The 72,089-nt window shown below is 40.7% G+C and overlaps 1 protein-coding gene across 4 annotated transcripts; it reads left to right on the top strand.

Moving 5' to 3' along the window:
• The first annotated feature begins 28,727 nt into the window (after positions 1 to 28,727).
• Positions 28,728 to 67,207, top strand: SLC22A15 (solute carrier family 22 member 15). 4 transcript variants are annotated; one of them, XR_014174420.1, is made up of 14 exons: positions 28,731 to 29,052; positions 30,460 to 30,672; positions 36,185 to 36,317; positions 38,390 to 38,554; positions 43,511 to 43,640; positions 45,489 to 45,704; positions 47,926 to 48,066; positions 49,561 to 49,646; positions 50,786 to 50,906; positions 52,473 to 52,545; positions 58,753 to 58,941; positions 60,812 to 60,901; positions 62,310 to 62,408; positions 66,252 to 67,207. XR_014174420.1 is itself a non-coding variant. In XM_081941886.1 (13 exons), exons 1-12 carry the CDS (start codon positions 28,966 to 28,968, stop codon positions 60,890 to 60,892), a joined length of 1,635 nt encoding a protein of 544 aa, XP_081798012.1. In that variant the 5' UTR covers positions 28,731 to 28,965; the 3' UTR covers positions 60,893 to 60,901; positions 62,310 to 64,219. The 4 variants fall into 4 exon arrangements, 1 of the variants encoding a protein (XP_081798012.1); XM_081941886.1 differs by lacking the exon at positions 66,252 to 67,207 and having other exon boundaries at positions 62,310 to 64,219; XR_014174421.1 differs by lacking the exons at positions 62,310 to 62,408; positions 66,252 to 67,207 and adding an exon at positions 61,771 to 62,288 and having other exon boundaries at positions 28,732 to 29,052; positions 60,812 to 61,661.
• Positions 67,208 to 72,089: the final 4,882 nt, after the last annotated feature.

Here is a 72,089-nt window from a genome sequence, read left to right as displayed (position 1 = left end):
TAATCTTTTTTTCAAAAATTCTCAACTATTATAAAAAATAGAGCATTGCATACTTTAAAACAGAAAAGAAAGAAACAGAAGAAAAGCTAAGTGGAGAGATTCACTTCTCCTTCCATCTGACTCAGGATAATAATGCAGGGAGTGGACTAACCTTTGCCCTACCTCCAGATCAGGATCCCCAAATCTATTATTCATATAAAAATGGAATTTTTTATTGGCGATTTGTAATTATCCTTAACAAATGTCATTTGCTGGTTGCTTTAAAGATGTATCATTGGCCCCAAAATTAAAAGAGAACTAAGTGTGCAGAGAAAAAAATGAACACTATCTAAATAGCCATTCTTTCATTTAAAAAAGCTTCAAAATATAATGAATATATGTTCATGCCATTTTTATTATATTTTAAAAGAACACTGCTCCTTAACTGAAGATTATGCATATCAGTTAAGTATTGAAACTCAGTGTTCCTGATTGCTTCAAAAAGAACAAATCTCTGATTGCTCTTATAATAGCATTGCTCTTTCTGAGTTTATCAGGATGTACAGTAACTCTTCTGCTTTCATCCATCTTAGGTATGCTTTGCCTAATATTCCAACACAGACTTTCCTTGCCTTTGTGTATCTGTTCATCTCTCCTTTCTTCTTTCTCTCCTCTCCCCAACCTTGCTTCATGATCCCTGTTTCTCTCCCCCACTCTGTCTCTGGAGACAGACCTACTGGCCTGGCTGCCATCTGCTGCCTCTTGTGGGTGTGTACCTTGCATGTGTGTTTTTTATGAGGTTGAGATCAGATGGTATCTAATCGATCCTCATGGTCGCTATGACTACCGGCATGACAGAATAGTTGGGAGAAAGACACATCCTCCATGCCTGGGGCTGTCAGATGATTCCTGAGAGAAAGGCAGAGAAATCAAACCTGCTCCATCACATTTTACACATTTACAACTCCTTTAAAGCTTCAAAACAAACATACATAGCTATGAGCCTACATAATAAAATAATGCTTTTCTTGATATCCTTAGGTTTGTTTTGAAAAAGCAGAAGGCACTCGGAGTATTGAGAAAAGAATCTGTTTCTGATCACTTTGGATATTTTGCGAAAGGTTTACATTCACAGTAACATTTTGCATCGCTCTAGAAAAGTAAGGATTTCCAAGAGTAGGAATTTAAGATCAGAAAAGCCCACATCACTACTGGAATAGTAAAGGTAGTAGGGGAATTAGATATAAGTTAAGAAGTCTTGCTTGTGATATTTGGCTCAACTTTTTAAAAATCAACTTTTAAAGTCTATTCAATAAAAATAGACTTTTAAAATGTATTCAAGAATAGATTGAACAAGCATTTGACTGGGCTGCTGCTCCTGCCTTGAACAGGGGCTGGGACTGAAAGACCTCTGAGTTCCCTTCTGGCCTTTTGATTCTATGTTGTATGTTCTAAGCATCATCGTTAAGCTGATCAAGTCTTTTCCAATGTGCATCTTTTCTGAGTTTCCACCTCTAGACCCAAGTTCTGGTTTTTAAGAGATACCTTTCAAGTGACAAGTAATCTATGGTTCTCCAAGGGTCAATGGAACTATCTATTATTGCTGTTGTTATGGTTGTTATAAAATAGCATTTATTAAAGTATTGTACCTCTGTAGCTATTAATGTTATGGATCTCTGGCATTCTTCCTTTCTGTAGGACAGAATTCACCCTGTTTCATAAAGGTTGTAAAAGTTAATCCTCAAAGCACTCATAATACAAACTTGATAGTCCATCTGGTCCAGGCACATTTCCTGGGTTGTTTTTTGTAAACATCATTTTTAATCATATTGTATTTGCTGCAAAAGCAATTTGAAGCTTCTATCTTTTCTTTTTGCATCTTTGTCCTTTCCTTTCTTTCTCCTTTTATACTTTGTATTAATGTTTACCTTCTTTTTTAAAACTTTTAATAAAATTTATTTTTTTTAATGAGATGAGTGACAGAAGAAATATTGGAGTGATATGGGTAAAGAAAACCAGGAACAAATCAAATTGAATATGGTATGAGCTGATTTGGAGGCCTACAGTATGGTGATATAACATCTACATCCTTAACGCATCTGCAAAATGTTGTATGGTGGTTCTATTTAAAATGGTCCAAATTCTTTGGGAGAATTATGGGGCAGAAGAACTTCTGGCAGGAGGCTCTGATATGTCATTTCCCAAAGTTAGGATCGCTCCATCTCTGTGAATATGCAGGAGGGCAACCTTCAGGTAAATATGCTTATTATTTCTAAGCTACAACTCTGCTACCTGATGAGATTTTAGGAGATGGTTTGTATTCATTTTTTTTTCTTTTGGGCCATTGTTTATTAATCAACTATTTGGTTGGTTGTTATTTTATTGTGGTTGTTTTAGTGTGTTAATTATAAGCTGGTTTTAGGGGATGCGGTGCTCAGTGGCTAAGACGCTGAGCTTGTCGATCAGAAAGGTCGGCAGTTCAGCGGTTCAAATCCCTAGTGCCATGTAATGGAGTGAGCTCCTATTACTTGTCCCAGCTTCTGCCATCCTAGTAGTTCAAAAGCAGCACGTAAAAATGCAAGTAGAAAACTAGGGACCACATTTGGTGGGAAGGTAACAGCGTTCCGCGTGCCTTCGGCATTTAGTCATGCCGGAACAGAGATGAGCACCACTCCCTAGAGTTGGGAACAACTAGCACATATGTGCAAGGGGAACCTTTACCGTTTATAAGCTGCTAAGAATGTTTGTAAATCAATAAATGAAATTAAACTACATTTTGTTGTCTTCATGCAATGTAAAAGGCTAGGCATTTAAAAAGTCTAGGCAATATTCTCATTTATCTCGGCATCAAGCAAGTTAGATAAATCAGAACACCACAAGAATAATTGCAATCCAAAGAAACAGAATATACATGGGCAAATTAGGCCTGAGCCATAATTGGTTTGCCATGAATTGTGATAAATATCTTAGAAAAAACAATCTGGGTCCAAATGTCTTATAAAAACCAAATGTCACAGTGTCTGAAAGATTATGGTGGAACAGTCCAAATATTACATGGGCAGCTGGCAGCAATGCCTTAAATAGAGGGTTGTTTCTGCTTCTTCAATTCCATTCCAGATTGTAAGCCATGAGTTCTGCTCCATAGTTTCAGGAGCTACCACTAAATACAACCCTCTCAAGCATTTAGATAGATCTGCCTCTTTATTTACAACATCCCATCCTGTGGTCTCTTTCTTAGGGAGTGTGTCAGAGAGAAAAAAATCAAAGCACTGAGCTTCTGTTAAGGATCCTCCTCCTTTGTCTTAAACCAGGATTCACGTTTTTTTGGCAGAGTACCAAACATATCTTTCAGTGTTCATCCCTGAACACCAAACACTGGGTAAAGCTAGGATAAAGAAGTGGATGGTTACTACTACTACTACTACTACTAGTAGTAGTAGTAGTAGTAGTAGTAATGAAAAAAGTCTGGTTCATTGATATTGCAATACCAGGTGATATATGTATTGAAGAGAAACAATCAGAAAAAATAACAAAATACCAATATCTGCAAATTGAATTTGAGTGATTGTGGAGGAAGAAATCAATGATTCCACCAATAGTAACAGGAGCCCTTGGAGCAATACCCAAAGGATTGCCTAGATACATGGACATTATGAATTTACCAGACCTGAATATTCTGACTTTGCCAAAAAAAAAACCAACCTTATATGGAACTATCTATATACTCAGATGTTACCTTAACAGCTTTTAGGTTCTTGGTTAGGACTTGAACTATTTTTATCAATCCCAGAATGTGAATCGAATTCAAGATTAAATTAACAACAACAACAATGATGATAATAGTAATCGCCACCACAGATGCAGAATTGAAAGAACAGCAAAGTTCGACACAGGGCAAAGAAATCAAAGCCTTGCCAGACGGCAGTGGCAAACAAGGGGGAGTTGGCAGTAGAGAAAGTCAGCTTGGTTATTGAACTGTTTTCATTCCAAAATCAGGTGCTCTCTCATCTTCCTCCTCATCAGAAAGAATAAAGCTATCTAGCTAAAGTTGAAGAATTGCAGTAACTGAGCATCTAAACAGAACAAAAACAACAGAATAAGGTTGCCTGCATTGAAGTTTGCTCCAAAGAAACAGCTAGCAGAAGTACTAAAAGATGCCAATATTATAATATTAAACGTAAGCACCAGCTCACTGCAAGAAACATCCAATATACAGCATAGCTGCAGTTATAACTGAATACCTGGGTTGCAAAATCAAAACTAAATACCTGCAACACTAAAATGGAAACTGAGGCTAGAAAATAAGAACAATAGGCTAAGATCAGATGCAAACAATCTAGAACAGCTGAAAGAAAAGAAGCCCAAAAGTTCAGTAGTCCTATGCAAAATTCAATGTCATAAAAGCAGACTCTGATAAATGGTGATACACTGGTAGAACTTAATATCAAAAAGGAAATTTTCAAGAGGCACACTACTACTACTATTACTCCACTACTATTTGTCATTGTGCTGATTCCTCTGTCAACAATGCTGAATAACTTTGTTCATGTCTACAAAACATCAAAAACATTGGCACACTGAAGTCACTAAAAAGTTTAGAAGTGAATACATCAAGAGAGTAAAGAAGTCCAAACTCAGTGGAGGAAATACTATCAAGGTAATTAACATCAGGGCAATTTGAGTCATTAGAAACACAGTTGGAATAGTGGACTGGACTCAACAAGAACTAAAGGCTCTGGATAGGAAGATCAGAAAAATAATGACAATGAATCAAGCACTTCATCCATACAGTGATGTTGACAGACTGTACTTAACAAGGAAAATAGGTGGGATGAAATGTTGCAAGAACACCACACAGTTGAAGAAGAAATTGGTTTAGCACTTTAGAATTTAAACAGACAGGATCCTGCCAAATAATTTTAACAAAGCCAAAAATGTTTGGATAGTGAGCACTGCAATACCTGGAAACATCAGAATAGAAGAGAAGGAACTAGAGAACATCGCAAAAATAAAAAAAAAACCTGCAAATTGAAATGGAATAACTATGGTGGAAAAAAATATAGTATAAATAGTAATAGGGGCTTTGGGTGCAATTCCAAAACATCTGGAGCACCACTTGAACACCATTGGCATTGCTAAAATCTCTTGCACAAACACAACTTTATTTAGAACAGCTTACATCCTGCAATGATACCTTTAACACCAACACCATCAAGCAACATCTGCATATCCCAGGTCCTCAGGAAGGACTCCATAGGTGGATAAAAATGCCAGATCCAGTCTAAACATCTGGCTGGTTGCAACCATCCACAATAATATATATTTAATTTAATTCTGGAAAGCCATTCTCAATTTATTTGGATTCCTGATGATCACACACACATATTCATGTAGCTTTCTTGGCAATAATATACAAGTGGCTGCCTCTGCCTTTTTCATGATGTGTTTTTACATTCTATTTTTGCCTACTTCTCTGGCATTTCAGTGTCTCCTCCGGAAGCCATAGTTATGTGCGACCCTGTTTAGATTGTCTAGACATGCCCCTGCAGTCTTCCTGGCAAGGATTTTCAGAAGTGGTTTTGCCATTGTCACCTTCCTAGGGCTGACAGAGGGAAACTGGTCCAAGATCACCCACCTGATTTTTTGTCTAAGGTGAGGCCAAAACTCACAGTCCCCTAATTTCTAGCCTGATGCCTTAACTACTACACCAAACTGTCTCTTATATGATTATTTTATATTAATTATTTTCATTTCCTCTTCTCTCACAATGAAAATTATAATTATAGCTTGATATTTCAGCCATTCCTCATTTAGCAACACCACATTTGCAAATACAATAGTAATAAACAGTAATAATTTATTTTCCAGCCAATGTGTGCATTTATGAGCAAATTTCTACCTGACAAAATCATATGTGAGAATAACATTGTATTGCTGTATGAGATAACCTTATCCAAATAAGATGGCAGCAACCAGCCTCTTTCTCTGTGTCTGTCACATTTTCACTTAGCACCATTTTTCTTAATAGCCTGATCACTGGAATGGAACTTGGTTGCTAAATGAGAAGCGAGTGTAATATCTGGAAGTACTCTGGAACTATAAAAGTTTTTAGAGGATGAAAGGTACCATGAAACCTAAAGTTATACACCTGTAGCAGTGGTGCTATTCAGCTGGTTCTATCTGGTTTGGGTGAATCGGTAGCTGCAGGAGGCTCCATCCACCCGCCCGGATGTCATCATGTCTCATTTTTGACATTCTGCGCATGCGCACATGCTCACATTTGCAAACCGGAAGTGAAGGTAAGTTGATTTCACCCCTGACCTGTAGTAATAAAGAGTTACTGTTTTTAAACTGTGGAAGATTACAGACCGAGGAATAGAATATGTGTAAATTAATGAATATACATTATAGTTTGTACCAGTGACGTGCAGTCAGGTGAGGCAAGTGAGGCACAGCCTCACCACTCTCATCATGAAAAAAAAAAAGGAAAAGGAAAAAGCTGAGCTAGTTGCTGCCTCACTGTGGATGACTCTGCTTAACTTCACTGGTGCTCTCCCTCCCCAAGTGTAGTGACTTCCTCCCCAGGCCCCCATTCATTTCTCTCTCTCACACACACAGCTGGATAAAACTATATAAAAATCTAGCCCAGCTTCACTGATTGCAAGTTTGAAAAGGCAACGTGGCTCCACCTGCAATCAAACTACACTTAGGGAGGGAGAGCACAAGTGAGCACTGAGGAGACCACAGGAGGAGCAGGAAGCCAGGCAAAGAGCCATGCTGTAGTACACACACTTCCCCCCAGCCTCTTTCTTTTGGAAGGCTCGGATTGGCTCCCCTCCGGCTTCTCTGCCTCTCCTCTCACCCCAGCCTGCCAGCAGGAGGTGGTGGGTGGGCTTGATTGTGTTCCAGGCATTTCCCACCCAGACAGCAGGCTGCATTTGCAATGGTGGAGATGTTTGGGAAAGGCAGCAGGGGAATGGGTGGGTGGGTGGCAGAGGAGCTGCTTTCAAGCCACTGGAAAAGATATCCAATCCAACTTTTGTGTGTGTGGGGGTTTGTTTGAGAGTGAGTGAGAGAGGGAAGGGGTAGGAGAGATAGTCCAATCCAACTTCTGTGTGTGTGTGTGTGTGTGTGTGTGTGTGTGTGTGTGTTTGAGAGAGGGGGAGGAAGGGAGAGAGGGAGGAAGGAGGGGAAGGAGAAGAAAAAGAAAAAGAAAGAAGGAGCAAAGGAGAAAAACAAATGCTGTCGCTTTAAATTGGAACTGAGCATGCCTGGCTGTGGAATTCTGGGAGTTGAAGTCCACAAGTCTAAAAATATTTGAAACCCACTGTGTCAGTGCCTCACCAGTCATAAACCTCACCGCACGTCACTGGTTTGTACATACATGAACAAGATTTATATGCCATTAATAATGGTTTTGTTCAAACTGGGCTGTAATCAGTAATTTACATTCTCTGCCTTCTAATTCCATTACAGGTGTGTTTATCCAAGGCAGGTCAATCTGAGACCATTTGTCCATGCCATTCTGGAGAGGAACACATTGCCATGGCTCCTTCTGCCTCTTGCAAGTTGAGTTTGTCAGTGCTCAGCAACAGAAGCATATACAATGCTCTTGATGCCTGCCTCTCTTGGGAGAAGCAAACTAGTGTAAGCTACTTCATAATAGGATCAAGAAACAAAGGAGCATGAATGAAGACCTAATTGCATTCATAAAGACATTAACAAAGGAGGTAAAGGGGCTTCTGGACTCTCTTCCTCTGGATATCTAGAAATAAATATGAATTATTAGTCAGTGAAGGTTAACATTTTTAGGATCGTTTGTGGCAATACCTTGCATTAGGATTTGAAAGATTTAAAAAAATGCCAGTTTCTGGATTTTCTATTTTACTTTTTAAAAACATGAAGATAGCTTTTGTTTCTTAGATAACCCTCAAGGATTGACTCTCTTTGTCTGCTTGTCCAGGCATTCATCTATCCAGCCTCATTAGACATACCAAAACAACACAAATTCACTCACTGCTGACTGTTAAATCAACACCAAATATGGTCATACTGTTAGATTGGGTAATGGATAGGCACACACAGGCTTAACGGTAACAACAGCTCTTTATTAAGTACAACAAGTGAGAACAGTCCAGCAAAGGTTGAGTCTGACAGCAGCCCTTTTATAGGGAGCTGTCAGATCTTTCGACCAATAGGATTAAACCTCTGTTCCCGCCGGAACAGAGGACCATGGTGGAAACCACTTGTTACGTAGTCACACAGGTAGGTGGTCTTTTGGGTAGCTCTGACTGACCTGCGCAGTTCAGTAGGAGGGGTTTCCTTGGACAGGTCAGACGGACCTGTTTGCTCCACAGCTCTGCTTGGTGGAAGCTCCTTGAACCTTTAACAGGCCCCAGCTGGAGCTTCTAGAGCCAATTCGCTCGGAGCTCACTGCAGGCCTGCACCAAAACCAGATAAGTTTCCCGATACCCTCGGGCTTCAGCTGGCCGTGGAAGAAGTGAGTGTTTGCTCTGTTTGGGTAGGGTTTTGGCTAACTCGTGCAGGAGTTACCTCTGGTTGTCTAAGAGTGGAGTTGGAGAGGTGGCCACGGAGTTGGTCAATATGCCTTCTCCAATTCCTACCATTCTCGAGCTCTAGGAGGTAAGAGCAAGGGCCGGTGATGCCTATCACTGTGGCAGGAATCTATGGAGTTCCCCGGGCACAGTTGTGGGTGTATACCGAATCCCCTATGCTAAAAGTCTGAATCGTGCTTGTGGAGTGGCAGAATACTTGGGGTGTAGCCGGTCCAAGTGGGACCTTAGCCGGCGACCCATGAGAAGCTCAGATGAGCTTCTCCCTGTAGAGGCACTGGGTATGATGTGCTGAATTAGCAAATAGTGGTCAACCCGTGTTTGCCAATGTCCTGGGCCCATCCCAGAGAGGGCCTCTTTTGCAGATCTCACCATTCTCTCCACCTGACCATTGGAGGCCGAATGGAATGGCGCGACCAGGGCACGCCTGATTCCCTGAGCTGCTAGGAAGGTCTCAAATTGCATGGCCATGAATTGGGGCCCATTGTCAGAGACCAAGACGTCGGGCAGGCCGTGCATGGAGAAAAGTCTCTGTAGCACCCTGATGACCGCTTCTGCCATAGTGGAGGTCATCAGGACTACCTCTAACCATTTCGAGTAGGCATCCACAACTACGAGAAATGTCTGGTTGTGAACTGGGCCAGAAAAGTCAATATGCACCCTAGACCATGGTGCTTGAGGTCGCTCCCACTCCTTAGCGGGCGCCTCTGGGGGAGCTAGTCTGGACTCCTGGCATGGTGTGCAGGTAGCCACCCATTCTTCGATCTCCCTGTCCATGTTAGGCCACCACATGCAACTCCTAGCCAAAGACTTCATTCTGACAATTCCAGGATGCCCTATGTGTAAAGCCTCTAATACTGCAATGCGTAGCTTGGGTGGAACAACAACCCAGTCCCCCCACTGTAGACAGCCATTTACAACCGATAACTCATTGCGTTTGGCAAAATACATTTTGAAATCAGCCCCAACAGGCCCCTTGGGCCACCCCCCCCCACACTCAGTTCAAAATTTGTTTGATGGTGGAGTCCTTTGCAAAGTGATGGGCAACATTACTGAATGAGACAGGCCCAGTCTCAAGGCAGTCAATGAGGAGGACTGGCGTCTCGGGGATAGGGTCAGTGAGAAGTTCAGGCAGCGGGCAGCGGCTTAGAGCATCAACGTGCCCCAAAGTGGAGCCTGGTCGGTGGATGAGACTGTAGGAGTAAGCAGCTAAGAAGATGGTCCACCTGGTCTTGCGAGGTGATAATGACACTGGGGTAGGTCGATCTCCAGCCAGTAAGCCCAACAACGGTCCATAACCAGTTCGAAGTCCCGGCCATATAGATACTCACGGAACCGCTTTACTCAGGGCACTGCAGGCAAAGCCTCATGGTCCAGCTGGCTGTAGTTCCGCTCCACAGCGGACAAGGTCCTGGAGTAAAATGCAATAGGGGCTTCGGTTCCATTGGACATGCAGTAGCTGAGGACGGCACCGACACCGAACAGGAAAGCATCACAGGTCAGCACCAATGGCAGGGTCTGGCTGTATTGTATTAAGGAGTTCGCCGACAGGAGTCATTTTACCGCGACAAATGCGGCAGCCTCGACTCTGCTCCAGGACCACTTCGCGTTCTTAGCCAGGAGACGGTGTAAGGGCTCAGCAACGGTGGCTTTCTGTTTGAGAAAGACCCTGTAGAAATTAAGGAGCCCAAGGAACGCCTTCAGCTCAGTTTGATTGCGAGGTGTGGGGGTGTCCTGTATAGCTTTAATTTTTTGTGTGGTCGGGTGAATCCCAGAACCATCGATTAGGTACCAGTATGGTGACCTCTAGGACCAGGGCTTGGAACCAATCTAGCCCTAGGAGGCTCTGCAGGTCGCCGCTGACCACTGTCACTGGGAGTTTCCCGCTGGACTTCTTGAACTTCACCTGGAAGGTCCCTTGGCCCACGATGGCGAACCGATTTCCCTGGTAATCGCATAGGCGGATGTCAGGGGTGCGAAGATGCTGCTTCTTTAGGCTAGGGATAGCCTGCTTCAGGGTAGACCACAGCATGATGGTCAGTGATGAGCTGGTGTCGATCTCCATCTCACATGGAGAGTCCTCGATGAGGACTGTGACCTTCAGCTTTTTGGCTGCCTGGTGCGAACTTGGCTGGTTGACGTGTGGTAGGTGACTCTATTGTCGCCCTCTGAGCGCCATGGTAGCTTTTGCCAGGCTCCTTGGTTGGGCCTCTATTGGCGGTTTGTAGCGCTCCTAGGCTGCCAGGCAATGGCAGGGAATTTGCTTTGATGTGCCCCTTTTGCTCGCAGCGCTGGCAGGTTGCGTCCTGGAAATGGCAAGCCGATCTGACATGGTCTCCTCCGCAGCTAGTGCAAGGTGGGAGATGCGGTTTGAATTTGCGCACCAGCTGGGCGCAGCTACTGCGCATGCAGCAGCTGTCATCTTCTTCGCCTTCTGAGCTCTTGGGCTCTGCAGCTTCGCGATGTATGCGTGTACCCTTTCGCACGTCTTGTGGAGCACTTCGGCGCTGCAGAGTCTCAGTAGATTTGACAGCTGATTCGGATGCCCTAGCTTCGTCCAAGGTGATCTGTAGGGTGAAGTTAGATTTAGTGAGTAACCTCCTCTGTAGATTAATGTCCTGTACGGCTGCAAATTATGCAGTCCAGAATCAGCTCGTCCAGGTCTCGGAATTCGCAGTACACTGCGGCCTTACGGAGCGCCACAACATACTTGTTAATTGACTCACCGTCCTTCTGGTTTCTGATGTTAAATTCATTCAAATTCGGTCGTTTGTACCAACCCCCGCAACCTAGGTGGTCGGGTTCTACAGAGACAGGGCCTGCGGCTGATGCTTTGCAATGCAAGGTCCGTGACCAACAAGGCCCCCCTCATTAATGAGTTGATCTCTGAGGGGGAGCTGGACCTTGCAGGAATAACAGAGACCTGGTTGGGTCACGAGGGTGGTTTACCCCTCGTGGAAATGTGCCCACCAGGTTTCCATGCATTTCATCAGCCTCGGGCCCTGGGTAAGGGTGGAGGGGTGGCGGTGGTTATACGGGATGGTCTAGAGCCGAGGGAGTTCACTGTTCCTCAGATACCCGGGTGTGAGTCACTTGGTATGAAATGGGGCCCAGGGAGGCAGTGGGGTCTGCTGATTGTATACTTGGCTCCTCGCTATACATCAGCAGCCCTGCCCGAGCTCCTCGAGCTGATCTCAGAGACGGCGGTAGAGATCCCCAAACTTTTGGTTATGGGGGATTTCAACCTGCCGTCGACGGGAGCAGCATCCGAGGTGGCTCGGGAGTTCATGGCTTCCATGACAGCCATGGGCCTGACCCAACTAATTCAGGGTCCCACACATGAAGGTGGCCACACACTGGACCTTGTTTTTGTATCTGAGCAGTGGACGAGTGATCTGGGAATAGGGGACTTAGACATTACTCCCCTGTCATGGTCAGGTCACTCTTGTCTCCGGCTAGTCTTCCCTGGCGCTACCCCCCACCGCGAGGAGGCGGAACCAGTGTGTCCAAGCTGGTACCGCCCCAAGCACCTGATGGAACCAGTTAGGTTCCAGTCGGAGCTTGGGCCGTTACCTGTAGCCCTGACCCACGCTCAGTCGGAGGACCTGGTGGCCGCCTGGAATAGGGCGACGGCTGGGGCCTTGGACCGGGTTGCGCCTTTGCGACCTCTCCTACGGCAGCGACCCACCCGGGCTCCTTGGTATACCGAGGAGCTGAGGGTGATGAAGCGCCAGAGGAGACGTCTAGAGAGCAGGTGGAGGTCCTCACGCTCCGAGTCTGACCGAACACAGGTAAGAGCCTATTTACGGACTTACCTTGTGGCATTGAGAGCGGCCAAACGTAGACATTGTGCCGCTCTTATTGCGTCTGCGGATAACCGCCCTGCCGCCCTGTTTAGGGTCACCCGCTCTCTCTTGGTGCAAGAGACGCGGGAACACCCTTACAGGGTAGAGCAGAGGAGTTTGGAGAATATCTGCAGAACAAAGTCGCTCAGATCCGGAGCGGATGGGCCCCCTCCAGTGGTCTGGACGGGCCGTCAGCAGTGAGTCTTGTGAGTCCACTCTGGGAGGAGTTTGACTCTGTTGCCCCTGAGGATTTAGACAGGTTGCGTGGAAGGCTGCGACCCACCACATGTTCATTGGACCCGTGTCCCTCCCGGCTGGTACTGGCATCCTGGGAGGTGACACGAGGCTGGCTTAAGGGCCTGGTGAACGCCTCGTTGGGTGAGGGATCCTTATCTACCGTCTTGAAAGAGGCGGTGGTGAGGCCCTTACTCAAGAGGCCTTCACTCGACCCAATGGAGCTAGCTAATTATCGTCCAGTCTCCAACCTCCCTTTTCTGGCAAAGGTTGTTGAGAATGTGGTGGCGCAGCAGTTTCCACGTCACCTCGATGAATCCGATTATCTAGACCCACGCCAGTCCGGCTTCCGACCCAGGCACAGCACAGAGACAGCCTTGGTCGCGTTGGTTGATGATCTCTGGAGGGCCAGAGATAGAGGTTGTTCCTCTATCCTGGTCCTATTAGATCTCTCAGCGGCTTTTGATACCATCGACCATGGTATCCTTTTGCGCCGGCTGGAGGGGATGGGAGTCGGGGGCACCGTGTTACGGTGGTTCGACTCTTACCTCTCCGGCCGGATGCAATATGTGTTGACAGGGGGGCAGAGATCGACCCCGAGGCCACTCTCTTGTGGGGTGCCGCAGGGGTTGGTCCTCTCGCCCCTTCTGTTCAATGCATATATGAAGCCGCTGGGCGAGATCATCCGTGGTTTTGGGGTTGAATACCATCTGTACGCTGACGATACTCAGCTGTACATTTCAACCCCAAACTACCCCAACGAGGCTGTCGCGGTGATGTCCCAGTGTTTGGAAGCCATCGGGGTCTGGATGGGGGACAACAGACTCAAACTCAACCCCTCCAAGACTGAGTGGCTGTGGCTTCCGGCACCTCGGTTCAGCCAGCTGATCCCATCGCTGGCCATAGGGGACGAGTTACTGCCCCCTGTGGAACGGGCGCGCAATTTGGGCGTCCTCCTTGATGCCCGGCTGTCAATGGATGACCATGTGGCAGCCGTGGCAACAGGGGCGTTCCACCAGGTTCGCCTGGTGCGCCAATTGCGCCCCCTACTGGACCGGGATGCCCTACGCACAGTCACTCACGCACTGGTGACGTCTCGCCTAGACTACTGTAATGCTCTCTACATGGGGCTTCCCTTGGGACGCGCCCGGAGACTGCAGCTAGTCCAGAACACGGCCGCGCGGGTTATTATGGGAAGATCTAGATTCTCCCATGTAACACCGCTCCTGCGCGAGCTGCACTGGCTATCTGTGGTTTTTCGGGTGCGTTTCAAGGTCCTGATTACTATCTTTAAAGCGCTCCATGGCTCAGGACCTAGTTACTTGCGGGATCGCATCCTCCCACATATATCCCTGCGGCCAATCCGCTCTCACAGGGAGGGCCTTCTCCAGGTGCCGTCCACTAGGCAATGCCAGCGGGCGGCGCCAAGGAGTAGAGCCTTCTCTGTGATTGGCCCAACCCTCTGGAATGACCTCCCCCCCGACATTAGAACCACCTTGGATCTCCGCTCCTTCCGACAAAAATTGAAGACTCACCTGTTCCGATTAGCCGGCCTGGCATAATTATAATTATAAATGTTACAACTGTGAACTCCTGGTAGCATACTCTCACCTGGTTATTTTAAGGGTAATGTTTTAATTTCTAATTGTTTTTAGGGCTTTTAGACCCATATTTATTCTTCAGTACAGTACTGTTAATTTTAACCTCCTCTACATATATATGTATTTTTATAGTTATATTTATATTTGTATTTTATCTTTATTTGTTGTGTGGACTGTACACCGCCCCGAGTCCCTTTTTGGGAGAGGGGGCGGTTTAGAAATATGAAGAATAAATAAAATAAAATAAAAAATAAAATAAATGCTGGCGAATGTGCTTGGACGGCTTGGGGGCATAATGGATCCTCAGCATTTGCTGGAGCATGGACCAGGCGACTGATTTCAGCAGTGTCCGCTCAGAGAGATCTTTCACTGTCTCAAACACTTCCCGGCCACAGTATCCGAGGAACATGTCCTTCTTGCGGCCTTCAGAAAGGCCCATGAGGTTGTTTGCCTCGAGGAAGCAGTCAAATCATAGCATGTACGAGTCTCAGTGCTTGGTGACTGAGTCATACGGAGTTGGTGGGGTGTGCATAGCCATTTTGTGTTCAGAGGGTGTTTTGAGTTTACCACTCAAAAATGGCTGCTCGAAGCTGCGCTGAGCTCCTGGCTGGATGTACTTGCTGGATTTCTACGCTCTTTTTGGTTCGCCTAGTTGCCTTCCAATCCCATCCTCATCGCCAGTGTTATATTGGGTAATGGATAGGCACACACAGGCTTAACGGTAACAACAGCTCTTTATTAAGTACAACAAGTGAGAACAATCGGAGGGAGGAGCCGAAGTCGCGATGATACGACATGCGGTCTCAATGCCCTGAGATCGCAGTCAACACTTTTGCCACTGGGTGGTCCAAATGGACCTAAACCATCCCGAAGAGACGGTGAACAGGAAGAATACATCTTGCTGATCTCAGGGACAGTGCAAAGTCCCTGATTGATCCAAGAGAAGTTCTTCAAGCTGGTGACAAAAAATCCAGCCATTTGGCTGATGAAGTCGGGGCGGCGCCAAAATGGAAGGATATGGAAAGATAACGTGTTTACAGCTGGTGAGGAATTTTATTTTAAGGCCTATAAAAATCTGAAATTTAATTTAAATTGGAGAACAGAAGAAATAAGCGGCGGAATTAAATTTGGACTGGTTTTGTTATCTTACTTTCTAAATGCTATCTTCATGGATGGAATTTATGTAAGCCTTTTAAAATGAATGGATTAAGTTTTCTTCTATTTTTTTTTCTTTTTTTACTATTTTCTGTAATCTATGGACTAAAATTCTCCTCTTTCATTACTGTGGGTGTTTTTCTAACTCATTTAAAAATTGGATTTTTTAAAAACTTGAAATACAAAAAAGATACAAAAAGAAAATTGCAACATTGTAATAATAACACTGCTGCTCTCGGGGGCTAGAAATTTGTGTATTGGAAACAAATATTTTCTCTCACTGATTATCCTGGCTTGGCACTTCAAGGTCTTACTGTTTGTTTATAGAGAGTGATAAGAAGAAAAGCACACAGATGTTCCTTTGAAGTATATTTTTAACCAGAGAAAGGTAAAAATGAAATGATTATTGTGAATTGATGCTTAATCTTTGTTAAAACCATCTAAGCTAGATCAGCAGTGTTTGTTAGCTGGAGATAATGGCACAATTTCAACAGCAGAAAGAAGTTTTAAATCTACAAAAGATATTCTCAGAAATACAAAAATTATCAAATACACGTGAGAGGATAGAGAAGAAGTTGGATGACTTAGTGCATTTAACAGCAAAATATGACGGTGAAGTTGAAGATGTTTATCAAATGGAAAAAGTGGAGGCTAAAATCCAAAAAAAATCAAAGAGGAAAATGAATACAAAGAAATTAAAATTGCTGATATTTATGGTGATTGGTTTGTTTCTGAAAATGGAGAGAGTGGAATACTGAAAGAGGAATTAAATGGAGGGGAAACCTATCCCAGATGGCAAGATACAGAAGAAGAAAAAATAAAAGAATTTATGGACTTAAAGAGAGAAAACTTATTAGCAATAGTTTTGATAACACCACCGACAATCAAAGATAAGCTGATTAAGGAAACAGAAGAAGGGCATCGAAATTACATGAGAGATTTTATAAGCAAAGAGTTGCTAAGAGGCAGTGGTGGGTTCCTGCCAGATCGCACCGGATCGCGCGCTCCCTTTCGGCGCTAAACCCGGAAGTACGGTCTTGCCCCGCCCCTGGCGACGCGACGACGCTTGCCTGCGCTCCACCAGCTCGGCTGGGAACGGAGACGTTTCTCTGCTCAGCAATGTCTTCAGTGGAGTGGTGGCAGCCTGGCAGGCTGAGCCTGCGTCCCTTTCAGGCGCTCCGCTCCACTGAGGAAACGTCTCCGTTCCCAGCCGAGCTGGTGGAGCGCAGGCAAGCGTCGTCGCATCGCCAGGGGCGGGGCAAGACCGTACTTCCGGGTTTAGCGCCGAAAGGGAGCGTGCGATCTGGTGCGATCCGGCAGGAACCCACCACTGCTAAGAGGAGACCATAAAAAAGTTGATTAAGGAGATGATTAGAGGACTGACACCACAAATGGCAGAAGATATGAGACTGTTTTGCTATTGGAAAGATACAGGTTGATGGAAGAGTATAATTTAAAACTAGTTAAACTTAGTGAAATTTAGTGATAATAGATATAATTAAATAAATAATTGATAATGATAATAATGTATGCAATGTGTAGTGTCATGATAAGCAATAATGGGATATGAATATTAAATGGTACCCATGAAAGGAAGATTAGAAATTCTTTTGGATTATATGTAAAGGTTAATAAAAAAGAACTAAGTTAGATATAGTTAAGTTTTGAATATTAGGGGGAAAATGTTATGATACAGGATATAGTCAAATAAAGGAGGGATAATGATAACAGCATATATATATGTATGGGTACAACATAAGGAAATTGGATGTAAATTGTAAACAATGATTTGGAAAGAAGGATTAGAAAATTTTGTTATTAAATATTATGGATGTTTAGCTAGAATAGGACATAAGGATTCAGTGTTATTGGAGGATTTTAGAAATAGTAAATGAAATGCCAGTATGTGGTTATGTATTAAATCTTGGTATCTTTTATGATGAAGGATGTTTAAACAATTATAATCAAATGAAAATGGAGGTATGATGATGGTAACATGTATAAATATCTGAGTTAAAATACTTGAGTTAATATGAATTATTTTTTTGACTGTGGAAGAGATGCACATAAGCCTTTTTGTAACTAACTGATACACTTTCTACAGTATGTAAAGGAGGATATGTTGTGTTTGTTTTGAAAATAAAAAATAAAAAAAACTTAAAAAAAATAAGTGAGAACAATCCAGTGAAGGTTGAGTCTGACAGCAGCCCTTTTATAGGGAGCTGTCAGACCCTTTGACCAATAGGATTAAACCTCTGTTCCTGCCGGAACAGAGGACCTTGGTGGAAACCACTGTAGTTAGAACAAATATCTAACACATACACTGCAAGGTCCTTGGATTACTTTACATCCTTCACCAATCCTTAGACGGTCACTAGGTCAGAAATATATATGCATTAGGAGAATGAAAACCTAAGCAAGAAAAGGTGGAAAGGCCATTTTCTCTCAAACTAAAGAGACTATATGCCAAATCCTTAGTTTACTGATTCTATTATAGCAAAAGAGTTAATCCTCAGTAAACTAAAATGCATTTGATAATTTGGTAGCTTTTATATCGCTTCCTACATTTATCAGCTTTTTCTCCCTGTCACTGCATTGAGCCTGAATGTGACAAATTGGAGGTGCCTCACCTAGAGGTTTGATTCCAGTAGAATAAAATATGTATCTCTGTCTAGTCAGCTGAGAGAAACCTTTTCTGCCAACAGAGAAAGAGAGCAGGTGCTGCTAATTCATTTCCATTTTCCAGCTTTGCAAGTTTCGTAACCTATTTAATGCCAGCAGTACACTATCTGCAGCAAATTGTGATTTCTAGTAGAGGTGAAGGGAATTTTCCATTCCATTCCAGCCCAGTTCCGGATGTATTTTTTAAAAACCATAAAGATGTATTAAACAAAACATTTAAATGGTCCATCACCAATTTTGCTCTGTTTTTTTCTTTACTTTTTAAAATTGAATTGTTATTGTTTTATAATAAAAACACAATTAAACAAAAGAATTATCCCTAGTTCAGATGTATTTACCAAATATTTATAATATGGCAACCCTCAAATGCCAAGAATTACTTTTCAAGACAAGATTAATTCATTTGTGATTTATGATTAACATAAGTGCCATATGAAAGCAACAAGATCCTGTTGCCTTTTAGTTTTATATGTAAACTTCCTCTGAAAATGCTGCAACTTGATCTAGTGCAATGCATGAAACAATGCTCTTTTAATGAAAACCTGGATTCACACATGACAAGAAGCTTTAATGCAGATATGCAAACCAAGCTGTTATCATCTACTGTATATGTGAATCAGACAATCACCTGATAAAGCAGAGTTAAAGGGCCAAAGGCCTCCGCTCTTTGGAACACTTTGCTGCAGAAGGTGAGGTTTTGCCTTCTGGCCTTCAGAAAAATGCCTTCAACTTGGCTATGCCGGTTGGCATGGGATGGGGCTGTGAAGGAGAAGCTGTTGGCTGGAGGTAACTAGTGTAGTAACTGAGAAGCCACCACCATCTCTCCGTTCTAAACCCGTGGGGTTTTTAAGTTTAAGCTTTTGTAATTTTAATGTTTTTACACTTACAATTGTTTTTATATCTATTCTATGTGTATTATTATCTTGTAAGATGCGCAGACCCGCCTTTAACTATGAGATGAACAGCAGATAAATTTGATGAATAAATAATTTTGATAAATAAATGAAATAAAACTTGCTATGCGTAATGTGTGAACCATTCAAATCTCTAGTCACATGTGGAAAGTCTTTTCTAGATTGTCTTTGCAGATACACTAATGAGATTCTGACTATTCAGCTGATATGTGATGGAAAGTGAGCATTTAAGGCCAGCCAGCCAAGAGGTTCTGCAGAACATGAATTCCCTCTACAGGTTCATCGGTATCATTTTTCATTCTGGTAAATAGGCAGTCAGATAGATGATGGCGAGAAAGTATGCGTCCAAATGTTCTTTTTGAATTGTCGTAACAATAGAAATGTCTTTATATATCTCTAAGTATACTTAAGTCTGTAATTTTTGAAGCTCTATGTTGGCTGCCTTACTGGATTACTTTTAATTTGAACTTGGAAGTAGCTAACTCTATTAGCTTCTGTATCTCTTGCCAAAAAAATAAAATTGCTTTCTGTCAGTTCTAGTTTCTGTTGAAAAATGACTTTTTACTTCCCTTAGAATCCTTTTCCTTCTCCTCTATTAAGAAATACATATTTTAATACTACTGTCTACTATACATGCTGATATTTAGCGTTACTAAACCTGTTTTGTAAACTTTTTACAAACCCTTTACATTCATGATTAATATGAAAAGCTCCTCATTTGCATATTAATCAGTCCCTCTGTCTTGCTAATTAACACAAGTGTTGTTTATCTAAATATTTTCTAGAATCCAGTTTTTTATGACTGTTACTGCACCTGCTTTTGATACTTTCCACTATGAATCTTAAGTGATGAAGTTTGAATCCTGTACTGATTATGTTGGGGCTAAATGTTTGGTTAATGGAGAGTATGATATGCTATGATATGATATGATATGCTGATAACAATACATATGTGTTATCTTCAGAATTGGAGATATGTTATATTCCTTCCCAACCTCATTCTAGTTGATGAGTGTATATCTTTGATTTTCATTGTTCAAAGTGCTATTAAGTAAACAACATGGCATTTCCATGTGCAAAAAGGAGATATTGATAAAACCCAATGATTTGAAAAATATATTTAAAAATTTAAATCCTGTAAATTAAGTATGTATACCTCCTACTTTGCTTTGTCCTCCACTCCACCCCACCCCACCCCGCATCACTTCATTCTTCTCTTTGCTTGCCACCATAATGGAGCATGATGCTGAACAGCGCATTGGTGCGGTGGCCACAAAGCAAGGCAGTGGAGGGATGGAGAACAAAGTAAAGTGGGAGGGGTGCAGAGCTTCCCCTCATGCCCCACACTGCCTTACCTGACCACCCCACAGCCAGGTCATCAACAACTGCATCATTTTGCAGCGGCTCCAGCAGCCCCTTTCAGGACTCCATGTGCATTGCTTAGCCTCTTGCACCCTTGTGGTGGCGAGCAAGGAGAAGCAGACCGGTGGCCAAGCGGGGTCCTGGACGGGATTTCTAGAGCTTCTGCCATGAGGCCAGGCAATTATTAAGACATTGATGGTCTGGCTTTGAAGCCCTCAGGTAAATTAGTGCATTGGGCAGCTCTGCACCCTCTGCCTTGCTTCGTCCTCCACACACCCCACCACCTCATTTTATCTTCCACCACCACCCCTACCTCACTTTGTGGCCACCAAATTGGTGTGTGGCTCATCCTCCGCTCCATTTTAGCTTCTGCCATGAGGCTAGGCAAGGAGGAGAAGTGGTGAAGAATGAAGATGAACAAAGATGAATGAAGATGAACAAACACTTCTTCCCTATGGAGTGGGCTGAAAAGGTGAGTAGCCCCAAGTCACTAAGTTTGCTTCCTTTACAGATGACAGATTTGAACAAAGATCTATCTGTTCCTAATCCAACCCCTTAACTTCTACTCATATTGGCTTTCAAGGGACAAAATTACTAGAACCATTATTAGATTGTGGGATGTATACGTCATAATACTATTATGTTAATGAATCACTTGGTCCATATGCATATCCTTTACAGCAGAGCTCCCCAATCCCTGGGCCACAGCCTGTTACTGAGCCATGGCCTATTCACAACCGGGTCACACGAGTGGCAGGCTAGCATGCATGCACACATATGCAGCTCAATTTGCACAAGCAGCAGGCAAACATGCGTGCATATGCACATGCAGCTCAACTTGCACAAGTGGTCGCCACTCATGCAAGTTGAGCTGCATACACGTGTCAGCCTGCCATTCACAGGGCTTGGTTCCTTTGTCCCCCCTGCCGGGCTGTCAAGCCACAAAGGGACTGCTGCTTTACAGTTTACTCTCCCAATTGCTAATACTAAATAGGAAAATGAACAGAACATTACATTTAATCATAGTTTTCTTAACAACTATTACATAAACTATAATTGGCTGGCTCACATAATGTTTCAAGTCATAAAGCATGGTTAACATTGGAGTTAAACATATATGAAGACAAACCTAATCCATAAAATCATAAGAAGACTGTTAGAAAAATTAACTTACATTAAACAGAGATAATATACGTAGAGATAAAAATAGTTTTATTGTTGGAACTCTTTTAACCCCATCTGATTTGTATAAAACATTTTGTTAAATAGATTTCTATGAGAATTTTGCTTTGAAAAGAATCACATTTCCATTTTTAAAAGTAGTCAAAGAGCCTGATAAATCAACGGATCGTTTTAAGATGTTAGGATTAGGATTAAAACTAAACTGAGAGTGACTTCTGTATTTTAGTTTAGGGGATTTCTTTGTATTGGTTTTGGGATATATTTAGGATTAAGATTAGACTTCATTGAAGTTTATGATTAAATTTAGGGTGAGGGGGTAACCATTTCAATTAAATTTTATGAGATATGGTTGTCTTAAATTTATCCTATTCCTGACACTCAAGAATCTGCAAAGGATGGGTCAAGGCATTAATCATTTTGCTTACAGAAGTCCAGTTTGCCTCCCAGAGTTGTGGGTGCTCCATTGCTGGTGGTTTTCAAGAAAACATTGAGCATTCGCTTGTCCGAGAAACTGCTCTCTTCGGCATGGGGTTGGACTAGAAGACCTCCAAGGTCCTTTCCAGCCCTGTAATTCCAAAGATTACCCTTTTGATTAACTAGGGTTTCAGTATCTCTGCCATGCTGAGGATTAGATTTCAGGGCATTTTTGAATTCACTGACATTGATTACACATTAAAGACTCAGCATTACCAGTATTGTCAACAAAGATGGTGATGCTCTTTCATTATATAGTTACACTACATTCATACCTACAGGGGATTTTCTGTCTTCTGAGCTGCCACAGTACATGAATAGCTGCATTGTGAGCATTAACCATTTTCTTTTGCTACTCTGAGAATTTGTTTCCTATTTTGGCCTTGCAGTCATCCAAAGGCCAAGTTTAGCACATTAGTTACCAACCTCAAGGGAGCTCAGCTGTATTCCTTCACACCTCTGTTTTTTCATCTCTCCTATAGCTTCTTTCGCTTCATCAACACAATTCCATCTAATAAATGCTTCCATTAAAGGCATTGTAAATGTACTCTCTCTAAAACTCTTGCTTTCGCAGAGCCTCAGGTGTTAAGCTCAGTGAAGCAGTTTGAAATGCCAAATCCTTTTAGAATGTCAAGCCCTGAATTTATATCCTACAGCAAATTTATGACAGTGACAGGAGTGGGGCATGTTAATATTACTGAAGCATGCAGGTTTACTCAGTGCACAAAACTCAACTGATGCCTGTTCTGTGCTCATACAAAATCAGAGACTGATTCTGAACATGTAGCAGATGTGTGGAGTGTTACCGAGAAAACATTCTGCTTTTTCTCAAGTACCCCAATATAAGGTGTATAAACTGGTTTAAGAACAAGCTTCTTTGAGTGTTTCATGTTTGAAACAAAACATCTGTATTTTGAAAAGTTTGATTAAAGCATGGAATGAAATACAGATAGTTCTCGACTTATGAGACTTGAGCCCAAAATTTCTGTTGTTAAGTGGGACATTTATTAAGTAAAATTTGCCCCATTTTATGATCTTTCTTGCCTCAGTTGTTAAGTGAATCACTGTAGTTAATATGTTAGTAACTCGGTTGTTAAGTGACTCTGACTTCCCCATTGATTTCCTTGTCAGAAGGTCACAAAAGGTGATCACATGACTTTGGGACACAGCAAGTCATAAATATGAACCTGTTGCCAAGCATCTGAATTTTGATCATGTGATCATGGGGTTGCTACAAAGGTAATTGAAAAATGGTCAAAAGTCACTTTTTTTAGTGCCGTTGTAACTTTCAACGGTCACTAAATGAGCTGTTGTTAAGTCAAGGACTACCTGTATAGCTCCTTCTAGCAGCATTTATTTCAAGGACTCTTGGTGACTGTGCTGTTTTGTCTCTTGCCATTGGATTTTTCTTTCTAAAAATAAATTCTTCCTGGGCCAATATAGCAGAAGGGGCTTAGCTTACAGCTGGTTGGTGTATTGGGCTTTGGAGAGAATGCTTGGGGAGTTCTGTGAGGAGCCACTCTGAATCTGTTTTTGGGGAGAGGAATGTGATTGGACTATGCATCCCATCAGACTGTTACCATTGCTGCTGCGATGTTTATCCTTCCTCATCCCATTTTCATTTGAGGATGCTTCAGTTAAGGAAGGCTGCAGGTGTAGTGGGATGGGTAATTCAAATTTAAAAGAACATTCTCTTACTGTTCCTGATAGGAACACTAATCCCCACCCACAATAAGGCTTGGTTGGTTATTTTGGAGAATTCCAATCAAGTAATCATGCTGCTGTGCTTCTTACTAGAAATACAAATATATTGTACATAGTCACATTAAACAGAGCTCTCTCCCAATCTGAACCAGAGGCGTACCTTTAAGGCTTTCATCTATGTGATCCTTCCCTTTCTAGTGGATAGTTATGTCCTCCTAATAAAATAGAGATAGAGCAGTTAGGAGTGGAGAAGTCAGAGAGGCATGAAATCCTGCCAGGCAAGGGATGCTCCAAAGAAACTCGATTTTAGTAACATTTTATTACCGTATTTTTTGGAGTATAAGATGCACCTTCCCCCCCCCTCCAAAAGAGTGTGGAAATGTTGGTGCATCTTGTACACCGAATACAGCCATTTTTGGCCTCCCAAAGCCCTGTCCCCACATACCATTTTTGCAAACAATCGGCAAAAAACGTGGCGTTTTTCCCTTCCTCCAGCCCCCAGAAGCACTCTGCAGGCTTCAGCAGGGCTGGGGGAAAGGGGGAAATGCCCCTGCTTTGGCAAAAAACTGTTTTCCGGCCGTTTTTCACAAAAATGGGGGCGTTTTTGCCTTTCCCCCAGCCCTGCTGAAGCCTGCAGAGTGCTCCTGGGGGCCAGGGAGGACAAAATCTTTTTTTAACTTACCTCTTCGAAATCCTGCTGCGTCTTATACACCGGTGCATCTTATAGTCTGAAAAATACAGTATTTATTTATTATGAAATGTATTTGATACCCATCTTATGCCCAGCAACTCTGGGTGGCTTACAACATAAAAACATTAAAATCTTCCATTATAAGGTAACGCAGCAGATAAAATCATTAACACAAGATGACAGAGGGAGCCGGATGCATAATGGGGGTAAGTGGAATTAGATTTTAATTAGTCAATCACCTCCAGTGTGAAGCTTCCTCATTGGGCCCCAAGCCATCTGGCAGAGCCAGGTCTTAAGGCAGGTGGGAGCCAATCTCACCTAGGAGGAAGGATGTTCCAGAGGGCAGGAGCCAAGGCAGAGAAGGCTCTTCTCCTGGATACCACCAGCCAAAATTCCTTGGCTGATGGAATCCAGAGTATGCCCATTCTGCCGGTGCGGGTGGGGTGGGCCAGTCCCATCGGGGTGAGACAATTGCTTAAGTAGCCTGGACCCATGCCATGCAGGGCTTTAAAGATGATAACCAAAACCTTGATTTGACTCAGAAGGGAACAGGCAACCAGTACAGCTCACAAAACAATGGTGTCATTTAGGCCACTTTAGGGGGCCCTAGAACTGCCCACATCATGCACTCTATGCCAGCTATAACATCCAAATGCTCTTCAAGGGTAGCCCCATGTAGAGCACATTGCAATAGTCCAAACATAAGATGACTAAGACTTGAGACTGAGCACAGGGACCCCTGATCAGAGGTGGTATTCAGCCAGTTCTGACAGGTTCTGGAGAACCAATAGTGGAAATTTTGAGTAGTTCGGAGAAGCGGCAAACAACCCCCGCTGCCTCCCAGCTGATCTTCTTTTGTTGCCCTCAACAGGAGAATGGAACTGGAAAGCAGTTAGTGGAATGGGGAGGAAATGGGGATTTTGCAGTACTAAGTATATTATGTCCACAGTATTTCACTGGTCTACTAATTTAGTCACTATGTTGAAGAATGAAATAAGATTGGTTTGTCATGATCTGTTTTTAACAAACCCGTGCTGACTGCTAGTTATTACTTTACTCATTTCTTGATGTTGGCAGATCTGTTTTTTTATTATCTTTTCCAGTATCTTCCTGGGTATTGATATTAGGCTGATTGGTCTGTAGTTTCCTGGATGTCCCCCATCCCCCCCTTTTTTTAAAAGATAGGAATCACATCAGCTCTTTTCAAGTCCTCTGGTAGTTCTCCGGTGCTCTAGGAATTTTGAAAGATGTGGTACAGTGGTTCTGAGATGACATCGGCCAGTTCCTTTAAAACTCTGTGATGTAGTCCGACAGGTCCCAGTGATTTGTATTAATCAAGATCAGACAGTTGTTCTCTTACTTTTTTTTTTTTGCTTATTTTAACTTTTATTTCTCGTCTGTCTTTTACAGTTATATTTTTGGTTAGTTGGGCTATAGTTTCTTTTTCCATGAAGACTGATGCAAAGAATGAGTTAAGCAGCGCTGCTTTCTCTCTGTTGCCTGTTATTTCCTTTCCATCTTCTCTCTTTAGTGGACCGACTGTTTCCTTGATTTTTTTCTTGTAATTTATATGTTGGAAGAAACTTTTTAAAATTATTTTTGACTTTTGTTGAAAGTCTGTTCATTCTGAGTCTTTGCTTTCCTGACTTCATCTTTCAGATTCTGACTATCTGCTGATATTCTGTCCTAGTTGTGTATCCCTCTTTCCATGTTTTGTACTTCTCATTTTTGTTTTTCTATTTGTCAGAGAGATCTTTGTGCAGCCACGATGGTTTCTTCTTGGATTTCTTGTTTCTCTTTCTCATTGGTATTGTGCTGGTCTGGGTTTTTATGATCATATTTTTCAATTTCCCAAGATTCTTGAATTGTTTTCCCCTTTAGGATTTTAATTCAAGGAATCTTCCCAAGTTCACTCTGAGTTTATTAAAATCAGCTCTTTTAAAATCTAAGACTCTGGTATCATTATTTCTATTGCTTGTGTTGAATTCTAGTATGACATGATCATTCTCACTCAAGGTTCCAGCAATTCAACTCCCTCTATCACTTCTTCTCTGTTTGTAAGAATTAAGTCCAGTATGGTCCCTCTAGTTCCCTCCTCTACCTTTTGGACAACAAAGTTGTCAGCTAGGTTGATTAGGAACCTATTTAATTTCTCATTTGCTGCAGAATTAGTCTTCCAATTGATGTCAGGGTAATTGAAGTCCCCCATTACTACTGTAGTGTGTTTCCTACATATACTTGTTAGTTAGCAAAAAGGACATCTATTTTTTTTTCTTGATCGGGTGGCCTATGGTATACATCTATGGCCATATCATTCTTTTTTTCTTTTATATTGATCCATATACATTCTAGGAGGTTTTCATTTTTGGTTTCATGCATTTCTGTAGCAATATAGTGGTCCTTTACATATAGTGCAAGTCTTCTAGTCCAACCCTCTGCTCAAGCAAGAGACCCAAAATAATTCCAGGCAAGTAGAGTTTTGTAAAAGACTCCAGTGATGAAGCACCTACAGCTTCTGAAGGCAAAGCATTTCACTGGTTTATTGTTCTCACTGTCAGAAAATTTCTCCTTAGTTCTAGGTTGCTTCTCTCTTTGATTAGTTTCTATCCGTTCCTTCTTGTCTTGCCTTCTGGTTTTGTGTAAAATAGGTTGACCCCTTTCTTCTTTGTGGCAGCTCCTTAAATATTGGAACACTGCTATCATGTCGCCCCTAGTTCTTCTTTTCACTAGACTAGACATACCCAATTCTTTCAACCATTCTTCATATGTTTTAGTCTCCAGGCCCTTAATTATCTTAGTTGCTCTTCTCTGCATCTTTCCAGAGTCTCAACATCTTTTTTGTATTATTGTGACCAAAATTGGATACAGTATTCCAAGTGTGGTGTTACCAAGGTGACACTAACATTTAACATGACCTTGATTCTATTCCTGTTAATGCAACCTAGGATTACACTGGCTTTTTTGGCTGCTGCATCACACTGCTGTGATTGTGCATTAGGGTGCCAAGATCTCTCTCACAATACTGCTATTGAGCCATGTTTCACCTAATCTATACCTATACATTTGGTTTTTCATGCCTCAGTGTAAAACCTTACTTTTTTCTGCACTGAATTTCATTTTGTTAGATAAGACCCAGTGTTCAAGTTTGTCGAGATCCATCCATATCTTAAGCCTATCTTCCAGGGTGTTGGCTATTCCTGCCAGCTTGTTGTTGTCTGCAATTTTGATGAGTTCCCCTTCTATTCCCACATCTAAATTGTTTATGAGAATGTTGAAGACTAATGGGCCTAAGATGGAATCTTGGGGTACCCCACTGTTTACTTCCCTCTGTCTAGATGTAGTTCCATTAAGAACTACACGTTGAGTGTAGTTTATCAGCCAGCTACAAATCCATCTGGTGGTGATGCTGTCTATCCTACATTTTTCTAGCTTCCCAAAAAGTAGGTTGTGGTCTACTTTGTCAAGTGCCTTACTGAAATCCAAGTATACTTATGTCAATATCATTTTTGCTGGTCCACTAAATGTATTTGTTAAAGAGGGAGAGAATACCAAGCTCTGCAGCACCCCACAAAATAACTGCCCACTTCTCCCACGGTGGTGATATCTTATCACTAATTCACTAAGTGAATGTAGCTGAAGCAGAACCAAGTGCTAAAGAGGGGTTCTTCCACATCCCAAAGCAGTACTGGCTCTTCATTATGTTGGCCTATACTTCTCCATTAGCAACTGAGAGCAACCTTTAGTGAATGTCAGGAGGGTTCATCTCCCTTCTGAATTTGAGCTGTTGTTAGTGGCAATAGAAAAGAACTTACAAGCTCATCACTCCCAAAGTAGGAATAATAAGCACTCAAGGTAAGTCTAAACTGAATCGCATTAGGTACATTCACATATTTAGATATTTGATTCAATCATCTTAAGAAGAACCAAATCTCTAAACTGGAATTAAATCATTAAAATGCTGAACAGAATGGATTCTTGCCACTTTTTCCAAATAGTATGAATAGAACAATGGGCTGGTTTGAATCCCACTCCTGCATAATAAATCACGGCTGCATTTATGCAATCATTTTAATTGGGTTGAAGAAACTTGGTTGATAACTGTCAGGAGAGCAATCTGAATTCTTTCTCCGGGCCTCAGTTAATAGTGCCCTGCCTTATTAGCCGTGTTGCACGGCTTCCCGGGCCTCTAGGTCATCGACTTCATTTGCTTAGTTTTCAAACCACTTTGCATCTTGAACCTCACTTTACATACGACGAAGGCACAGTTTTAAGGAGAATCTGAAGGAGCGGAGACCAGCGCCCCCTAACGCCCAACCTCAGCTACACCTCAAATGAGCACCTATCCCGCCGGACAAAGGCGACAACCCGGAAATTTTTTAGCCAGCTGAATGGCTTTCCTAGAGCGGAAGTCGGGATTCCTTTCAGCGCACACGTACTTCTGCCCTCTGCTTCTTGGGTGCCGATTGCTCTGTTAGCGCTGCTTCGCTTTGGCTCCGGAAAAGAGCGTTCTGGGGAAGGGGATGCGCGACCCGAGAAGAGGAGGAAGGCCGCCACCTCGCGAGTATCGCCATGGAGGTGGAGGAGGCCTTCTCTCTGGTGGGTCAGATGGGCCCCTTCCAGGTGTGGCTTTGCGTCTTGATGGGGGCGCTGCTCCAGGTGAGAAAGACTCCTGAGGGGCATCTCTTGCCGAGAGGGGCAGGGTGCTCGCATGGCCCATCAGGAAAGGGCCGCTTTTGGTCCTGGCTAGGGCAGGGTTCGCATAGCGCAGTTTGCGATTTACGACGGGAAGGAACGTCGTGAGGATGGCGTTTGTTTGTTTGTTTTGTTTTTATTGGATTTATATGCCGCCCTTCTCCCAAAGGATTCAGGGCGGCGTACTACATTAAAAAACACACATCCCGAAAAGTTAAAAAGAAATTTCGTGAGGGTCCACGTACAAAACCCGCAAGAAAAATGAATGCAGGGAATTTAAGGGGCGATTAAGAGAGCAAGACGGTGGTGAAAAGGTGTGCTGTCTGTTTTAAATGAGACGCCTCAGCCCTGTTTATAAACTGCGAGGAGATTTTAGATAGACTGCACAAGCTGTCTAATGGCAAAAGACATGACTGAAAATATTAAGTCATGTTTTATGTGTAAATCAATTGAAGGAAGTTTGAGATGTAGAAAGTGCATGGTTTAAAATGTATGAGTCATTTATTGGTTAATATTGTGTGCTTATTGAGTAAAGACTTTACAACTATACATTGAATCATTTTGTCAATTCACTGTATTTTTTTTTATAGTTCAAGTAGACCAGGAAGTCTGAATTATCAGATTTTTCTATTTCACTCAAGCTGCTTGAAGTTGGTCAGATTTTATAATGGTTTCATGGGCAGGCAAAGGCTCAGCCATATCTTAGTATGAACAAGTTGTAACTGAAGTATCCAAAGAGTTTCATTTGGTAGTATTTGAAGTCCAGTATAATCCAAGAGATAAAAAAGATCACCCTTTTCACTTTTAAGAAATTTGTTATTTGAAATGTATTTGGTTTTTTTGTTTATTTATTTCCTGCCTTTATGAAAACTCACTTTTTATGAATCTGCAATCCCTTAATGTGGGGTACAGTCAAGACAACTGGATGAAGCTGAGCGTTTACTTGCCAGATGCCCTGAAATCTGTAGACTTTGCAGTAGATATTTTTTCTTTGTGTCCTAGGTGAGAAATATCTGCCGCTACCTAGGCTTGAACTCTCAACCTTCCAAGTGGGAGGTGAGGATCTTTATCACTATCCACCATGCTGCTCTGATCCTGCCTTTATTATGTTTACAAATAACTCAAGCTGATGAAAATATCCCACACACTATCCTCCTATTTTCCTCTGTGAAGTGGGTTGGGCTGACAGAGACAGATTGACCCAAAGTCTCCCACCTGGTTTTCATGACTAAGGCAGGATTTGAACTCATGTTCTCCTTTCAAGCCTGGTACCTTAATTGCTAGACCAAACTGGCTCTTCAATTTTTGAAGGCTTTGAATGTTGTCTGTTTTTCTGGCATTGATCTTGATGTTATTTTTTTCTTGTTTCAGCTCTATGTAGCCAGTGAAGCTCTCCTGATTGCACTAGTAGGAGCAATACCACCTTACCACTGGGATCTTGAAGGAATACTATCTAATCATAGCTATAGTAATGACACAACTATTGAAGAAAACAACTTTAGAAAGTGGCTTCTAACAGCCAATTGGAATGACCTTCATAAATATGTACATTTTAACAAGAATTTTACATCAATAGCCTCTGAGGTATGAAGCATAACAATTTCTGTGGAAAGGCTGAATATTATAACTTTAGTATATTACAGTGATGGTGAACTTTTTTGGCTCACGTGCCAAAAGCAGGGAGAGCGCAGGGGGGTCGCGCGCTGGCGTGCCACACCCATAATTCAATGCATGACCCCCAGCACACATATGCATATGACAGGCGCTCCCTCCCATTTTATGCATGCTTTTTTCGCCCTCCCCAGGCTCCAAAGGCTTTAGAGGAGCCTGGGGAGGGCGAAAAAAGCTTTCCTGCCCCCTCCAGAGGCTTCAGGAGCTTCCCTGAAGCCTCTGGAGCACAAAAAAACGGCCATACGGGCAAACTGGAAGTTCAGGAACGGACTTCCGGTTTGCTTGTAGGGCCAGTTTTATCCTCCGGAGCCTTCAGGGACCTTCAGGAGGCTTCCCTGAAGGCTCCAGAGGAGAAAAAGGACCCTACAAGCTGCTTGTAAGGTCCTTTTTCGTCCTCCGGAGCCTTCAGGGAAGCCTCCTGAAGGCTCCGGAGGGCTTAAACTAGCCCTATGAGCAAACCTGAAGTCAGTTCCTGAACTTCCAGTTTGCCCGTAAGGCTGGTTTTTTGTACTCCGGAGGCTTCAGGGAAGCTCCTGAAGCCTCTGGAGGGCTCCGGGAGGGAAGCTCCTAATGCCTCTGGAGCCTGGGGAGAGTGAAAAATGGCCTAAAAAAAAGGCTAAAATTAGCTGGCCAGCGCGCGCATGCGCGCTGGCCAGCTGACAGGGCAACACCTCGCGTGCCCTGACAAATGCGTGCCACCTCTGGCAAGTGTGCCATAGGTTTGCCATCCCGGGTATATTAGAACTTGAAGTCATAAGCAGCAATGTTGAGCTTTTGGAAAAAAATCAAATTAAATGAACCTTGTTTTAAAGGCAGAATGTCCCAGAATAGCGAATGAGCTGTTATTAGACAGAAACTTAGTGAAGGATGGAAGAAAGGACCATCTGAAAAAGCTTATTATTATTTTCCAGTAATCACCACTGGACTTCAAATACTACCAAATCACCACCTGAGGAGAGGAAAATCCTTATTCACTGGTTTTACCTTCATAGAAAGAACATGAGATTTATAAAGTAATTTCATTGCTGCATCTGTACACATCTAGAGAAAAGGAAATTGTTAGTGGGTTTCAATGGTTTTGATAATCTTTCCATCACATCTTGAATATAGGCATCTAGAAGACAGCACAGTTCCTGAGCTTCCGACGCTCTTGTTCCTTCGAGTCATATTCTTCCATATATTTGTTATATAAATGTAAAAATGCTGTTTACATTCTCCTCAGGCAGGAAGAACAATGTCATACACACTTTGAAGATCATGATGTTTTCCTAATTTATGTTGCTTGAACCCTTCCTTGATGTCTTCTGTGAACACACTTCCATGTAGATCTTTCCTGTTTGCATTTTGTAGTTATGAGCTCCTGGAAATTGCCTCTCAAGCTAGTAATAGTCTGGGTCAAAAGAAAATAGGAAAGAAAGAGAAAATAAGAAAAGAAATATGAAAGAAATGCCTCCCCCTCAATCTCTAATGCCAGATTCCAGTTTGTTCTTTCTGCTTGCTCACCTCTTAATACTCATTACTTGTCCACAGTGGAGCAGCAAGATATACGTTTTAAAGAATTTATCCTTTGCTTCTTCTTTGTTTACAGTTCTGCCTATCTAGATGATGATATTTCAGATAACTTCCTTCTGCCTTTGTATCCCCCCCCCCCCCCCCCGCCAACAAAACATAGAATGCTCAGACTGTCCTTCTGGTAGGATGTTGCTAGGTACTAGATTTTGCCTATCCCTGTAATGCATTCCCAGTAAATGGATATCGCTTCTGTTATAGTTATAAAATCTGTTTCACTAATTATTGTTCAAGCCAGATAATAGCTATTAGGAATGCTCTCTTGCAAACATAGAACCTCCAACACATCCCATGTTGGTGCCAGTGTGAAAATGGGATGCCCTGGGCTGCTGCCACGCACTCAGCCCACCATTGCCATCCTCAGCCTCTTTGGCCTAGAGCTCAGCGATAGCAGCAGTGGCAGCAAGGGATGTGAAAGTGTGATGCCCCCAGCCACCACTCTGCACTCTGCCTGCTCTTTTGCTCACTCACGCACCCAGCTCTCCCTCCAGCCACCCGTGGAAAGTTATCCCCATAGCATGTTGGCTGTGTGGAGTTCCTGCAGCAACATGACAGAGGCTATTTGGTGGTGAGCTGCTGTTGGTGAGTTGGCTGCAGTCAGTTATCCTAGGATCACTCTAAAAGTCAGCCATTAAGTTGGGAGTCCCTTGGTGTCAAAGCAGAAATAGAATTCCCTCCTCATTGATATGAGACTCATAGTACTCCAAAATTTCTATTGAACAGCTTTGATCAGCAAGTTTGAAATGTTAATTGTTTTGCAGAAGTACATAAAAATAATTCGATAGCAAATAAGTAGTTTTTAATGAATGTTTTTGGTATTAAATTTAGCTTTAAAAGGCCTTGAAAAATAGAAAGTATAAGAAAGCATAAATAAATACAATGATAAAAATTACTTTATTCACGGAAAAACATCAACTCCTAATCTCTTTTATGGGGAGTTTATTCATTAATTTGATGGTTTCTGGATACAATCCTAAAATCTAGGAAGTTTAACCACCAACCTAAAAGGCCATTGTGTTTTTTTGTCAATCTCTTTTTCTGGAAAGAATAAGAGTTATTTCAGTGACTACTTGTCATGGCTGCCTCTCTTCTATCCAAGCTTCATAAGCTGAAAACCTGACAGTAGCAGTGGGGTGTGTGGGGAGGAAAGATAGTTTCAGTGGGACAGTTGACACTACTGTTCTCTTCGGTCTCCAACCCTACTCAGATCTCTCCGGAAATCAATTTGTGTTAGATGTTGTATAACTATAGGCAACTATATTGCCTGCAATTTCAACAATTGTAGTAATGGCAGTGGTTAGTTTATTCTGTGGGGGATCTGATAGCCAATCAGTTCTAAACATGTATCAAGCATTTTTCCTGAAACCTTAAGAAGGGCCTTCAGGATTTTCCCCAGCCCTGGTGCTTCATTTGAATCTGACTCTCAGGTTTGCAGGCTAAGTGTTTAAAAGGATGTTGGCTGTCTTAGTGGCTCTGTGGTTGAGCATAAGAATACAAGGGAGGATACTGAATGAAACTTGATGTGATAAATAATTCATATCCTTTTCAGTTTGCATCAGGAATGTCAATGTGCTCTTTTCTATTGTTCTTAGATAGCCATCTGTCAAATAGAATATCTGAAAAATGAAAGATGGAAGATTAGTTTTGAATATGGTTTAATTTTCCTCTTGTTGAAAGATTCAGTAATTCTTGGAGTTCCGGTTCCGGCGGCGGCGGCGACGGGCAGCTCTTTGCCCGCTCCGGCTCCCCGGTGGGCTTCCCCACTCCTTGGGGGGCACAGGACACCCCGCAGAGGGGTCCTGCCGGAGGGGCGGCATCGCGGAGGTCTCCTGCAGCGGCGGCTGCCGGCGGGGGCTCTCTCGCGCGCCCAAGGCACCGGGGAGCAAGCTCGGAGGGCGCATCGCGTTTCCACGCCTCGCGCCTCGCTACAAGCCGACTGGAGAATGCTACAATTGAAGGAAGCAGCTGCGGTGCGGTGAGGTTGCCTCTCTCTTCATCCCTTACTTTGCATGAAGATTTGATTCAGCTTTTAAAACTTTAAAACAACTTTCGGAGCATTTTGGAGGTGCGGCTGGAGGGAGGGGGGTTTCCCCCCCCCCCTTGGACAAGCGGCAAGAAACAATTTTGCTCTCAGCCCCCGGGGAAGGAGGAGGGGGGAGAGCCAACGAATGAAGCCTCACTTAGGCTGAGATGATTTTCTTTTCAATTTAATTTTACATATTACAATGATTTGAGGACTTTTGGAACTTTCTAAAACTTTGTTACGCCTCTGTGCCCAAAACTGGCAGGGCAAGATGGCACACTTCCGTTGTCTTTATGAACTCTGAAACCTGACTCCACCTTTAAAATTCAGGCTTCCGGTCTTTGTCTCCGTGTCTCCCAGAGGAACCTCTTGTGGATTGGTATTTTTTTAACCTTCTAGGGGAAATTTTCTATCTATTGCCAGACTTATTGGAGAGATTCTCTTCTGCCTGGTTATTCTGCTCCCGGATTCACCTGGCTACCCTTCTTTTCTAATTGCTTACTTCATATTTGGACTGAACTTTTAACGTTATAAAGGATGGCATCTAAAAGACCCCCTCCTGGAAAACCTGGCTTTGCCACTTCTGCTCCAACATCCGCAACATCCAGTCCAGCCACACAGTCAAAGATAACAGAACTGATGCAACATAAGACTACAGAGATGGACTTTCAACAAATGCTTCAACAAATTCTACAGGGCCAGGAGGAAATCAAGAAACAGTTAAGGGAAATGAAAGATGAAATTAAAGAAAATCAAGCCCAAATATATAAGAACTCACAAAGACTGAATCTTGTGGAAGGGGGGGTGGAGGAGGTGAGGGGGGGGGTGGAAGCCGTGCAGAAAGGGAACAAAGATCTTGACATCCAACAGATGAAATTAGAATTTGAGAGAATGTCCTATTATCTTAGATTTCAAAATGTTATAGAAGAAGATGGGGAAAATATAAGGGACATCATGACAAACATTCTGGCTGACTATACACACAAAGAAAAACAACAGATGGGGTGGGATATAGATCTGGTTTATAGAGTGAACTCAGCTTATGCTAGAACACACAATTTACCCAGGGAGGTTCACATTAAATTCCTTAGAAAAACCACAAGAGATGAAATTCTGGGTGTACAAAGGGGGCAAGCATTGACATATCATGATATGGAGATAACCATTCTGAAGCAGATCCCTAAGAAGATTAGAGAAAAAAGAAAAAATTATTCGCAATTAGCGAATAAATTATACCAGAAAGGGGTGTGGTTTAGATGGTTGATGCCTGAAGGTATGCTGATATTCTGGGAGGAGACAAGAATCAGAATTAATTCACCCATAGAGGCGCAGGCCTTTATGGAAAAAAATAAAACACTCCTAGAGAAACCACCAGACACTACAACGGACACGCAGGACACGGGAGGGGCCAGAGCTCTGCCAGTGGAGGGAGATGGGGCAATAGCAAGAAGACTCAGATCACAGAAATAAATATGAAAATCATATTATTATAAATTGACCGAAAGTGAAAATGGAATTATATTTGGATTTTATATTGTAATGTTTAATTTGATTGAATTTAATAATAGAACTAATATGCTGATTATAATCAATTATATACTAATGCATTATATATAAATGTACGCTATGGGTATGGAGGGAGGGGGGCCTCACACACTTTGCAACTGCCAAAATTTGTATACCTGTCCATTTACCCTTTTCCCTATAAATTTTGAAAAACCAATAAAATTTTATTACAAAAAAAAAAAAAAAAAAAAAAAAAAAAAAAGAAAGATTCAGTAATTCTTATAAGTTCCATTAGATTCTACCTAACATTCTCTTTTCTGTCCATAGTGGTTTTTAATTGGCAATACTTCATATAAGATCAGTGTTGCCAGTTCATGTTTCTTTGGCGGTGTGTTTGTTGGAGTAATTACTTTTGGACAACTATCAGATCATTTTGGGAGGAAAAAAGTCTTTCTTATAGGTAAGTTGCGTTAGAATTTAGTAGAAAATGTTAGTCTTCTCTGTTTAATCCTTGGAAATATGATGACAAAGAAAGCTGAGTAAATCCTCAGGTAGCCAAGTTTAATCAGCTCGTTGCAGGATTTACTATTCTTTATTCCACCTTCTTGCACATGAAAGGGGAAGAACTTTTCTCTGATATGTGTGTTTGTGGAAGAAGCAATATGTGTAGCAATTGAGAGCCTCTTTGGTTGACTGATCCTTCCAATTGATAACTAATTTCTCCAACCATCACAGAAAAACAGTTGGTGCCTCAGAATGAGAAAGCACATGGGAATTTCTTACTGAGTAATGTACCTAATAATACCTGCACCTAGAAATGAGGTATCTTAGTGGACCACACTTTAGTATGAGCCAGCAGTGTGCTACAGATGCCAAAAAAGCCAATGCAGTCCCAGGCTGCATCAACAGAAGAATAGCATGAAGATCACAAGACATGATAGTACTACTTTATGCTGTAATAGTACAGCCACCCTTAGATTACTATGTCCAATTCTGGTCACCATACTATAAAAAAGATATTGAGATCGTAGAAAGAATGCAGAGAAGAGCAACTAAGGGGTCTGTGGGATAAATTGTACAAGGAATGATTAGGTCTGTCCAGCCGAATTATGGGACTGCCACCGGGGGGGGGGGGGGGGCAAAGTATATTATTCTCCAAAGTACCTGAGGGCAGGACAAAAAGCAATGGGTGGAAGCTTGTTAAAGAGAGATTCAATCTGGGTCTAAGGATAAACTTTCTCACAGTGAAAACAATTAACCAATGGAACATCTTGTCCCTGGAGGTCTTCAAGAAAAGTTTGAGCAGCCATCTGCTCAGGATAATGTAAGATCTGCCTTGGGCAGGGGACTGAACTTGAAAACCTCCAAGATCCCTTTCAGCCCTATGATTCTATAAATATTGTCGCTTGAGTACCCATATCAGATCAAACGAGTGGTTTCCAATGTATAGAAATGGAAATCACTCTACATAGTCCTTAGCTTATTACCATTCAAAATTATGGTGACTGAACAAAGGTATTTATGACTGGTCCTTGAAAATATGGCTTTGCAGCACTTCCGTTGTTCAGATGATCAACATTCAGCCACTTGGCAGCTCATCCACACTACAACTGCAGAAGTGCTACAACTTTCCCTGCCTGCTTTTTAGCCAGCTTGCACAGTGGCACTCCTTGGTGTCAGTATTAGGGTGGGGGTGTAGTTGAGGCCTGGGTCCTTCACCAGTCTTGTCCGGTTGCCACTGTCTCCTATTACAACCCCATTGCCACCACTGCCCCTGAGAAATGCTGCTTCAAGCCCCACGCTGTAAGCAGCTATCTCAACTCCACCAGCACAAAGTTGCATGGTTCTGTGGCTTTTGCCATCCTACAAGGCAAGGTGCAAAAGGACAGAGATGATGGGGAATAGACAATTGGGGAGACTTGAAGGGAAGTCAATCTCTTACCTTAGAAAAGCCAAGGCTTTGACTGGGCAGAACCTAGCCAGGGGTGGCTTTGATTGCAGTGAGTCCTCACCTAATGACCAGTAGAATTTGTTTAATGATGGGAATGAGGAGTGCCAGGATTGCTGCTGTTGTGTGATGTGGTAATGTGATGTCACATTTTATAACTGCATTAGCAACAGATACTACGGTCCCAAATGTGGTAAATCAAGGATTACCTGTATAAGATAGGAGATAAATATTGATTGTGTAATTATATTTGGCTTCATAGTTCAATCAAAAGGTACTTAAAGCACTTCCAAACATCAGGCATTTTTAGTTTTAATCAAATGTGGTGTTTAAAGTTTTTTTTTCTTCTTTTTCCACAAAGTGGGTCATGTGAATTTTCTTAAAAATTAATCTGAAACAATATACTTTCATTCTTAACCGAGATTAGTAACTAGTGTCTACTGTTTTTGAGTAACTCAATGCATTTTAATACTAAATAATTTTGTTTTATAAGCGTGCTTGATTTGGGGGGGGGGGAATCAATAAAATCAGCATTAAACACTATCAAATAGTTTTAAAGGATTTTTTCTTTCTTTCTCTTCTAGGTTTTGGCCTTGACATTGTATTTGCTGTTGCTAATGGATTTTCTCCTACATATGAGTTTTTTGCCGTTTCTCGTTTCTTGGTTGGAATAATGAATGGTGGAATGTCACTGGTTGCTTTTGTCCTGTTGAATGAATGTTTGGGAACTGCTTATTGGGCATTGGCAGGTACAGATTTAATGGTTAGATCTTTCAGTTTTACTCTTGTAGCAAATACTCAAGATAATTCACTAATAATTAAAAGCTACATCACATATTAAAAATTAACAAGTAGTTTGTCTACACATGTATAATGTTAATTTCATAATGTGTCATCATGATGTTTGATTCTGTGCTGATGGATATCCTCACCCAGAAGCTTCATATAGATATTAAATAAGAGCTGGGAGTGAGTTTGAGCCTGTGGTACTCTCCAAAGCAGAGACTTATGACTGGGTCTTTGTCTTCCTCCTACACTGACTGGGATCCACCTCCAAAAAAAGAGGAGAACCACTGGAGAATCATGATTCCCTGCTGCCAGCCCCCTGAATTGATCCAACTACCATGAACAATGCTATTAAAAGCCACTGAGGTATCAGGGTGGCCAGAATGGATACACTGCTCCATTTAGGGTCTTCCAGAGGTTATCCATGAAGATGCCTCATGTCATCTTAGTTCTCATCTTGATGTGAAATCTGACTGCAGTGGTTCCCAATAATTCCCTTCCTCCAGAGCCTTAAGAGCTGCAAGTATACTACCTTCTCGGCAACCTTCCCCAGAAAGGAAAGTTGGAGACTGGATGGAAATTATTTGGTACTCTATGGCTGGGCCCAGGAATGACCCGTGTATCATATGATTAGCTTTAGCTTCTGTCAGTCTTGTAAATAGTTTGTGATTTTTTAAAAAAAGTCCTTACAAATATACATGTTTAGTCAGGTGCCATCGAATTAAGCTCAATTCCTGGTAACAATATAGATAATGCTTCATATTCTGTTCATCCTGTTCTGAATGATAATCGGCAGCTCATCAGTGATATCTCTGATCCTATTTATCTACATCTATCTACCTGAACCACCCTTTGTCCCATCTTCTAATCTCAAATTTGCCGAACTTTTCTCTAGTACACCAGGTGTTTACATGACACACTCAAAGTATGTGAGTTTATGCTTGCTAATCATTGCCTTCAGAAGAATAGTCAGAATCTCTTCAAAACAGATTAGTTCGTCTATTTGTTGAATCTGAGCAGTTAGCACTTGAATTGCCTTCTTTCTTGAAGTTTTAAGCAGTTCAATGGGCATTTTATTTAGACTGGCACTTCCCTTTTTGACAGCTGGTTTGTCACCTTACTATCTAGTGGAGTTGGTTTCTGAATAGATTTTCTCTTTAGATGGTTTTGTTATTCTTTAATCCTGCTTGTAAAAGGTTTCAGTATAGTATTTCCATTTTCCTTTGTTATAGATGTGTGATTGTTCTTGTATTCATATCTTAGGTATACGTTTTTCTTTGATTTTTCTGATCTTAAAAATGTATCTCATTTTCCATATTTTACTCTACTTCTTGGAGTTCTTGATTGAGAGCTCTTTCCTTTCCTATTGAATGTGTCTCTATAGAGTCTGGCTGTGTTCTTTTTACTGCCCAAGTCTTTTATCCTCTTGTCAATGAGGATAATCCAATCTAGAAGCTTATGTTTCTGTCACCATCACTTTCATTAAAGAGCTCCCTCACCATGCCAAGGTGATAATGCCTTCTGAGATGTATATCGTCCACCTAAGTGTACCATTTAGTAATAGAAATTTTGGCAGTTCTGGTTGTGATCATTTAATGAGGTGTACGTGGGTCATTAAGCAAGGACTTCCTGTGGCCCTAGCTTCCCTTTTGACTGTGCTTGTGGGAAGCCAGTAGGGAAAATCGCAAATTGTAATCAAATAACTCTGGCGTGCTGTGTTTGCCAAAATTCTGAGAGCTACCTCTTATTCAGTGCTTTCATAAATTTGAACAATTGCTGAATCCGTGGTCATTAAACAAGGACCGCATGTAATATCTGCATGTAGTAAATATGATTTTACCCATCACTGTAGCAGATTTGCCAAAGTGCTATTTGGGAATGGCAGATTTGGTTTAAATTAAATGTAACAAAGTTCTATGTGACCTTTCTGTTTTCATTTTCTCTGAATGTGAATGTTCCTTCCCATCTCTTGGACTTGTTTCTGCTTCTGTCTTAACTTGTAGCCACTGCAGTTCTCATTGCATTTTTCACACCTGCCTTTGTTCTCTTTTTGATCTTAACCCTTGATCTTGACTTTAAACTATCTGCAGTTCTTTTCTTAATTGTCCTCTATTTTCTTTCTTCCTCCCGTCTTGTAGTATTTTAATCCTAGGAGCGCTGCTTTTTTGAAGGATCCCATATGAGCTCAATTCATAATAAATGTTTGTGGTAATGTATTTGGAAGAATCAGATAGGTTGTATCTTATTTATTTTGAGATTGTGTTTTATTTATTTTTTGAGAAATGGGATGTTTTTGTTTTTTCCATTATTAAAATTCTTGTTATGTAGAAGTCCACCATTTGCCCTTAGTCTAATTTCAGTGTGGCAAAATTTTATCTTGATAACATTTTGAAACGTAGTCCTGAAATTGGAGTATCTACTAAGAACAGAAACTATACAATAATAAATTCTTAGAAATGACTACAGTTATGTTTCTCATCAAATATATTTTATAATGTAGTTCTTTGACTATTTTTAATTAAAATATTTTAATTTATTTTTTTTTAAAAATAAAATATATTAATGATGTTACATGTCTAATAATCTGCAATGAAACTATAATATATTACATTCACTTTTCTAATAGATTTATCTTAAATCCTGTGAGTTCCCTCCTAATTCTTATTTCTCAAGAGATGTTTGAATGCTCAGAACATGTCAGGCATCAGTTTGGTATAAAATTGTAATTGTACCCACTTTTCTGCCTGTTAATGGCAAATTATTTTTGAATATAAAAGCAAATGTTTATAATAATGGTTTAAGTATTTATTTAATTACTTCATTCTGATTGCCCTCTATGCCAACATATCTGTGGATATTATAATGTTATCTGCCCTCCTATGTAATAAGTTGCTTGAATTTTTGAATCTTTAAAATTCAAATTGTAAGTTTTAAAAAATTACCCAAAATGTTTGTACAGTACTATTCCTTTTCCTGGTAGTTGAGCCATCAGTGCAGCTGCCTGTTTTCATTCTGATTGAATAACAAGTGTTTTGTTGCTTGGGAAAAAAAGAGAATCAGTGCTTGTTTGTTCCTATCTCTGTTGAACTAATATGAAAAGACAGAAAAGAGAGTGGGTTGGGGCCATGAGCATGTAAGGAATGAATGGTAAGAAGGTTCAGGACCATGACAGAAAAGTGGGGAGATTGAAAATGTGGGTAGGAAGGGAGTTGGGACCTCCCTGAAGGTTTGAAGGTATGAAGGATTGAGATTGATTTACAGGGAGATTGAAGAAAGGTGCTCTAAGGTGCTTGTATATTCTATACCATGGATATCAAACTTGATCATGTCACGTGACATATCGTGATGTATTGTAATTTTTTTTTGCCTTTGTGGAGCCAGGGTGGGTGTGGCCTGTGTGTGACGCGTCCAGCCTGCAGCCAGTTTGACAAGCCTGCTCTATACAGATGGGTTGGGGATGAAACAGCTCTCTCAAAATGAGAGATTTGGGAGAGAGTTGAATTAACTGACACAGTAAAGAGACATTTGGAATTGTCTTGACTGGCATACCTTCTATGGATTGGAGCTAAAGCTAATTCAAAGGAAAAATGTTCTGCTTTGGGAATCACACACCTCCTATTTCAATCATGGTCAGTTTCCTGGGCAAATTGTTTTCTAGTTTTTCTATTTATTGTGGAGTTCAAAAATAGGTTTTCTGAATTAAACTTTGATTTTTATTCTAAATCATGTTTCCCGTGTCAGAAATTGCAGAGAATTAAGACAGTGACACACAGCTAGGGGGGAATAGCCAACACTTTAGAAGATAGTCTCAAATTCCAAAAGGACCTTGACAGACTTGAATATTGGGCCCTATCTAGTAAGATACAGTTCAATGGTGAGAAAAGCAAGATCCCACACTTAGGCAGGAAAAACCAAGAACATAGGTAGACTAGATGTGGCCAATTAATTTTCCCAAGAGGCTACAAGAGAAATTGGGACAGTTGTGGAGGCCTGAACCAATAGGGCTGTGAAGGTGCGTAAGCGTGCGGAGTCACATACATACATAAATTGAAAAAAATAGCTTCCAAAATAAAAGCAATGTAGTTGTATTGCATGCATGGTGTATACTTATTTGCATTTGATTTCTAATTTCCAATTGACTTATAGTATGCAGGCTAGACAAGGACAGCCAAAGGGCTATATGCAGCTCGGAAGCCATAAAACGGAATGGGACAACTTGCTGAAGACAACTTGCCATGGCCAGTTCACCATGGGACAACTCACCACGGGACAACTCGTATAAATAAAAAAAATATTTTAATTTTTGTCATTTACATTTCATTCTGTCCCTCCTTTTGCATCCTTTCTTTAATGATTCTATTCCATCATTTCTTTGATATCAGTCTAACTCTTGTCCCGCAGTGAGTTGTCCCACAGCGAGTTGGCCGCAACAAGTTGTCCATGGTAAGTTGGCTGTGACAAGTTGGCTGTGGCGAATTGTCATAGACCCGCTGTAAAAAGACCCAGGTTTGGAATAGGGCTGAACATAAGTAACTCTGAGAGGGATCTAGGTGTCCTAATAGAAACCACTTAAGGATGAGCGGTGTGCTGTGGCTTCCAAAAAAGCCAACGCAATCCTAGGCTGCATCAAAAGAGGGAGAGTTTCAAGACACTGAGAAGTGATAGTACCATTTTACACTGTGCTGGACTGCACTGCACTACATTTTGAATGTTGGAATATGTCTATAACAGCCTTTTGGGGTGGCATCTACCACTTTTCAGAGTTTTGAATGTTCTTTAACTGCATTTAACTGCAGTTGTTCATGTATTATGAACAACGTCTGCATATTTGTTCTTCTCCGCTTGTCTAATAAATCATCACTTTAGAAGTCACTACAAAATCGTCAATAACACTTTTCCCCCTATCTGCATTATAATAGGATCACTTGGTTGCCTCTTCTTTGCTGTGGGAATTGCTCAGTATGCTTTGTTAGGATATCTCATTCGCTCCTGGAGATTATTAGCAGTGATGGTTAACCTGGAGGGAGCGGTAGTCTTTCTCCTTTGTCTGTAAGTTATATACCTACATTATTTTGCTAAAATATGGGTAGCATTTGTCACTGAATAAAAAGAATAGCTTTGTCCTCTTTTCAGTCTCTTCCATCCTAATTTCTCTATACTTGAAAATAATTTTGGCTCTTTTCTTAGTATTTATCTTCTAAATTTCTGTGTCTTAATAATTCTCCTTTTAAATAGTTTCCACTGTTACTCCTAAAGTGTACTGTCTTTAATCTAGAAGCACAAGCCAAGAGGTGGGTATCTGTACCATTTGCAACACTGCCACTATTGACACTGTCTGGGGTGAGCCTATCTTCATGGGTTTCTGTGTTGAACGTACTCTTTTTTTTCTTTTCTTTTTTGCTTGTTATATCAAGTTTGGTTCATGCAAGTTAGTTTCTGTCTCCAGATTTCATATCAGCTATTGATAACCTGTACTAAGAATCTGAAGCCTTGAGATACAACAGAGATTACTTAAGTACCATTCAGAGTTAGAACAGCCCCTCCCTCAAGCTACATAGCCTGTTTCAAAATTATAGCAAAATTATATTTACCTGTCTGCAGTTGCCAGGGATTTCTCTCCACACTCCAGGGGGGCACCAGTTCATAAAAATATACCAAAGTTGGGGGGGGGGGGACTTTAAAGAATGGGAGGAGAAAGGCTTCCTTCAGAAACGTGTGCACATATACAAACACATCTTAAACACTTCTTGCAATAACTGAAGGAAGGTGTATATGTTATCTTTGTGTGTGTTATCTCCCCCCCCAAAGAATCAAAACAGGTTCAATCCAAGTACTTGGATGGGAGACTGGAAATACCTGAAGCTTTGGAACTTGAATGAAAATAACTTCCCAGAAAAAGGCTGTAGTGAACTGCTTGTGCATTGATGCCAAAAGATTTTCATGGATGTGTCAATGAAGCCACCAAAATCTGAGTTTAGCTTTTTCTCACTATGCTAAATAACTGAAAACCTCAAAATATTTTATTTGATTGATTGTTTTTCAAAGCTCAGTCCAGAGAAAATTTTGCTTATCCTTGTTTGAGAACATCAACCTACATCCATCTTTCATTCTTAAAGTAGTGAAAGGATAAAATGTGAACATTTGAATTAAAACTAGTAGTTTACTTAAGCAATTTTCATTCAGAAGAAAGAAATGCATTTCTTCTTATTCCAAGTTTGAATTTATAAAAGCGCCTGGTAACAGAATGGCAACTTTATTGGGAGAATATTTGAAAAGAAATGTATTCTATATACTTCTTGTTTAATCTTTAATCTATCTGAACTTTAAATTACTTAAGGGAATGAAATAAAGAAAAAGAAACAGTTCTGATTAAGAATGGATAAATTTATGATCAACCACTACTTTGTTGAAATATGTTTTTTGAGTTGAGAATCAACATTTGTATGTCACCCTTTCCCACAATTATAGATGGCTTACAGTGAACAAAATAATTTGTCTGTAAAATATTCATAAAAATCAAACAACTAAAATTTACAAATACTATTAATAGAGCAATTAATAAAACTGATCTCCTGTCAGGCAGATCTGAATCCCCCCTGAAGATTAATTGTGCTACATACATGGTTTTGATTATATTAGAGCAAGCTGGGCCAATATCCAATGTTTCTGTCTTCTTGCTTTGATACTGCATAAAATATTCAAAATTTGGATTTGCATGTTAAATATATTTCTTTAAATGTTTTAAAACAGTGCTACATATTTGCAAACTTGTTCTCATTTATTCATAAGATGATGCTTATCTTTTGTTTAAAATATGTTCATAATATGTGCACCAGCATGAGGTTTTCAGTAGTAAAATATCCCTAGTTCTCTCAATGAATGATTCTTTCCTTCTAGATTCATTCCTGAGTCACCTCGTTGGTTATATTCACAAGGTCGGCTCCATGAAGCTGAAGATTCTCTCTACCTCATTGCAAAGAGAAACTACAAGCCCAAGTGCACTTTTTCACTTAAACTTCCAACTGCATGGAGTTGTAAGGAGTCTTGTAGTATTATGGATCTGTTCCGATATAAAATCCTTTTGGGACGTACTCTGATCATGCTGTTCATCTGGTATATATGCTACTTTTAAAAAATTATCTTGGAAGTGCTGCTTTCTGTTTACTGAAATATGTCATAAAATAGTCATGTACTAGTGATTTGGGGACTGTTGTAATTTATTGGTTTTTTTTATTGTCTCTGTAGTTCTTAGTTTGAAACCATTTACTTAAGAAAAGGGTTGTGGCAAACCTTCTGAGTGAATGGTAAAGATGGCAATTTATTGTGAAATGTTTTTGTTTCAGCCGTGTTGTCATGGAAAACATTGAAGTGTAATAATACTAATTAGATTGTAATTCATCATAATTTGCTGTTTTTTGGACTGTATAAGATTGGTACACTTTTGAAATCAAGACAAAAACCAGTCTGCTGACCTTTCGGAGGCATATCAGTCCTTTTTAATTCTCAGTGACAATACCTCCTTCCTTTCCAATCAGCTCGAAATTACTGCTAAATTTGATTGTTTTTGGTACTAAATTTCAGTAGTATGATTTTGGGGTCATGTTATGTTTTGAGTGGAGAGGAAGATGAGAATTTGCCTCCTAAAACCTTTACATTTCTATCCCTAAGCTTAAATATATGCGCAGAATGAATCCTTAGCATGTATGTTCAAGATAGGGTAGGTATCTAAAGTCAAATTGATTTGATTGTACATGAGATGTAGTTCTAAATACCACAATACAGAGCCATTTCGTATATTGACAGAGAATGCTCTGATCAATTGAAAATGACAAATGTGATGGTATGGTATGCTATACATAGACACATTCCGAAATTCTGAAAAGTTATACATGTATAAAATACTGTGAAATGGTTACTTTATGTTATTTTACTTTGCCATAGCTAACAGCTAACCATGATGCTAGCATTAGTACCTAACCATGATTTATAGTTAGTCAGCCAAACTTTATGTTGTTCAAAGATCAGAATAGAACAAGTCAGTTCAAAACTGTTAAAAGCAAAATAGGACAAACACAAAACCCAAGCCAAAAGAATAGTAGAGAATATTATTGTTGCTATTGTTACCACTAACAAACTCCCTCTGAAGGACCAAAAAAAGTCCAGAATATTATTTGTCTAAAACTAAGAAATAAAGACTCGAGACTCACTGGAGAAGAGCCTAATGCTGGGAATGATTGGTGGCAAAAGAAGAAAGGGATGACAGAGAATGAGCTGGCTGGATGGAGTCACTGAAGCAGTCGGCGTGGGCTTAAATAGACTCCTGGGGATGGTAGAGGACAGGAAGGCCTGGAGGAATGTTGTCCATGGGATTGCAATGGGTCAGACACGACTTCGCTACTAACAACAACAAAGACATAAAGCCTAAAATCCTACCTAGAAGAATATTAAAAGAAAACAGAATAAAGTGACATCTATCTACATATACTTGAGGATGATGATGATGAAGATGATGAAGATGATGAAGAAGATGATGATGATATCCATTCAGTTATGTCCGACTCTTGGCAGTTCTTACTAGTATGGTACAAAAGCTAGGCACAAGTCAAGTCTTGAGCTTGCTTCCCACTATGCTTGGCCCCACACCCTCCTCTCAAACCCTGCTCACCCATCGTGGGGTTATCTCGAAGATTTCCGGAACTTCAGAGTAATGGAATTGTGGCTGCTCTGAAAATGGCTTTCTCAAATGCACCTGTATTACTTAGGAATGAAATCATACACTTTGCTTCCCAAACCACTCTGTGCAATGCAACAGAAAGCTCCAGAGTCAGGCAGCTATGCCCCTCCCCACCTCATTTTACATTTTGCATCTACTTAACAATCTCATAAATCATTTGTTAAAACACTCTATCAAACTTTACCTGCTAAATTTAATAACTAGAAGATCTATAAATGAGACCAAAATTTTGTCTTTACTGTATTATCTTCCAAGTGCACTTCTAAATATAATTCACTCTTAAAATCTGAAACTCTGGGCAGTTTACAAAGTCAGCATATTGCCCCTAACAATCTGGGTCCTCATTTTACCGACATCGGAAGGATGGAAGGCTGAGGCAACCTTGAACTGGACAAAATCAAACTCTTGGCAATGGGCAGAATGAGCCTGCAATACTGCATTCTAACCACTGCACCACCGTGGCTTCAATTATTGGTCTTCTGGAAATTGTAGATGATGGTCAGGCATAACACATTTGTTTGCTTTCAAGTTTATAGTTATTTTATACACAGGATATTAACGTGTATTGCGATTAAAATGTTTCATTTTTGTCACCTCTAGGTTTGTATGCAGCTTGGTTTATTATGGTCTTACTCTCAATGTGGGTGATCTGGGTGGCAGTATCTATGCTAATTTGGCTCTTTCTGGTCTAATAGAGATTCCTGCATACCCACTCTGCATCTATTTGATAAGCCAGAAATGGTGAGTTTTGAATAGATGTTACACATATGTCAGATTATGCAGCATTATTTGGGACCGATCAAGAACATGAGTCCAAGGAATCATATATAAGCATCTCTACACATTCAGTTTATGTATTTAGAATGAAAGACATGTTTTTTATTTTATAATGAGATGGTCCAAGTACATCCCATTGACTGTACTTCCCCTCTATCCCTTTTTGGAGACCCCCTAAGTTTGTACCAACTGAAGATTCCATCACCAGATAGTGGCATGGCTTTCCTTTTTGAAAAGAAATGAGCAGGAAAATACACATTTTCCAGTTCAGTATAGGTAGTCCTCAACTTACAACTGCGTTGAGCCCAAAACTTATCTTGATAAGCAAGTCAGTTATTAAGTGAGTTTTGCTCTGTTTTATGATCTTTCTTACCACAGATGTTAAGTGAATCCTTGCAGATTTTTAAGTTAGTAACACAGTTGTTAAGTGGCTTTCCCACTGACTTTGCTTGTCAGAAGGTCGCAAAAGATGATTGCATGACACCGGGACACTGCAACCAACATAAATTTGAGCCACTTGTTAAGTGTCTGAATTTTGTTCATAAGACTATGGGGATGCTGCAATGCTTGAAAGTGTGAAAAATAGTCATGTCACTTTGTCAGGGCTGTCATAACTTTGAATGGTCACTAAATGAATGGTTGTAAGTCAAGGACTTCCTGTATGTGCAGTCCTTGTGTGTGATTTTTTGAGCACATGCTCAAAAAAAAAATAGCAATATCAATAACACTTCGACATATACAACTTCACAGTGCTTTATAGCCATCTCTAAGCAGTTTACAGAGTCAGCATATCCCCACAACCATCTCATTTTACCAATCTTGGAAGGATGGAAAGCTGAGTCAACCTTAAGCCAGTAAGATTTGAACTGCAAAACTTCTTGCAGCTGGCAGTCAGCAGAAGTAGCCTTCAGTACTGCATTCTAACCACTGTACCACCATGACTCTTCTTTAGGACAGGTCAAGAACATGCATCTTGCAATAGTGCAAGTTTCTAGACCCATAGTAGTCTTTGTAGTACTCTCACTTCATCATTTCAGTGTTCTTTGTAACTTTTGGCAACTGGAATAAAAGATTGGGGAAAATTAATGAAGTGATATTTTAGTTATGAAACCTAATTAATGCAACAGACTATAAAAGAGTTTCTATCCTACTTTAATGATATTTCTAAACATGTTGGTAAAATAGAAAGCTGTGTAAAATACATTGTATTTAACAAGAAAATGAAGCATTGTGAGAACTGCAAATGCATTATTATCTGGAAAGTTTGTATAGTTCACTGTGGTGATTAGTAGAAATCAGCACAGGTATGATGAGCAGTAGGTCCTCAAATTGTCCTCATCTCATGGCATCATGATAGAATAGTGCCTTTTTACAAGAAGGAGGATATAAATCAAATACAGTCATTAATTTCTCCTCATGTTGCCTTTTTTTTTGTTTTCATTTCCTTCTGATTGTCAGGTTTGGCCGTAAACGGACACTTGCTGCATTTTTGTTTCTAGGAGGACTAGCCTCTCTCCTTATCATGTTCCTTCCACAACAGAAAGGTAAAAGGATTTATTTAATTATGGAAACTAGTGTTAATCAAATGTGGAGCTGGTCCCCTCTCTAAGAGTGCTCTGGTTACCCCTGAACTATGAGCCTCGTAGCCTAGAAACGTAGGACAGGCAGCAGTCACAATTCCTTTTCTCCAATGAAAATATTTCCTTAACCTTGCCAGAGTTGGGAGGCTATCAGCTTAGATCAGGGGTGTCCAAATTTGGCAACTTTAAGACTTGTGGACTTCAACTCTCAGAATTCCCCAGCCAGCTCTGGAATTCCCCAATTCTAGGAGTTGAAGTCCACAAGTCTTAAAAGTTGCCAAGTTTGGACACCCCTGGCTTAGATTAACCTAACAAGTGCACAGGTAGTCCTGGATTTACAATAGCAGTGGGGACTACCAGGATGGCTGCTATTATGCATTGTGGTTGTAAAGTGTGATGGCATGTGATTGCATTGCTTAATGCTAACAATTCCACACTCTCCATTGCTGTCATCACCCCAGAACTGTACAAGAGAGCGCCAGCAATGCCTTTTGTGGGAGCAGAGGCTGGAACCAAAGCACCATTTTTGGCTTCTCTGGGACGCTGAGCTGCCCTGAAGGGTAGGGCAAACAAAATTAAGACATCCCCCCAAAATAAACCCTGGTGCTTATTTCGGAGGTCAAAAGAAAATAAGACCGGGCCTTATTTCGGAGGTCAAAAGAAAATAAGCCCTGGCGCTTATTTCGGAGGTCAAAAGAAAATAAGACCGGGCCTTATTTCGGAGGTCAAAAGAAAATAAGCCCTGGCGCTTATTTCGGAGGTCAAAAGAAAATAAGACCGGGCCTTATTTTCGGGGAAACAGTATTACAAAACGTTTTTCTTGACTAAACAAAAAAAATGTATGTGTGTTTTTAATAAGATCATATGTGATTTTATTTAGTTCTGATTGTCAATGGTAGCCTATCACATAAATACTATACATACAAATCAAAGCCATCCATGAAGAAGATCTCAGGAGTTCAGCACAGAGAGGGGACCTGTGGTGGGACAACTTTGCATAGGACTGCCTGGAGAGATGAAGGGCAGTGCCTAAATTTGATATATAAATAAGCCAATTCTGGGATAAGCAGAATTCTAAAAGTCATCCTTTTTTGTTCCAACAGCTACAGGAGTATTTGCAATTGTGAACAACCGTTCTTTGTCTTTACTCGGAAAGCTGACTATCAGTTCGGCCTTTAACATTGTGTATATTTACACATCAGAACTCTATCCTACCGTTATCAGGTAAGTCAAGTTTGGTTTGTAGTCACTTAATGTAACTTTATGTGATCTACTTATCCATTCTGTTTTTGTGGAGGTAGAATACCATTCTTAGAGCCTCGCATTCAGCAGAGGGGCAGCAAATCAGGAATATCAGAGTTCTTGCGCATTAGAATGTGTATATTAGAATTTGAGCTCTGTCTGAAATATAATGTTTAATGACTTAGATGAAGGACTAGAAGGGGAACTCATCCAATTTGCAGATGTCATTAAACTGGCAGGAATCTCCAGAAAACAAGCTCAGGATCCAAAAGGATCTTGACAGACTTCAACAATGGACCTTATAATGGTTCTATAAACAGAGGCATGGAATCAAAATCATGTGATGAATTAGTACTGATATATAAAATACTAGTAAGACCACACCTAGAATATTGCATCCAGGTTTGGTCACCACATTACAAAAAAGATACTGAGACTTTGGAAAATGAGTAACTAAGATGATTAAAGGTCTGGAGACTAAAACATATGAAGAATGGTTGCAGGATTTGGGTATGGCTAGTCTAGAGAAAAGAAGGACTAGGGGTGACATGATAGCAGTATTCCAGTATTTGAGGGGCTGCCACAAAGAAGAGGAGCTCAACTTATTTTCCAAAACACCAGAGGGCAGGAGAAGAAACAATGAATGGAAACAAATCAAGGAGAGATGCAACCTGGAATTAAGGAGAAACTTTCTAATAGTGAGAACAATTAACCAATGGATCAGCCTGCCTTCAGAAGCTGTGGGTTCTTCATCACTGGAGGTTTTTAAGAAGAGACTGGACAGCCACTGAAATGGTATAGGGTCTCCTGCTTGAGCAGAGGATTGGACTAGAAAACATCCAAGGTCTCCTCCAATTCTATTCTGAATTGAATTGAAATGTCATTGACATTATTGGTGGTTGATTTCCCCCCCCCCCCCCTTTTCTCTCAAAAGCTTTCAAAGTTTTGTGTAGCTTTGGGATTTCTAGTGGTACAATTATCATAAATGTTTAAAATAATTATGCCCTCAAATAATTATTTTAAACTTCTAGGTGCCAGGGTTCCAAATAGCATCCAAAAGTAAATCAGAATCCAAGGCAAAGTATTGTTCAAAGTTCCAATTTATTAAGAGATCCATGTTGGCACATCTGGGAAAACCCGAATCTGAAGGCTTCCCGGTTTCCCCACCCAGTTGAAAGTTCAAGATCTTGTCCTCACACCCACATTCATCACATGGTCCAATCTTCCATTCCTATGTTGGCAGTTCCACCCATCCAGTTCTGGTCAGGTGCAGAGGTGTAGAGACAAAGGATGACCTTGGGTTCTAGAAAGAATTTTGTTATGGCTACATATCATCTAACTCCTTACACTCCCACCTCCCATTTTCCCACAATAGCAAATGCATAGTAGAATAATAGAAAGTGTGGCAGGCCTGAGATCCACAACAAAATATGGCTGCAGGCCTGACACTAAGACTTCTTAGATGTCTTGGATTTAGAAGTATAACTCGAATCCTAAATCGGAAGAGAAACCTTCACATGAATATCATTGTGTTTTTTTTCCTTAAAGGAATGTTGGAATGGGAACCTGTTCTATGTTTTCACGAATTGGTGGAATTATTGCTCCTTTTGTCCCATCTCTGGTATGTCTCAATTTTTTTTCTATTCTTTTCATACCCATTGCACCTCCAAATGGGATTAGCATAAATGTGTAGATTTATTTAAATTGTCCCAAAGGTGATTTTTCAAGAGGCAACTGGACTTTCTTGTTTTTTCTTCTGAAGTGGTTTTGCTTCTCATCCAAGAAGCTTCTTCAGCTCTGACAAGATAGTGGGGAATGGAAGGATTTATATTCCTTGCAGACAGCTGGTCATTTGCATCCTTTTAGAGGGTCCTTGAAGCACTTGGAGGTTTATCTGTGTCCTCGGGGTCACCTGAGTAGTGCTGATGGTTCTTGTAGTCTGTAATTTTTCCTCTGGAAATCCATTCTTACTCCCACACCATTCAAAGGGTTTTCATCCCAAATTGTATAGCTAAAGGTCTGTAGAGATTCTTAATCATCCAGGTCATGGTTGTCCCTTTTTCTCCTGAAAAGGCACCTTTAGGACAACCATGGCCTGGATGACTGAGAATCTCTACAGACATTTATTTAAATTGTTTCATTGCAAGAGAACTGGTACTGTTACGGTTTGTTTTTAGAGACAGATTTTATGATAAGGACTGCAGCTGCGCAATCACCTTGTCCTGGCTCAGAGAGGTAGCCCCACTTGCTGAGAACATGCCCTCATAATGGGCTCTCATTGCAAGCCCACTGTTGAGACAATGCAAGATGGTATTGCAGGAAAGTGGGAAAATGGAATACCACCTACACTGTGAACATTCTAGGTCTACTGGAACTTTTAGACTCCAATTTGCTCATTGCAAGCCTGCCACCTACCATCTGGTTGCTGGTCTCTGTTTCCATTGCATTTGTACTGTGGACTTTCAGAAAGGCCTCTCTTCTGCAAAGTTTGGAAGTAGCATTTCTTTATTTATTCTTCTGACCCAGGAGGGAGCCAGTAACTAGAATATAAAGCAACATCTAATGAAGCAATAAGTTGCAGTATTAACCTTTAGGACAAAGTTCTTGCCTTTTCCCACAGAGTGATCAACATGATTATATCCAGTGTATTCATTTTTCAGGGCAACTTGTCTGACATATTAACAGATTAACAGAGTTGAAAGGGACCTTGCAGATCATGTAGTCCAACCCCTGCCCAAGCAGGGGCCCTACATCTGCCTCTGCCTAGGATCGAACTCTAAGATCCTCTAAGTCAGGGGTGTCAGACTAAATTTCACTGAGGGTCGCATCAGGGCTGTGGTTGACCTCGGGGGGGGGGGGTATGGCCAACTGGATGGGGGTGGCCAGCTTGATGTCACTCACTGGGCATGGCTGACTGGATGGGCATTGCCAGCCTGACACCACTCCCCAAATTGCTGGCATGTTTCCTCTTTACATTGGATAGACCTGGCCGAAGCGAAATTATGTTGATCAGAACTTTGTCCTGAAGGTTAATACTGGCCCAAAGCCATGCTAGCCCGATGTTTCCTCTTCACATTGGGTAGACTGAGCAGAAGTGACATGGGTAGACTGGGCTGAAGCGATGTAGGTCGGCCCCTGACATTTTCCAGGATGGCCCCGCGGGCTGGATTTGACCACATCTTGCCTTGAGTTTGACACCTCTGCTCTAAGCTCTTTTCTTTATAACAAAAGTTTTATTGGTTTTTTTCAAATATTTTGGGGAAAAGGGTACATAAATGTGGGAAAATTTTTTTGACAGCTACATCATACGGAAGGTGGTACTTCCCCGGAATCTTGCATCTCTTTCATATTTTATATATATCAAAATATCATTGTTACATTCATATTAGCAGTTATTTTACTCAATTCTTTGACATCTTCAACCATACTTTATATCACTTCTATATTTCATTATATTAGCAATTGCGATATGTTTTTAATTCATTTCTGTGACCTAAGTTTCATTACTGTCTCCTCTCCCCTGTCTGTTGGCTGACCCAAGGCTCCTCCCCCCTTCATGTCTTGTGTGCCATCTCTTGTTTCACCTAGGAGGGCCTTATGTTTTCCCATGAAGGCTTCTCCCTCCACCATTGTGTTAATTCTCACTCTACCCCCCTCCCAAAAAATCAACAAGCCTTCTGGAATTAACCACCGAAACCAGATATTTTTTTCATATAACTTTTTAGTTAGAAAGAAGAATTTCTTCCTCTTATCTCTTATTCTTTTTGGTATCTGTTTCAAAATGGTTATTTCTTTGTCCTTATATCTTAGAGGTTCCCCCCTTTGAACTCCTAGAATCTCATCTCTTTCTAAAAAACTTAACATGTACCTCCCTTGGAACATTGTGTATTCTAGCATATGCTGAATTGATTCTATATATCAGGTCAATATCCCACCCTAGCTGCTGTTTATCTCTTTTAATATAATCTGCTAGCATTGTTATCATGGTCTCTCTTATGTCTTTACCCTCTGTTTCAGGTATATTTTGAAATCTAAGAAAAAAAGACATCCTTTCAAATTCCATTTTTTCCATGTAACTCTCAAATCCAACATTTTTTTTTTGTAAAGCCTTCATCTCTTCTCCCACCCCCACAGCACCCTCCTCCAGAGCATTTATTTTTTGACTATTTTGTAAAGTCTGTTGTTGATTCTGTCTGAGTTCTTCCTTTAAGTCCGCCAGCTGCTTTTTTATTTCGTCCTGTCCCTTTAAGAGTGTCTGAAACATTTGGTGGAACGTTTCTTGAGACTGCTGTTCACCTTCGGGAGCTTTTGATTGCAAAAAAGAGGTTAATTGCGTTTGCGGGGGAACCGGGCTTGAGACAGCAGAAGATGGAGCCGAGGCTGGTTTGGGTGGAGGCTTTATTGCAGGCATTTCAAAGTTCAAAAAAAGTTATAGGTCTAAGCAGAAAAGATGGCGTCTGTAGGAGCGCACTGTCGGGGGGGGCCAAGAGACAGGCAAAGTCCAGTGTGGGATATCAATCTTCAATACAGCTCCCCTCTGGTTAAGGCAGTGCTTCTCAAATAGTGGGGCGGGCCCCCCAGGGGGGGCGTGAGGCTCCGTAAAGGGGGGCTCAGCTCAAATTATTTTATATATTTTTGATTTGCAGGTTAAAGTTTTTTTTAATATTGTGTTCCTTTAAATCCTGTGCTCCTTTAAATCTTTTCTGCTAATGTTAATAAAGCTATTCTTTGTTGTAAATTGATCCACATTTCTTTCTTTTTTTATTCTCTTATACGTTAATAGGGATACAGTGTTATGCAGAGGTGTACTTATAACAATTTTATAGACAAATGATACTATTTACAGTCGCGCGGGGGGCGTGAAATGTTTTCTTCTTCCTAGGGGGGGCATGACAGAAAATAATTGAGAAGCACTGGGTTAAGGTCAATTTTTCCCAATCCAAGGAAGAGTTGTACAAGGAGATTTCTCTAGGGTTCACCCGGGTTTTATAATTCCAGCCCAAAAAGTTTTTCAGAGACGACTGTTCATTTGTAACGACAACAGAAACGGGGGAAGAAACGCCATTTTGGCTCAGCCTTCCCCAGGGATCGGAGAACAGTCATTTAGAAAGTTTCCATTCATAGCTTTTTAGGTCAGCTCACTTTCTTTCTTCCGCAATTGTTAAACCTCTGCTCTAAGCTCTGATTGCTTGGATGATGGATGAGAAGAACATTCTTAACCATTCTTGGCATGATTGCTACATCAATTTGGACATACAGGGTCTGGTTATAAACAGGTTGTAACTGGGACACTCTTGCACAAGATTATTGGGATGTAATGGGTCAGCACTCAATTGAGTGGATTGAGTTTTCTTTCAACCCCTTTCAACCTCTTGGGAAGGGATTTTTTCCCCTTTCGTTACATAAGGTCAGGCCATATCCCTATCAGTGTTTCAGGGGATTCAGTCTTCATGTTATCAACCTTCTCAAGAGTTCTTTCCTCCTCTTAAGGGCCAGGCCAAAGCAGGAAGCAATGCCTCAGCTCCTTTGGCATTTTAGAAACGTACTAAGAAAAGTCCAGGAAAAAAACAAAAGGGGATATCCAGTTTCATATCACATTTCCCCTCCTAAGGAGAAAAGGAGCAGATATCAAAGGAGGTGAAACCAGCGATAAGACAAAAGGATTTTATATGATCCAATCAAGGGTAAAAATCTGACACTGCATCATTATTTATTTCATGAGTTTCCTTTGCAGTAGTCTGTATCTGTGTGTTTTATGCACTTACAGTAGATACATTTTTCATTTTCATTTAATTTTCATAGGATTTATCAGTCTAAAAGGAGTCCAGATTAAGAACTCTAATCTAGAATGTGTGAGATGTGATGAGAAATCTATTCCCAAATTTTGTTGCAAATTTCAGTGATTCATTGTGTGCTTTCTAAAACAGTTGGAGGCAATCCATATTGCAAAAGAATGAAATTCATTCTGCTTCATGAGAATTGCGTTGTACTTTCCCCTTTAAATCAAAGACATGAGTAAGGTATTATAGATCAGAATCAAGTTTTTCACCAACTTTTCTCCCTTCTATTTTGTCCTCTTCTTCAGATAACTTAATTCTGCCTAGTATAGCTTTGTATATTTATCTGTGCTTGCATAATTTTCACAGAATCACAGGGCTGGAAGGAACCTTAGAAGTCTCCTAGTCCAACCTCGTGCCCAAGACAGGTGACCTTATACCATCTCGGACAAATGGTTGTCCAATCTTTTGTTGAAAAACTCCAGTGATGGAATACCCACAATTCCAGGAGGCAAACTGTTCCACTGATTAATTGTTCTCACTATCAGGAAGATTCTCCTTAATTCTAGTTTGGACCTCTCTTTAATGAGTTTCCATAAATTGCTTCTTGTCCTGCCTTCATTATTTTGGAGAATAAGTAGACCCCTTCTTTTCTGTGATAGCCTCTCTAGTACAGGAAGACAGCTATCATGTCACTTTCTCTTAGGGTGATATACCTAGTTCCCTTAACTATTCATCATATGGTTTAGCCTCCAGACCACTCATAATTGTTTTTCTTTTCTGTATTCTTTCTTAGAGTCTCAGCATCATTTAAAGACTATCTAGATTCCTCTCACAGGTATTATTGTTGAGCCAAATACTCCCTATTCTGTACCTGTGCATCTGGTTTTTCCTGCCTAAGTGCAAGACCTTACTTTTCTCACCATTGAACTGCATCTTCTTGCATTTTCGAAAGTATTGGCAGTTCTCCCCAACTTGGTATCATCTGCAAATTTGATCTAATATTTAGATCATTTGTGAAAATGTTGAAGAATACTGGGCCTACACACAGAACCTTGAGGGACCTCACTGCATGCTTTCCTCCATGTAGTTATAGTTCCTTTGAGGACTGCACACTGAGTGCGGTCAGTCATTTCAAATCCATCTGGTGATATTGCTGTCTATTCCACATTGTTCTCTCTTATCAAGAAGTAGGCCATGGTCTACTTTGTCAAGTGTCTTACTGAAGTCCAAGTAAACTATATCCACAGCATTTCCTTGATCCACTAATTTAGTCAATTTATCAAAAAATGCAGTAAGGTTTGTTTGGCGTGATATGTTTTTAACAAACCCACGCTTCTAGTGAGCAACAAATCTGTTGCTTGATTATCTTTTCCAAGATTTTTCCAGGTATTGGTGCCAAACTGATTGGTCTCTCATTTCCAGATCTACTTTCCCCCCTTTCTTGAACACTGGGATCACTTCAACTCTTTTCCAGGCCCCTGTCAGTTCCTCAGTGCTCAAGGATTTTTGAAAGATATGGTTCAGTGGTTCCAACTTCACATCTGCTAGTTCCTTCAGAACTCTGAGATGTTAACCATCTAGTTCTGGCGATTTGGATTTGTTTAGAATAGATAGGTGTTCTCTTACCAATTTCTTACCTATTTTGACCTGAATTCCTTCTCTGTCTCTTACTGTGTTGGTTTTGATAGATTCAGCTGTTTTTCCCTTGGCATAAAAGTAGAAGTAAAGAAGGAATTAAGCAGTTCTGCTTTTCCCCTGCTACCCATCACCTTTTTGCCATCTTCTCCCATTAGTGGATCAATCATTTCTTGATTTTCTTGTAGTTCCTTATGTACTGAAATTATTGAATATAATATATAGTATATTGAACAAACATACGTATTGAAAATACATAATTTTGGATCAGTTAAGTTGTATTGAAGATACCAGAGTCACAGTTCAGAGCATCTAAAAATGATTTAAATGTGCCAAAGGTTTAGTAGCTGGGTTATGGGATTAACATGAAAAGTATAATATCTGCCCCAAATAATCTTTTCTTTTTTTAACAGAAAGTTATACATTGGTATCTGCCATATGTTGTGTTTGGAGTGGCAAGTGTGTTATCTGGTTTTCTGAGTCTCTTACTGCCAGAAACCCTAAATAGCCCACTGTTGGAAACATTATCTGATATACCAGCTTGCTCATATCGAAGGCTTGAGGGTGAAGCCATGTCACTGAAGATCTTAGAAGATTCACAGGTATTTTATCTTATGTTTATCTTACGTATTGGCAGTTGGCAGTTCTGGCAGGTTGGCAGTTCTGGCAGGTTGGCAGTTCTGGCAGGTTGGCAGTTCAAATCTCTAGTGCCACGTAACAGAGTGAGCTCCCGTTACTTGTCTCAGCTCCTTCCAACCTAGCAGTTCAAAGCATGTAAAAATGCAAGTAGAAAAATAGGGGCCACCTTTGGTGGGAAGGTAACAGTGTTCTGTGTGCCTTTGGCGTTTATACCATCCACGTGACCTTGGAGACGTCTTCGGACAACGCTGGCTCTTCAGCTTTGAAACGGAGATGAGCACTGTCCCCTAGAGTCAGGAACAAGTAGCACATATGTGCCAGGGGAACCTTTACCATTACCCTATCTTCTGACTGATAATTGAAAATACATAAAACAGAACAACAACAAAAATAGAACTACTGTTTTGTATAGTGTTGCAAATTGAATTATTCAAGTTCTATTACTTTGCATGAAAATTTCTAGCTGATTTTCAATTAATCCCCAAATTAATTCATTGTGCTAAACCATATTTTAAGTGGCTTCTAAATAAGCCATAGATGGCAGGTTTTGTATAGCATACTAATTGGGTTGAAGGTGAAATATTGTTGATTATATCTCCCAACTTCCAGTAATTTTGGTTGGCCAGGGAACTATTATTCATCTATATCTCAAAGCCATAGTTCCCATTTTCTGTCATAAATTATAAAGTGTGATTTATAACCTACAGAGGTTGCTTCATACGGTATTTTAAACCACTGTCAAATAGGCATAATTCATGCCAATGATGAGAATTGAAGATGGAAGAGACACCGTATCAGAATCTCTTCTATTAGTCTTGCAATTTCCTGCTGGCTGCCCCACTGATTTTCTTTCTGGAAATGGGGAAGCTGGCAGGAATTCGAAGGAGGGAGGATGGAAGGAAGGAACAAAGATTTCTGATGTTCTCTGCCAGCTTCTCACAAGGAAACTGAATGGGGAAGTCTGAAGGAAGTTGAAAGTCATGGCTGCTCCCACTGCTTTTTGCCTACACATGGTCATTTTGTTTTTTTGTTTAGGTAAGAAAATACAGTACCTCTGAAACTATGACTCACTGGGGCACATATTGAATTTTTGTTGTTCATGTCCGCCTCTTTGCAACCCAATGGACCACAGCACACCAACCACCACCCCTTCCCAGTGTGTCCCTGAGTCTGCCCAAATTCACGTGCACTGGGTCAATGACACTATTTACTCCTCTCAGGCCCTGCCGTAATCTTCTCCTTTTGCCTTCAATCTTTATTAACATCAGGGTCTTTTCCAGTGAGTCCTTTATTCTCATTTGGTGGCCAAAACATTTGAGCTTCAGCTTCAATATCTGTCTTTCCAAGGAACAGTCAGGGTTGATTTCTTTTAGGATTGGACCTATTTGATGTCATTGCAGTCTAAGGGACTCTCAAGAGTCTTCTCCATCACCACAATTTGGAAGCATCAAGTCTTCGGCACTCAGCTTTCTTAATGAGTACAGATTGTATAGTATTTCTAATAAAATTAAAAAATACACATTTATTGGAATATACCAGTTTGCTTAGACTAGTTGTTACTTAGTTTGCTTAGACTAGTTGTTACTGCATTTTCATGTATGCTATTTAAATACTTTTTAAATCCTTAAAATCTTTGTAAATTATTCTTAATATTAGGTCTAGTGCAGTTGGAATGCTAAAAACAATGAGAAGGTAAACTTGCCAAAGACTTCTCTCTTCCACCCATAAATTGGTAAAATATTATTGCAGTCTCAAGATTGAGCCTATTAAATATTTTATCCAAAGCATGCTGAAGAAGTATTCCTGTAATCAAACTCTTAACTTCTGTTTTAGTCTGACCAAGATTCATCCAGGACCGAAAGTGACAATGAAGAATTCTATGATGCCAGTGAAGAGACTCAGATGATCAAGTGAGGGATCCCTGTTCAATATTATGCTCCCTTTGTGGGGAAAAAGTTGGATAAATCTTATTTAAGTGCCAGGTGCAATTGTGACAATAGCAATATGATACTGTGCTTTTAAGAAAAAAATAAATTATGATTTTAAATTATCAGACTGTAATAGAAGACTATGGCCACCAGGAGGCTCCCTTGATACATGGAGCTGACTGATGAAGACAGTAAGAAATATGCAAGTGAACTCTAGTTTTGAATCACGACAATCCATCTGTTACAAAGCCAAATCTTCAGCATATATTAGAATTTTCTTTGCATTTTGTTTTTGTTAAGTGAATTTCATGTTTGTTGCACTTTAGTTTTATTTTGCTGTACTAAAAAATTGACCCTGGAAAGCTATAATTAACTATTGAATAGGAAAAAAAAATGGTTCATATATTGAAAGATGTTACAGATGTCTTTTTACATAAATGGACATACCACTCAAACTCTTTGTGCAGTTTTTACCTCTTGCTGTTTTGATCCCTTGCTTTGATTGGCCAGAGCTTTAATCAAAAGCATCCATTTTGCAGATTTGATAGATTCTGCTGCTCCTAGGGTTGTTAAAAACAATTTGCAAAGTTGCCCAATGAGAGGCTGACCAATGTGATCAGTGTTGTTATATTAACTGTCCCACTTCATCTGTCATTTTCTTAAACTTTCTGCCTCTTAGACCTGTTCTGAGATGGAAATGCTAACATTGTTTGGGCTTCCTTCACCTCTCAGTTTCCTGAGCGCCTAGTTCAGGGGTGTCCAAACTTGGGAACTTTAAGACTTGTGGACTTCAACTTCTTGTGGGAGTTGAAGTCCACAAGTCTTAAAGTTCCCAAGTTTGGACACCCCTGGCCTAGTTACAAGCTTAATTTTTCACTCTGACATGCTAATGCATTATTACATTTCTGTGCTGGTTTTGGAAACACCACTGGGTGTCGAAAACACAAGCAAGGCAAATCAGTCAGGAATCGACTATTGGGTCAAATCTCCTTTGAAATTCTGTACAAAGTTTAAGTTTCATCAGTAAGTGAAATGGTGACGAGTTAACACAAAGAGGTAATGTCCTAAATGGAATGTGTTCATGAATAAAAGATGAAAAGTCTATATATAATGCAAGCTTCCATCTCTGTGACCACCAACTCTATAACCTCTCCTTGCTTCAAGGTATAACATTGGCCCGATCAAGCCTGCCAGTGCTAAGGGCTCCTCCCCAAGTTTGCTATATCAGCTCTTTTAGAGCTCCACAAATCCAGTAATCAGAGGCAGAATATCATATATATTCTCTTTATCAGTTGTCATTCATTCGTTCAATGTGATTAAGGCTCTTTGCTGGATATTTGGCAGTATTGGCTGCCCTGTATTGTCCCATCCCACTCTTTTTGCTTTAAAAGAGATCCAGAAAGAAATACTTCAAAAAGTATTGTGTGGAAACCACTGAAGATATTCAACTGAAATTGCAGGCTTAGAATTTTCCAAGACCTATTGTCCTTGATGCTAAAAAGGTATGGAAACTGTTAAAATTGAAGCAACTGCAGGCATTTTTATGTTTCCCCCTTATATTCTAAGAAAACTTTTTTTAAAAAAACCTAAAGTTGCTGTAATTGAATTAGAGTGATTTGCTCAAATCTAAATTTAATGGTTACAGAAAAATGGCCATTACAATTATAGGATTCCATGTTCAAAAATATTTAATCACTAGAAATGGACAAGTTACTCCTGATTTGTGTTGGTTTTGCTTAAAAATAAATAAATCTAATGTATACCAATTTCTTATTTAAAAAAAACAAAGAGGGAATGCTCCTAATGTCCAAGCCAATCTTGAGTTTGAACCCTCACCCTTATTCAAATTGATTTGTAATCATATAATTTTTAAAAGTTTTAAATTATTTTTAAAAACAAAATCTTTATGGATGGCTTACAACAAGACATGCTTTAAAATGTGAGTGGAAACATACACCACAAAATCAAATAAAATACAAAATGATGCTACTGTGAGCACCAGTTGGGAAGAGCATTGCATAAATGGGATGCCCCCAGAGAAAAAACACTTTGGCTTGTAGTGGCCTCCTTTGATGGAAGGCTTCATTAGAAGATCTTGAGGCGCAGGTAAGTATATATGGGGGGAAATAGTTCAGGCTATAATCTGAGAGGTATCATGTATAGCATTAGGGAGAAATGTGGCATATCAAGCTAATAGACTTGAACCAAAGCACAGATACTGTGCCCTTAGCTTTGCCTGGTATGCCAAGACAGTTATGCCCAGACAGTCTCTTATGGCATCAATGGCAGTCAAAACCCTACTAGCAACATATAATAATTTTGGCACAAGATGGAGCGTCTCCTATGTTTCTGTTATCTTGATACAATATTTTGCACATCATACTCCTTTTCCACTGATAAAGGGGCCAATCAGTTGCCTTCCTTTTTTATATAATTTGCATATTTGTATGCTGCTTTAGGCAACTGGCAATTAACAAGAGACAACTCAGTTTTGTATTTACAGTCAAGAAATAAAAGCAAATGGCAGACAAGGCTGAAATGACATGGCATTTATTGTCAATATAACAAGAGACAGAAAGGAGAGATAAGGAACAAAGTCCATAGACTGTAATTTGAAAATAGGTAAAAATAGGCACACAGGTGCAGAAGCAAAGGTCTGAATAGAAACAGAATATTTTACCAATGATATGGGGAAGATTGAACTGAGCCTCTATCTAAGAAATGTTCTGATGTTTGGTATTTAAATTTCTCCAATATATAGAAAAACTGCCTTTCTTAACAAAATTCTAAAAGTAAAAAAAAAATTATTGGACTGGAAATATCAGTTAAGTGGAGATGAATTTTGCAATGTTTTTTATCGCTAGGGAAAACAAGATTTTAAGATAGCAAACAAGAAAACCAGATGTGAAATTAATGCTTCTGATTAATATCCAAAAGCTTTTTCTTGATATATATATATAGAAGGCAAATCCTTACTAGGAAGCAACTCACAGATGAAACTGTAGATTATTTTGAACTGCACATTCAAAATGAGGAAAGGAAATGCCACCTGTCTTTTCTGTATCTAGAGATCGGAGATTAGTGGTTTAGATTTGGTTCATGATAATCTTGTGAAAACCTCCAGACTCTTTTCGGTTTAACAAGTTGTAGAATGTCAGTAATGAGCTGTCATGTTAGATAAGATATTGAATGACTGGAATTTCAGGAAAGCTCAACAAAAAAATGGAACTTAAACTTACATTTTTATCTGTCTTCAAAACATTGTAAAGTAATATCACACTGATGGTGCTTCTGAGTTTAGTAAACATAAATTATAATGCAGATTCTCTTGTGGATTTTTATGCTACTGTCCCCCAAAAGTTCCACCGAAACACCTGGAAGGCTTAAGAGTTGGGAGGCTGCTGTTTTTGCACACCAGGCAGAAAGTACTTATTCTAAAAATGAAGGTCTGGTGCCTCTTTTCTGATTTGTTGCTGTCCATTTATGGAGAGGTACTAGCAGCAGGAAACCTCTAAAATAGGTTTTTTCCCTATATTTTTGAGGTCAAAATGTTGTATGACTTGTGACAGGAAATTTTTTTTTTAAAGAAATGTGAAGGGAAGGAGTCCGATTTTGGCTAAACCAGCTAGGTGCACACAAAGAATGTTCTTATGAATAAATAGGTTATGAAGACATAAGAAAAAAGCATATCCAAATATACTGTATTCACCAATTTATGAAATGAATTAGTTAATTAACAAAATAAGAGTTGGAAAGGATCTTGGAGGTCTTGTAGTCTGACCACATCAATAAGTTGCCTCAAAACTCTATGTGGTGCATACATATTTTCAAATGCACTTTGAAAGCCATTCAATTTTGTAATGGAATTGCCATATTTTTGGAGCATAGGATGCACCTTTTCCCCTCAAAAAAGAGGCTGAAAATCTGGGTGCCTTTTATACACTGAATACAGCATTTTTGGCTCCCAAAACTCCGCCTGCTTCACCAAAGTGGCCGTGCATAGCCTTTAAGAGGCTTTCAGAGTGCTCCTGGGAGCTGGGGAGAGCAGAAATGAGCGAAAAACGGGCCATCTTTTACTCAATTTTGCCCTCCCCCCAGCCCCCAGGAGCACTCTATAAGCTGCCTAAAGGGTATGCATGCCCTTTTTTAGAGACAAAAAAATGGGCCTTTTTTGCTCATTTTTCGGGGGGTGGTGCACCCCCCAGGAGCATTTTACAAACCTCCTAAAGGCTATTGATGCCCTTTTTGTTAAAAAAAACAGGGCTGTTTTTGCAAAAATCGGGCCGTTTTGGGGAGGTCTGCAGAGTGCAAAAACTTTTTTTTGGCCTCTTCAGAATATTGATGCGTCTTATACTCTGGTGTGTCTTATACGCCGAAAAATACAGTATACACTTTATAGAAACTAAAAAATAATTTTCTGGTTCCAAAAAGTTACTTTGGCAGTGGCATTTTTATGGGTCAGGCCCAATTGTCAAATATATGTAATAAAATTGATTCCTCCTCCAGTTAAGGATTACATTTTGTGTTAAGAACAAAACCTGATATTTTGTTTTGTTTTCATCTCTAAGCAATGCGAGAAATAGCTATAGATAGATTACAGTGAGACAATCAAGTGGGTGTAGATCACTTTGAGAGTGGTCTACATTTGGCTTGTGATTATTGGTGACAAATAGGCATTACGAGCAGGGTGGGATTCACAATTTTTTGCAACCGATTCTCTGCCCAGTTGCTGGGTGGGCATGGGCATGGTGGGCATGGCTTAATAGGCCTCCTGGTGGGGGGGAGGGCATTTTCGCTCACCCCAAGCTCCGGAGGCTTTCCTTGAGCCTCCAGGAGGGCAAAAACGGCCTCTCCTGGGCTCCGGAGACCAGAAACAGCCTGTTTTGGATGCCAGGTAAGTGCAAGGCCCACGCGGAGGCTCTGGGAGGGCAAAAAACAGTCATTCCAGAAGTTGGAAATGCTTTTTTTTTCCCCCTCCTAGAGCCTCTGCGTGATCCTTGCACTTACCTGGTATCCAAAATAGGGCCCATGGAGACTCCTGGGAGGGGCGGGATGGACTGGTAGACCGGGCCAGCCAGTCCTTGCAACTACCAGTTTGCCGAACCTGATGTAAAATTATCATCCAGTTCACCCAAAGCAGTCTGAACTGCCTGAACTCCACCCCTGAGTATACTGAGATGATCAATAGTTTAATACAGTGTCAGATGCTTACATGCTGGTATATAAAATTCCATTCAATTTGTTTTCTGCCCAGTTCTTAACAATCTATTGGACAGTAGGCAGTCATTCAAAAGCTCTTTTCCCTTTCTTATTTTTGCATTTTTCTTAAACTTATCTTTTGTCAGTTACACACCTGCAGGTGGAAGGATGTGAGGATTGGCTTATTTCCTGCACACCAGACATCCTCCTTCATCTGTTTCTAAATCAGGAAGCATGTTGTACAACAGCCACCATCTTCATCAAGTTCTTCCATGCTCACCTCGAAAAAAGCTCAGTTTCCAATGATAATTGGAAGAGGCTGCGAGATCAAAGCCAAAAATATTTTTAAAACAAACACAAATGGTAGCAAAAAACAGATGATGCTAACAGTGTTGCAGAAGAATTTGAATATTAGTTGAGCATCTCATCAGAAATAATTAGTTTTCATTACATTATGACGTTTCAACATAAACAACACTATTCTAAGCGTCAAGGATGGGCACTGACCTCACAAAAGAGATTTAAAAACATGAAACACACTGTTAAATGTATGGTAAATTAAAGTAATGCATCAATGTTTAACTCATGCCCTTGGGATTTGGTGAGCCTCCTTAGTAAGAGACACATTCATATTTGAATAAGCATCCCACAAATGACTTTCATTGGATCCCATATATTAACTGATGAACTAAGTGAGGACAGGCAAATAAGGTAAAATGTTTAGTAGCTTTTGACAGAACCCTGTCTAAAGACTGATTCTCAATTGGAATAAAAAAGCCTTTAATGAGGAATGTTCCCATTTCAGTTTAAATTAGCTTCCTATGTAATATACAGGACCTTAACTGGAAGCTGAAACTGTGAAGCTTTCCAGATTTGATCAGAATAGTCCTTCCACATAAATTCATGAACTACATATATTTCCGATATCTAACCAGTTTAAGGAAGGTATGAGATGTGATTTATATTTTGCTTCCCCATTCCCCCAACAGACCCATGACTACTATGCCAAATCATCTACAAATCATATTGTGAATTATGTGGATGACACGGCAGTGGTGAGACTTATTCGGGATGACTATGAAGATTCTTACGGTATAGGGAGGAGATTAAGGTTTTGGGGGGCTGGTGCAATAAAAATAACCCTGTTTTGAATGTTAACAAAACAAAGATTATTGTTGATTTTAGAAAGAGACAACATAGTCATACTCCACTTTGTATCAAGGCTGCAGCTGTGTCAGGCATGCCTCCATCAATAATCAAGAAAGAAAACTCCCAACTCCATTATTCATGGAATTAAAATACTTTTACTGGTTATGAAAAGATAGCTAAAGTAAAGCAAGATCTGAGCCAGAAAGGCGCGAACAAGTACATATCAAATGATAACCCAGCCCCCCTCCCTCCAACGACCCCAACCCAGTGTCCAATCTGCAACTCCCTTAGGTGTCATGTGGATTGCATCTCCAAAAGGCATCATCATGTTGGTATACAGGATTGTTGGCTTTGACCACATCCAAACACCGGCTACCAGCATGCACAGAAGATGGTGAGAAGAAAACTCCCTTTTCCATATCACCACCTGTACCATTTTTTCCCATCCCAAATACCATGCCCCCACCCTCCCCGTTTCTATGGCAGCCGATAGCAAGTAAGTGAAGCAGAGGCTGACATCCGGCCCTCCTTCAGAAAAGGACATCATCCCTGGGGAAATAGGAAACAAAACAAAACAACAATGACAACCAATAGCATATAACAAAGTTAAGACTTATCAGGATATTTGGTGTAGAACCTCTAAAAATTTGGGAGCTCTGACGTGGAATTTGTCCATCCATTCAGCCTGGGAAGGGGGAAAATGTTTCCAGGACACCAAATTTTGGAAGCGTCCTCTATGTTTCCTGGACTCTTAAGATTTCCTTAACCTCAAAATGTTGCTTTCCTTCAATAAGAAGAGGAACGGGGTGAGGGTTGAGGCGGACGAATGGAAGAAATGTGCTCTGGTTTTAGTAAGTTCACATGAAATACAGGATAAATCCTCCAAAGGGTTTTTGGCAACTCCAATTTCACTAATACAGGATTTATGATTTTCACAATGGGAAACGGACCCACATATTTCGGGCCCAGCTTCTTCGATTTCTGGGTGGTTTGCAGAAATTTAGTGGACAAAAACACCCTATCCCCAACTTGGTACTCTTTAGGTTTAGCCCTTTTTTATCCGCCTGTTTTTTTGTGAGCTTGGTGAGCTGTGTCTAAAGCCTTGTGGGTCATCGGCCAAAACTGTTGAAATTGATTACTCCACTCGGATAAAGATAAAATTTGAGGTTTCTCTTGAGGCAATTCAGGAATCGGGACAAAATCCTGGCCAAAAACAACTTTAAAAGGGGTATGTCAAGCCGGCCTCCCTCAGTAACCAAGAAAGAAATCACTTAACTCCATTTTTCAGAATTAAGAGTACTTTTACTGGTTATGAAAAGATAGTAGTTAAGAAAAGCAAGATCTGAGGCATAAGCAGGCGAAATCATACATATCAATACGGGACCAACACTCTTCCCCTGGCAACCCTTATCCCACTGTCCAATCTGCAAATCCCTTAGGTGTCATGTGAGTCCCATCTTCAAGGAGCATCATCAGGAAGGTATGCGGACGGTTGGCCTTGACCGACACCAACCGCTAATCTTCAGCATGCGCAGTAAACGGTTTGACCAATATTCCCACTTTACAATCCCTCCTGTACAAAAGCTTCCCCTCCTAAATACCACCACCCCTCCCCGTTTCAATGGCAGTCGAAAGCAAATGCGAAACAGAGGCTGACATCTGGCCCTCCTTCAGGAAAAGAAGTCATCACTGCAAGAAAAATAAAACAATAGAAAAAACAACATAAGACGTGTGATGTAAAATGATTAAGGCTTATCAGGGTACTTAGCGTAAAACTTCTGTAAGAGTCTAGGATCCCTAACATGAGATCTATCCACCCACTCAGACTGGGAGGAGGGAAAATGTTTCCAGAACATCAGATATTGAATTCAATTCCTACGTTTCCTGGAATCCAAGATTTCCTTACCCTCAAAATGTTGCTCCCCCTCAATAATAAGAGGGGCAGGGGGTAGAGGCAGGGGCGCACGAAAAGAAGAAATGTGCTCAGGTTTCAATAGGTTGACATGAAATAAAGGATAAATCCGCTTTAGATGTTTTGGTAACTCCAATCGTACAGACAGGATTAATGATTTTCACAATAGGGAAAGGATCGACACACTTCGGCCCCAGTTTCTTTGATTGCAGGGTGGTGTGTAGAAAGTTGGTGGACAAAAATACTTGATCCCTGACTTTATACTCCCTTTGTTTCACCCTCTTGTCAGCCTGTTTCTTGTGTGCCCGGTGAGCAGCCTCCAATGCCTGGCGGGTTATGGGCCAAATTTGGCAAAGCTGGTCACTCCACTCGGAGAGGGACAAAATTTGTGGTTTCTCTCGAGGCAATTCAGGAATCGGTACAAAGTCCTGTCCAAACACAACTCTAAAATGTGTCAAGCCGGTACTGCTATGCACCGAGTTGTTGTATGCCACCTCAGCATGTGGTAACAGTTCAGTCCAGTTATCTTGTTGATAATTGATGAAACACTGGCGGTACTGTTCCAAAACAGAATTAGTCCGTTCACAAGCCCCGTTAGTCTGAGGATGGTGGCGGAGCTTAGGTCCTGGGCGGAGCCAATTAGCTTCAGAAACTCCTTCCAGAAAAAGGAGGTGAACTGGACCCCCCTATCTGAAATTATGTGTTCAGGTATTCCATGTAAGCGGTATACATGTGAAATAAACAACTTAGCTAACGATTTAGCTGATGGGATTTTGGAACAGGGTACAAAATGAACTTGTTTGGAAAACAGGTCAGTAATTACCCAAATCATGGTGTTTCCTAAACTCTCTGGCAACTCAACAACGAAGTCTATTGATATCTCCTTCCATGGGGCCTCAGGGCGGGCCACACTTTGGAGAAGGCCCTGGGGTTTTCCCGGTGGGCGTTTTGCAGCAGCACAAATGGGGCAGCTGGCTATGTAGGACTCAAAGTCTTTTTTCAGTGAAGGCCACCAAAATTGTCCCTTAACCAGATGTAAAGTCTTTACAAATCCAAAATGGCCTGCCATTCTCGAATAGTGGGCCCGTTGAAGAACAATAGTTTTCAGGTCTGCAGTTTTTAATTAGTGTTAAGTCTGAGAATGCACCTGGCAAAATGGGGCTCCTCCTCTGAGGTAAGGGGTAGATCCTGCAGCCTTTCCTAGTTGTAATTATTATAGTCAATGACCAACATTTTGTGAAATTATTATAAGTTGGCTATTACAGAATACAGGTTGTTTTCTAAAACCAATAGGAATTAATAAAATAAATTCCCTATAGGTGTCTTTGACCTTTGTTTGGAGCAGAATGTTGTGGATTTGCCACAGCAACACTTTGCTGTGGCCAATCTACAAGCACTGAAATGTGTAGAACAGTAGAAAAAAATGAATGGACGAAGAACATATATCAATTACAAAGAGAGGTAAACAGACCAGATGAGGAAGAAAATGGAATTTTCACAATGTAAGTTGAGTCCAAAAGTACATGCACACACATACTGCCCCACAAAAAGCACAGAAATAGAATTCCATAGTCTAGATTTGCACTGTCTTGTGCAACTAAGGAGGAGAGGCATTGAACTACAGTTCAGTGCTGTAGTGTGAACAGTGGAGTTCAGCTCTTGGTAAGCAGTGGCGGGTAGGGAGAGAGTCATCAGCCTTCATGCAAAAAGAAATTATAGCCCAACGTACCCCCCAAAAAACAACTGTAAAAAACAAACTAGAAATAAAAATTAAAATAAGCAAGAAAATGGTAAGAGAACACCCGTCTGACTTTGATGAATATATATCACCAGGACCTGACATTACATCCCAGAGTTCTGAAGGAGCTGGCAGATGTTATGTCAGAACCATTTACTATATCTATCAAAAATCCTGGAGCACTGGGGAAGTAGCTGATGATTGGAAAAGGGCTGATGTGGTTCCCATCTTCAAGAAAGGGAAAAAAACAGACCCTGGAAAGAAACTACAGGCTAATCAATCTAACATCAATACCTGAGAAGATTCTGGAAAAGATAATAAAAAAACATCTGCGAACAACTAGAAGCAAATAAAGTTATAATCAGTAGCCGGCATGGGTTTGTTAAAAACAGATCACGCAAAACTAATCTTATTTCATTCTTTGATCAAGTCACTAAATTAGTAGACCAGTGAAATGCTGTGGACATAGTATAACAGATTTGCAGAGTTGGAAGGGACCTTGTAGGTCATCTAGTCCAATCCCCGCCCAAGCAGGGGACCCTACACCATTTCTGACAGATGGCAGTCCAGTCTCTTCTTGAACGCTTCAAGTGATAAAGCTCCCACAACTTCTGAAGGCAAGTTGTTCCATTGGTTGATTGTTCTCCTTGTCAGAAAATATCTCCTTATTTCCAGGTTGAATCGCTCTGTGTTCAGTTTCCATCCATTATTCCTTGTCTGGGCTTCAGGTGCTTTGAAAAATAGCTTGACCCCTACTCTCTGTGGCAGACCCTCAAATATTGGAACGCTGCTATTATGTCTTCCCTGGTCCTCTTCACTAGACTAGCCATGCCTGGTTCTTGCAACCATTCATTGTATGTTTTAGCCTCCAGTCCCCTAATCATCTTGGTTGCTCTTCTTTACACTCTTTCTAGAGTCTCAACATTTTTTTAATAGTGTGGTGACCAAAACTGGATGGAGTATTCTATAGGCTTCGTAGAGTGGCATTAGTACTTCACTTGATCTTGATTGTATCCTTTTGTTAATGCAATTTAGGATTGCATTGGCTTTTTTGGCTGCTGCCATATACAGTTGGCTCATATATAATTGGTTGTTCATTAAAACTCCAAGATCCCTCTCACAGTTACTAGTATTAAGACTGGTTTCACCCAGTCTATATGTGTACTTTTGGTTTTTCTAGCCTAA

Source organism: Natrix helvetica (assembly GCF_964273705.1).
Source record: "Natrix helvetica genome assembly, chromosome: 2".
Taxonomy (NCBI): Eukaryota; Metazoa; Chordata; class Lepidosauria; order Squamata; family Natricidae; genus Natrix; species Natrix helvetica.
This window is presented reverse-complemented; position numbering and strand designations above follow the sequence as displayed.

Coding starts and splice junctions, on each gene's coding strand:
- SLC22A15 (XM_081941886.1), top strand. CDS start 28,966: ATGGAGGTGGAGGAGGCCTTCTCTCTGGTGGGTCAGATGGGCCCCTTC. Junction 38,555..43,510: donor TGCTTATTGGGCATTGGCAG/GTACAGATTTAA, acceptor GCATTATAATAG/GATCACTTGGTTGCCTCTTC. Junction 45,705..47,925: donor CTGATCATGCTGTTCATCTG/GTATATATGCTA, acceptor TGTCACCTCTAG/GTTTGTATGCAGCTTGGTTT.